Source organism: Hevea brasiliensis, chromosome 10 (assembly GCF_030052815.1).
Source record: "Hevea brasiliensis isolate MT/VB/25A 57/8 chromosome 10, ASM3005281v1, whole genome shotgun sequence".
NCBI lineage: Eukaryota > Viridiplantae > Streptophyta > Magnoliopsida > Malpighiales > Euphorbiaceae > Hevea > Hevea brasiliensis.
This window is the reverse complement of record NC_079502.1, coordinates 53081091-53153179: the sequence shown is the minus strand read 5'-3', so window position 1 is coordinate 53153179 and position 72089 is coordinate 53081091.

Below are 72089 nucleotides of genomic sequence, written 5' to 3'. Positions count from 1 at the left end.
ATCCACATATAAGACAAGGAAAGTGATAGCACTGTCACTAACCCTCTTATATACACATGGCTCATCCTCATTTTTGATAAAACCAAAGGATTTAATGGCTTCATCAAAACGGATGTTCCAACTCCTCGAAGCATGTTTTAACCCATAAATGTTTTGCTTTAGCTTGCATACCTTAGAACCATCTTGGGATTCAAAACCCCTAGGTTGTTCCATGATAATGTTTTCTTCAATGTATCCATTGAGAAAAGCTATTTTGACATACATTTGCCAAATCTCATAATCATAGTACGCAGCTATTGCGAATAGAATCCTAATTGATTTAAGCATGGCAACAGGCGAGAAAGTCTCCTCACAGTCGATTCCTTGCCTTTGGCGAAACCATTTCGCTACTAGCCTTGCCTTATAGGTCTCTACCTTTCCATCAAAACCAATCTTCTTATTGAAAACCCATTTGTTCCCTATAGGTATAATACCTTCAGGTGGGTCAACAAGATCCCAAACTTGATTCTTATACATGGAATCAATTTTAGATTTCATAGCATCAATCCATTTTGAAGAATCTTTTATCTGATATAGCTTATTCATAAGTAAGTGGATCATCTCCATGATTTACTTTTTCATGAGTAGACAACTCTTGTTTTTCTTCATGAAGGAAACCATATCTCATTGGTGGGTGAGATACCCTGATTGTTCTACGAGGAACAATAGGTATAGGTTGTAGATGTTTCATCAACAGGTATAGGTTGACTAGATGGATCTATATCCATCTGACCTGTCGATTGGTTAGAATTCTCTAATTCCAACTCTATTTGCCTTCCTTTGCCTCCCTCTTGGACAAACTATTGTTCAAGAAATGTGGCATCTCTACTCACCACAACCTTTTGTGATGTAGGCAAATAAAAATAATATCTAAAACTATCTTTTGGATATCCAACAAATCGACCCTTTTCTGATATGGTTTCCAATTTATCAGTGTTCAGCTTTTTGATATAAGCTGGACACCCCAAATCTTAACATGCTTAAGACTTGGTTTTCTTCCATGCCATATCTCATAAGGTGTGGAAGAAACTAATTTTGATGGAATCCTATTCAGAATATACAAAGCTGATTCTAATGCAAATCCCCAAAAGGAGATAGGCATATCAGTAAAGCTCATCATACTACGTACCATATCCAATAGGGTACGATTTCTCCTTTCAGATACACCATTCAGCTGTGGCATTCCTGGAGGAGTCAACTGGGAAACAATGCCGTGCTCTCTCAATTATTCATCAAATTCAGTACTCAAATATTCACCTCCACGATCTGATCGAAGAGCTTTAATACTCTTCCCTGTTTGATTTTCTACTTCAGATTTAAATTCTTTGAACTTTTCAAAGGATTCATGTTTGTATTTCATCAAATACAAATACCCAAACCTTGATTTATCATCAGTAAAGGTAATAAAATAATGAAAACCGCCTCTAGCCATTTCCTTAAATGGACCACATACATCACTATGTATTAGCTCCAAAATATTTTCAGCTCTTAGCCCTTGTCCAATAAAAGGTGATCTAGTCATTTTGCCCTGAAGGCAAGATTCATAAGTAGAAGTAGGCTCAGAGCCCAATGAAGATAAAATCCCCATTTTCTCCAATTTTGCAATCCTATCTTCTACAACATGACATAACCTTAAGTGCCAAATAAATTTTGAATTTGAGTTGGTTTTCACCATGGCATTGCATTCTTTTAGATCACTTGCATTCAATTTGTGTTTTTCATTATTATCCAAATAATAAAGACCATCATTCATATAACCCGAACCAACATATTTATTTCGAAAATAAATATTGCAAACATCATTTGTGAACTGATATTCATAGCCATTTCTAGTCAAACTAGATATAGAAATGATGTTCTTAAAAGCATCAGGTACATATAAAATATTATCCAAACACAAAACATGTCCAAACATGTAAAAAGATTTAGATCCTATGGCTAAAGCTTCAACAGTTGAGCCATTGCCAATTCAGACTCTAACATCTTGAGAGCGCAAGCTTCTTCTACTTGCTAGTTCCTGCATACTATTAGAAATGTGAGAACTGGCACCAATATCTAAAGCCCAAGCTGTAGATGAACTATGAGTATCATCAGAATCTAAATAACAATATATGGACATACCTTCCGAAGGTTTATCCTTCTTGTCCTTCAGAGAAGCAAGATATTCTGGGCAGTCCCTTTTCCAGTGCCCATCTTTCTGGCAGTGGAAACACTTTCCTTTACCTCCTTCAGCTTTAATCTTCCCTTTTTGTTTAGCTATTTTCCTAGAAGAACCAGGAATCTAAGGTTTCTTTTTCTTATTACCCTTCTTCTTATTGGACTTTCCAGTAGAAGAAGATGCAATCAAAGCTACCTCCTTTCCTTTATTGCCCGGCATATTCTTTTGGGCAATAACCAGCATGTTGAGTAAACCAGCTAAGGTTCATTCCTGTTGAGTCATATGAAAATTTGTCACAAAATTCCCAAAAGAATCAGGAAGGGACTGAAGGATCAAATCCGTCTTTAGTTGGAAATCCATGTTGAAGTCAAGATGTTCCAACTGCTCAATCAGCCGAATCATCTTGTGAACATGATCCCCAACATTCTGTCCCTCAGACATCCTCATACAGAATAGCTGCCTAGATATCTCATACCTAGCATTCCTACTGTGCTCACCATACAACTCTTGTAGATGAAGGAGGATCTCACTCGCACTCTGCATGTTCTCATGCTGCTTCTGTAACTCATTACTCATGGAAGCAAGCATGTTACACTTAGCTCTCATATCATGCTCCTTCCACTTGTCCAAAGTTTCATGTTCCTCTCGAGTGGCCTCTGGAGGTAAGGGACCAGGAAAATATGAGTTTAGAACATATCCTATATGTTCAAGGTTCATGACAAGTTTCAAATTTCTTAGCCAATCAGAGAGATTAGGTCCTGTCAACCTATTGCGATCAAGTATGCTTCCAAGGATATTGGATGGTGGTGGTTGTTCTGTGCTCATTATTATCATAAAATTAACTGTAAAAAATAACCAGATTAATTAGTAAATGTATCAAGTAATTAACCAAAATGATTATGGTCTTTTAATCAAATTGGTCCTCCCACTAACTTAGCGAATCCTACACTTCCAAAGTAGAAAACGGAAATCCTAGTTGGATGGATTTCTAGTGGGTGATTGAATTCTTATAATTCTATTGATCATCCTCAGGTACATCCATTATTGGAATTACAATAAACTATATGTGAGCAACTCCTTGCCCATCACATCTCATGTGAGGTTCAATCCTTTACCTAGCTCCTAATGCTCAAAATCTCAGGTACATCCATTATTGACTTATCTTGCATTAGTTAAGTTGATCCCATTGAGCCAGTAATTATGCAAATAATTTTAATGTCCTTAGGTACATCCAATTTTGGCTACCGAACCATTTACATATTTACAACATCTCATGCTTAGCAATTATTCTTAAGAAAATCTCTTAAATTAATTGCATCTTATGCAACTATTTAAAATAATTGCATCTTATGCATTTCATTCATTCATCTTGTCACAAAATTCCCAAAAGACTCAGGAAGGGACTGAAGGATCAAATCCGTCTGTAGTTGGAAATCCATGTTGATGTCAAGATGTTCCAACTGCTCAATCAGCCGAATCATCTTGTGGACATGATCCCCAACATTCTGTCCCTCAGACATCCTCCTACGGAATAGCTGTTTAGATATCTCATACCTAGCATTTTAGCTGTGCTCACCATACAACTCTTGTAGGTGAAGGAGGATCTCACTCGCACTCTGCATGTTCTCATGTTGCTTCTGTAACTCATTACTCATGGAAGCAAGCATGTAACACTTAGCTCTCATATCATGCTCCTTCCACTTGTCCAAAGTATCATGTTCCTCTTGTGTGGCCTCTGGAGGTAAGGGACCAGGAACATTTGAATCTAGAACATATCCTATATGTTCAAGGTTCAGGACAAGCTTAAAATTTCTTAGCCAATCAGACAGATTTGGTCCTGTAAACCTATTGTGATCAAGTATGCTTGCAAGGATATTGGATGGTGGTTGTTTTGTGCTCATTTTTATCAGAAAATTAATTGCAGAAAATAACCAGATTAATTAGTAAATGTATCATGTAATTAACCAAAATGATTATGGTCTTTTAATCAAATTGGTCCTCCCACTAACTTAGCGAATCCTACACTTCCAAAGTAGGAAACTGAAATCCTAGTTGGATGGATTTCTAGTGGGTGATTGAATTCTTATAATTCTATTGATCATCCTCAAGTACATCCATTATTGGAATTACAATAAACTATAAGTGAGTAACTCCTTGCCCATCACATCTCATGTGAGGTTCAATCCTTTACCTAGCCCCTAATGCTCAAAATCTCAGGTACATCCATTATTGACTTATCTTGCATTAGTTAAGTTGATCCCATTGAGCCAGTAATTATGTAAATAATTTTAATGTCCTCAGGTACATCCAATATTGGCCACCAAACCATTTACATATTTACAACATCTCATGCTTAACAATTATTCTTAAGAAAATCTCTTAAATTAATTGCATCTCATGCAACTATTTAAAATTTCTTAAAATAATTGCCCCAATGGAGGGCCTATGTTATAATTACTTTAATTATAGCATATCCAACTTAATCATTTGTTTGAAAGATTTTATAGTCATTCTAATTACTATTAAGGTCTGACTTTGCACATTATCCATTTAGCATGCATATATCATATAATTACATACATTTCCATACATCTCATGCATTCATGGATAAGCAGTAAATATGGTATGATCATGGACTTTCTAAGGGATTCAATTCTGAGCCACCAAGAATTGAATCAGGGCATTCCTAGGTGCATTTCATTCATTCATTTTACAAGAGTTGCTGAAGGAGTACATAATCAGCACTTGATCTTGAATTCCTCCCACTAGTCCCACCAATGCTCTTGACCTCCTTGAACTTCTTGCAATCCAATATTACATAGTAATCCTTAGCATACCAAGGCGAATTTACAAGAACTTAAATAAATGAAATTACAACCCAAAAATTATTACAAACTTAATAATACATGCCCAAAATAAATTAAAATAAATTAATTAATTTACAATCCCAAAGAAACATAAAAGAAATAAATCCAATCACATTTGTCTTTTATAGTCCATGATCATCCATCATGCATATCACTATTTAACAATTAAATAAAACATACATACTTAAATTAAATTGAATATCTCATATTCAACTTAAAAATCAAGATTTGAATATGATTCAAATAAATTTAAAAATTCAGATTTGAATCTCATTCAAACAAATTAAAAAATTCATATTTGAATCACATTCAAACAACTTCAAAAATCCAGATTTGAATCACATTCAAGCATTTTTTAAAAAATCAGATTTGAATCACATTCAAACATTTTTTAAAAAATCAGATCTGAATTTTATTCAATCAATTTTAAAAAATCAGATTTAAATATGATTCAAACAACTTTAAAAATTTAGATTTGAATCACATTCAAACAACTTTTAAAATTTAGATTTGAATCACATTCAAACAAATTTTAAAATTCTGATTTGAATCATAATTTAATTGTTTGATTAAAAATCCTAATTAAACATTTTAATTAGTCATATGATGAACCTTTCATCATGCAACAATTGCAGAATTTAATAACAACCATGCGCACCATGATCTTCCAAAGCCATGCGCACCATGTTGGAGTTCATCAAGCATGCCACCACACCTCTTTATCCAACCAGCAATGGATCAATCATCTCATGATCAAATCACACAATTAAATCATATAATAAATAATCTAAATGGCAAATATAGTGGCTCTGATACCAATTGAAGGAACGGAAGCGTGAAAAACACAAGTTTATACCATTGAATTCAAAAATTTTCACCTAGGGTCACATGCATCATGCAAGATTTATTTTTATCTGTTTGATTTCAACGATAAACAACATATTAAAACTCTTTTAATATGTTTTTGGATCTGTATTTGCCATTTAAGATTTTAAAATTAATCAGATTAATTTTAGAACCCTAGATTAAATCAAGAACGATTACACTAACCTCTTGATGCACTGCAGCGTGTCTGCGCCTTTGAGATTCATCTTAAGGACACCAGATGTTGTCCCTCTAGCTTGTCCACACTAAGAACACCTATGGCAGCCCTTGAACAGCTTCTAAAGCCTTTTCTATTAATTAGAAATTCAAGTTCTGCCTTTTAAGAGATTAGAGATGTAAACAGGACACTAGAAACAACTTCTAGTGTTCTTAATTCAAGAGATTGATGGCTAATCTCTTTGAATTGATGAGAGATGAAGAAGAATAGAGGGCGGGCTGCAAAATGGCGTGACCAAGGAGTATGGCTGCTGGTTGTCTTTTTTTTTTTCTTCTCATAACAACACTTAAATAGCTAGGTTAACACATTCAACCCTTGCCACATGTCACCCTTTGATTAGCTTTAGGTTTAAGTGACCCAATCACATTGTGCCAAGTGTCAAACCTATATTTAATCTTGATTTTAATCATCTTACATGATTAAAAAATATTTTCCAAGCTTATGTGTTATGCCATGTGTCACCATCTCATGGTGCCACGTGTCACACTGCAAAATGACCAAAATGCCCCTGTGTCTTAATTTTGAGTTCTCAACCTAAAATAATTATTTTTCTTCTTCTAATTAATTTATATCAAATATAAATTAATTAATTAATCTCTTTTAATTAATTTCTCATTAATTAAATTCATATTTAAACACTTTAAATATAAATTTAACTTATATTATTCATCCAATAATCTAGATTTGGTTTCAAGTCATGCTAGGGACTTTGCAAACTAATTGCAAACCAAACCTATTTAATTAATCAATTAAACTCTTTAATTAATTAATTAAATCATATTTAATTAGGTGATAACTTGTGTATGTGTGTGACTTACTAGGCTCATCACTAATTGGCAATGAGACATGATATCAACTCTTAATATCATCCGAACTCTTTCTTACCATAAATGATTTCTCTAAATCATTTTATGAACCTCATAGACCATGGTTAACACCTAGCATAGCATGCCATGGCCACCCAATTAGTAATAAGGTTTACCTTAAATGAACCTATAATCATATATTACCATGCACTAGAATCTCTCTATTACAAAATCCCAACTCAAGCTGGAGTCATGGTTTATGTCAAACTCCATTTGCTATGAATATTATGTTCTCTTTTAATCCAGTTCCTGATTAAAATGATTTTCTCATCAGAAACTCTTTTCTGAATAAATCTATCTGTCCTGGCCAGGAACTTGAAACATCAAGAACAATTAAATGAACATAGGATTTTATCTCTATTTACTTAGAGGAACAGATTCCATCTTGATCAACACCTACCTCCATATATAACTAGTTGGAGCCAACACATACCCATATACCCATACACAGTACAAGTATGAAAGCAGTATCAAACTCAAACTACCTATATACAAGATAACTGTGCTATCTCAGGTCTAAAGATTATATGCACTGATATGATTTATGACAAAACATTGACAAGAGTAAACTCCATGTGCTTGTCATAAGTGTCACTGGTTCGGCCTACTTATCATTTATAAGTGCCTATCATGTTTGTTATATGGCATGAGACTCACCATTTCATCTTATTTATATCTCATTGTAGAAAGAGATGTTTCTCATTGATTTCAATTAATCTGTACATGGGTATTTATATACAATTGATTCATATAATTGTGTTATACTAATTAGGAAGAAATCCTAAATAAGAAATCCTAAATAGGAATACAGAGTACAAAATATACACAGAAATAATATAATGATTGACTTTCCATAACACTCCCCCTCAAGTTAGAGCATAGATGTTAATCATGCCCAACTTGTTACAAATGTAGTCAATCCTAGCTCCATTCAGGGCTTTTGTGAAAATATATCCTAACTGCTCTCCAGTTTTGATATGTCCTGTTGAGATGATCTGTTGTTGAATCTTTTCACGAACAAAGTGACAATCAATCTCAATATGTTTGGTCCGCTCATGAAATACCGGATTAGAAGCAATATGGAGAGCAGCTTGATTATCACACCACAATTTCGTAGGCTGGGGGGTCTTAAAACCTGTCTCATCTAGTAATTGAAATATCCACATTACCTCACATACTGATTGTGCCATGGCTCTGTATTCGGATTCAGCACTAGATCGAGAAACTACACTCTGCTTCTTGCTTTTCCAAGACACCAAATTTCCTCCAACAAAAACGCAATATCCAGTAGTTGACCTCCTATCAACCTTAGATCCATTGATCGGCATCTGAAAAACATTCAACATTCAAATGCCCATGATTACCATATAACAAACCTCTTCCTGGAGCTCCCTTCAGATAGCACAAGATTTGTCCCAAGGCTTCCCAATGAGCAACAGTTGGGGAAGACATAAACTGACTTACCACACTAACGACAAAAGCAATGTCAGGACGAGTGACAGTAAGGTAGTTCAATTTTCCTACCAATCTCCTGTATCTCTCTGGATCTTCAAACAACTCACTATCCCCTGCTAACATTTGTAAATTTGGAGTCTTTGGTGCACTACAAGGCTTAGCACCTAATTTTTCTGTCTCTGTCAATAGATCGATGACATATTTTCTTTGAGACAAGAAAATACCCTTCTTACTTCTCATAACTTCAATACCCAAAAAATACTTTAATAATCCCAAGTCTTTGGTGTGAAACTGGTTTTGGAGGAAGGTTTTAAGAGATGAAATACCTGCAGAGTCACTCCTAGTGATGATAATGTCATCTACATAGACTACCAGGAGAATTAGACCAGCCTCAGATTGCTTATAAAATACTGAGTGATCACACTTACTCTTTTGCATACCAAATACCTGCAGATTCACTCCCAATGATGATAATGTCATCCACATAGACTACCAGGAGAATTAAACCAGCCTCAGATTGCTTATAAAATACTGAGTGATCACACTTACTCTTTTGCATACCAAATTCCTGTACTGCTTCACTGAATCTCCCAAACCAGGCCCTAGGACTTTGTTTCAAGCCATAAAGAGACTTCCGAAGCCTACAAACTTTACCCAACTCCCCCTGAGCAACAAACCCAGGTGGTTGCTCCATATACACCTCCTTCTGAAGATCACCATGAAGGAAAGCATTCTTGATATCCAATTGGTGCAGGGGCCAATCATATGTAGCTGCTAAAGAGATAAACAAGCGAACAGAAGTAAGTTTAGCTACAAGAGAAAAAGTGTCAGAGTAATCAACCCCATATGTCTGAGCATATCCTTTTGCTACAAGGCGTGCTTTTAACTTAGCCACAGAACCATCAGGATTTACCTTTACTGTAAATACCCATTTGCAACCAATAGCTTTCATACCAGTGGGCAAAGGCAACAGTTCCCATGTACCATTAGCATCTAAAGCCTCCATTTCCTCTTTCATAGCAGCACATGCCTCACCAACAGTATTAGGGATAGGAACAGAGTCTAAAGAAGTAACAAAACACCGAGAACAAGAAGACAATTGATTATAAGAAACAAAAGAAGAGATAGGGTAAGTACATGAACGTTTACCTTTACGAAGAGCAATGGATAAATCTAGATCAGAATCATGATAAGTATGAGGTACAGGATCTCCCAACGAAGTAGCTGGTGGAGGATCTGAGTCAGTAATCTCCAATCTCCTGGAATAAACATGAACAACGGGAGGCCGAGTAGGTCTAGAGACAGAAGAAACAGGCTGTGAGAGAGGACTAGACATTGGTTGGACAGTATATATTAAGATATCATCCTCCTCCCCCTGACTCTCATACACAGATGATTGAGAAAAAAATGGAGTGGACTCAAAAAATGTGACATCTGCAGAAACAAGATAACGATTAAGAGTAGGAGAGAAATAGCGGTACCCTTTTTGAATCCGGGAGTACCCAAGGAAGACACATTTGAGAGACTTTGGATCCAATTTAGTAACTCATGACGAACATCACGTACAAAACAAGTACAACAAAAATACGGGTTCAATAGGAAACAAATATTTTGTAGGAACAAAGCAAAGATAAGGAATATCCCCATTAAGGATGTAAGACGGCATACGATTGATCAAAAAACATGCCAGAGAAAGCGCATCCGCCAAAAGTGTTTAGGAACTTTCATCTGAAAAAGAAGAGCACGAGTTACCTCAAGAAGATGCCGATTTTTTCTTTCGGCCACGCCATTTTGGGATGGGGTATCCACACAGGAAGACTGATGAAGAATGCCATTTTGTGTCATGTAAGACTGAAATTGTGCTGAAAAATATTCTTTAGCATTGTCACTTCTTAATATGCGCGTAAATATTAAATTGAGTTTTGATTTCATTACAAAAGGCATAAAAGATAGAAAACAACTCGTAACGATTCTTCATTAAATATAACCAAGTAACACGAGTAATCATCAACAAAAGTAACAAAATAACGAAATCCAGCTTTTAGAAGTAATGAACAAGGACCCCAAACATCAGAATGAACAAACTCAAAAGGGGATGAAGCTCGTTTATTGACTCTAGACACAGAAGGCAAACGATGATGTTTTGGAAACTGACACGACTCACATTCGAGTACTGATAAAGACTGAAACTGGGGACACAACTTCTTCATGGTAGACAAAGAAGGATGACCCAATCTACAATGAGCTTCAAGAGGTGTTACGGTACTGGAGCAAACAAGCGATCGCGGTACATGATTTTCCAGAATGTAGAGACCACCTGACTCACGTCCTCTACCAATAATCTGCTTCGTCGTAAGATCCTGAAACAAACAATGATCAGAAAAAAAGGAAATAGAACAATTTAAGGTACGAGTAAGTTTACTAACAGAAAGTAGATTAAAAGAGAAATTTGGTAGACACAAAACAGATGACAAAGAAATTGACGAAGTCAGATTCAGCCTGCAACCCATGACACAAGAAGTAGAACCATCAGCTAAAGTAACAGTAGAGGAAGTGGGATTAGACTGAAAAGCAGATAGAAGACTAGAATTACCTGTCATGTGATCTATTACACCAAAATCAATAACCCATTTGGATGAGGAAGACACAAGGCATGTAGTGGATTTACCTGACTCAGCGATCGCAGTGATAGGGGAACTGGTAGGCTTTAGAGATGCCTGATACTGGGAAAACTGTGCAAAATCCTCTGCAGATACCAAAATAGTTTTCTCAGAGGAAGATACTGTAGAATCCTCACGTGCCATATTTGCCATATGTAATCGCTGATTTTTCCTCTGAAGTTGCGGACAATTATATTTTGTATGGCTGTGCTCATGACAATAATAACAAATGACTCCTCTTGAGTCTGATTAGAACTAGCCTCTCCATTACGCGATTACATTGTTCTGTAATTCCTCCTCTACTTCCTCTTCTATTACCTGTTGTCCATTTGGATTACGGCTAATAAGAGCGATCTTGTGGTGTGAAGATTGGGTACTCTACGTATGAAGGACCCGTGTGAATGTTTCATGCAAAGAGGAAATCTCAATTGGAAAGAATCGAGATTTAGCGCCTCATACTCGAAGGAAGGCTCGCAAGAAAACTCATAATACCAGTTGCTCCGTTGGGCTCTTGAACTTTCACATCGTAACTAAAAGGCAACAATACATTAAGTTCCTCATATACCCGTTTAAAATCCATAAAATAAGCCGTGAGAGACTTATTCTCTTTCTCAAAGACGGTAGAATGCCTTACAAACATCATAAATACGGAGATATTCCCTTTACGAATACGTAAAATCTAAGTAATCCATCAATTCCTTAACAAATTCACGGTGATTAATTAAACTAATTACCTCACCTGTGAATCGATTTTCAAGCCGCAAAAACAACCGAGCATCCTCCTTAGCCAAATTTGTTGTGTATCATCGGTAGGTGGATCTTTAGTAAGGTGATCATCCTTATCAATGCTACGTAAATAGACCCTATGCCTTACTCCACCTGTAATTCGAACCATTAAGTTTGTGTTCCGTGATCCGAGTCATCATCGAATCACATCGAAATAACATTCTTATTGTCTGCCATTTGTTGAGACAAAGAAAACTAACCGAAACGCTAATCCAAAGTGCTGACAGCAACAAAATAATCCAAAATCACAAATCAAGTAAATACCAAAATAGGATCTGAGAGCCAAACCTCAGAAGCCCTTTAATGGTGTACTGGATCAGGCAACAGCACACAGTGGTGGAATGAGGGGATTGAGGCAACGCTGGCAATGTTGATCGGAGTCGAAACGGCCGGTCGGCGGCCAAGGTCTCTCCTGAGCTGGGTGGTGAGAACAAATAGTCACCCTAGATGGCCTGCTCTGATACCATGTAGAAAGAGATGATTCTCATTGATTTCAATTAATCTGTACATGGGTATTTATATACAATTGATTCCTATAATTGTGTTATACTAATTAGGAAGAAATCCTAAATAAGAAATCCTAAATAGGAATACAGAGTACAAAATATACACAGAAATAATATAATGATTAACTTTCCATAACACTCATATAAATAACTTGGGAACAAACATGAATACAATCTTTCTGGATAAGTCATGTCCTTATTATGAAGTATCCTCAAGATGTCGGTCTAACTGAGTCTGTGACATAGGCTTAGTGAATGGATCAGCTGGATTTTCAGCTGATGCAATTTTCTGCATGGCTACATCGCCTCGCCCAACTATTTCTCTAATAATGTGGTAGTGCCTTTCTATGTGTTTGGATTTTGTGTGAGACCTTAGTTCCTTAGCCTGTATGACTGCTCCATTATTGTCACAGTGTAGTGAAACTGCTGACTCAATGGAATGAACTACTGTAAGTTCTGTCACGAACTTCATTATCCAAACATCTTCCTTTGCAAAGATCTCGATGCAAAGAATATACTCGACCTGTAGTGGAATCTGCAATGTGCTCGCTTGGAACTCTTCCAACTGACTGCACCTCCATTACAAATGAACACATATCCAGAGGTAGACTTTCTATCATCGATATCTGATTGGAAATGAGAATCAGTATAACCATCCAATTGCAAGTCTCCACCTCCATAAATCAAGAATAAATCCTTAGTTCTTCTCAAGTACTTAAGAATATTCTTAACAGCTATCCGATGTTCCAAACTTGGATTGGATTGATACCTGCTAGTCAAACTAACAACATATGCGATATTCGGCCTAGTACACAACATTGCATACATTAAACTTCCAATAGCCAAAGCATATGGAATCCTGGCCATCTTATCTCTTTCTTCAGGTGTCTTTGGAGACATCTCTTTAGAAAGATGGATACCATGTCTCACTGGTAACAATCCTCTCTTGGAATCAGGCATGTTAAACCTCTTTAACACCTTTTCCAAGTATAGACTTTGGGATAAACCAATTATTCTTTTCGCTCTATCTCTATAGATGCGAATTCCAAGAATATAGGTTGCCTCCCCTAAGTCTTTCATGGAGAATGTATTTGACAACCATACCTTTATAGTCGTCAACATACCTCTGTCATTACCCATCAACAGTATGTCATCCACATATAAGACAAGGAAAGTGATAGCAGTGTCACTAACCTTCTTATATACACATGGCTCATCCTCATTTTTGATAAAACCAAAGGATTTAATGGCTTCATCAAAACGGATGTTCCAACTCTTAGAAGCTTGTTTCAACCCATAAATGGATCGCTTTAGCTTGCATACCTTGGAACCATCTTGGGATTCAAATCCCTTAGGTTGTTCCATGAAAATGGTTTCTTCAATGTATCCATTGAGAAAAGTTGTTTTGACATCCATCTGCCAAATCTCGTAATCATAGTATGCAGCTATTGCTAATAAAATCCTAATTGATTTAAGCATGGCAACAGGCGAGAAAGTCTCCTCATAGTCGATTCCTTGCCTTTGGCGAAACCCTTTCGCTACTAGCCTTGCCTTATATTTCCATCAGAACCAATTTTCTTCTTGAAAACCCATTTGTTCCCTATAGGTATAATACCTTCAGGTGGGTCAACAAGATCCCAAACTTGATTCTTATACATGGAATCAATCTCGGATTTCATAGCATCAATCCATTTTGAAGAGTCTATATCTGATATAACTTCTTCATAGGTAAGTGGATCATCTCCATGATCTACTTCTTCATGAGTAGACAACTCTTGTTCTTCTTCATGAAGAAAACCATATCTCACTGGTGGGTGAGATACCCTGGTTGTTCTACGAGGAACAGCTGTAGATGTTTCATCAACGGGTATTGGTTGACTAGATGGATCTATATCCATCTGATCTGTTGGTTGGTCAGAATTCTCCAATTCTAACTCTATTTGCCTTCCTTTGCCTCCTTCTTGAACAAACTATTATTCAAGAAATGTGGCATCTCTACTTATCACAACCTTTTGTGAAGTAGGCAAATAAAAATAATATCCAAAGCTATCTTTTAGATATCCAACAAATTGACCTTTTTCTGATCTGGTCTCCAATTTATCAGTGTTCAGCTTTTTGATATAAGCTGGACAACCCCAAATCTTAACATGCTTAAGACTTGGTTTTCTTCCATGCCATATCTCATAAGGTGTGGAAGAAACTAATTTTGATGGAATCCTATTCAGAATATACAAAGCTGATTCTAATGCAAATCCCCAAAAGAAGATTGGCATATCAGTATAGCTCATCACACTACGTACCATATCCAATAGGGTACGATTTCTCCTTTCAGATACACCATTCAGCTGTCGCGTTCCTGGAGGAGTCAGCTGAGAAACAATGCCATGCTCTCTCAAGTATTTATCAAATTAAGTACTCAAATATTCACCTCCACGATCTGATCGAAGAGCTTTAATATTCTTTCCTGTTTGATTTTCTACTTCAGATTTAAATTCTTTGAACTTTTCAAAAGATTCATGTTTGTATTTCATCAAATATAAATACCCAAACCTTGATTCATCATCAGTAAAGGTAATAAAATAACGAAAACCCTCTCTAGCCATTTCTTTAAATGGACCACATACATCACTATGTATTAGCTCCAAAATATTTTCAGCTCTTAGCCCTTGTCCAATAAAGGGTGATCTTGTCATTTTACCCTGAAGGCAAGATTCACAAATTAGAGTAGGCTCAGAGCCCAATGAGGATAAAATCCCCATTTTCTCCAATTTTGCAATCCTATCTTCTACAACATGACATAACCTTAAGTTCCAAAAATATTTTGAACTTGAGTTGGTTTTCACTATGGCATTGCATTCTTTTAGATTGTTATACTCTGGCCAGTGGAAACACTTTCTTACTGGCAATGGAAACACTTTCTTGTTGGCAGTGGAAACGCTTTCCTTTGCCTTTGACAGCTTTGGTCTTCCTTTCCTATTTAGCTATTTTCTTGGAAGGACCAGGAATCTGAGGTTTCTTTTTCTTATTGCCCTTTTTCTTGTTGGACTTTCCAGTAGAAGAAGATGCAATCAAAGCTACCTCTTTTCCTTTATTGCCTGGCATATTCTTTTGGGCAATAACCAGCATGTTGAGTAAACTAGCTAAGGTGCATTCCTGTTTAGTCATATGGAAATTTGTCACAAAATTCCCAAAAGACTCAGAAGGGATCAAGGATCAAATCCGTCTGTAGTTGGAAATCCATGTTGAAGTCAAGATGTTCCAACCGCTCAATCACCGAATCATCTTGTGGACATGATCCCCAACATTACGTCCCTCGACATCCTCATACGGAATAGCTGTCTAGATATCTCATACCTAGCATTTCTGCTGTGCTCACCATACAACTCTTGTAGGTGAAGGAGGATCTCACTCGCACTCTGCATGTTCTCATGTTGCTTCTGTAACTCATTACTCATGGAAGCAAGCATGTAACACTTAGCTCTCATATCATGCTCCTTCCACTTGTCCAAAGTATCATGTTCCTCTTGTGTGGCCTCTGGAGGTAAGGGACCAGGAACATTTGAATCTAGAACATATCCTGTATGTTCAAGGTTCAGGACAAGCTTCAAATTTCTTAGCTAATCAGACAGATTTGGTCCTGTCAACCTATTGTGATCAAGTATGCTTGCAAGGATATTGGATGGTGGTTGTTTTGTGCTCATTTTTATCAGAAAATTAACTGCAGAAAATAACCAGATTAATTAGTAAATGTATCATGTAATTAACCAAAATGATTATGGTATTTTAATCAAATTGGTCCTCCCACTAACTTAGCGAATCCTACACTTCCAAAGTAGGAAACGGAAATTCTTGTTGGATGGATTTCTAGTGGGTGATTGAATTCTTATAATTCTATTGATCATCCTCAAGTACATCCATTATTGGAATTACAATAAACTATAAGTGAGTAACTCCTTGCCCATCACATCTCATGTGAGGTTCAATCCTTTACCTAGCCCCTAATGCTCAAAATCTCAGGTACATCCATTATTGACTTATCTTGCATTAGCTAAGTTGATCCCATTGAGCCAGTAATTATGTAAATAATTTTAATGTCCTCAGGTACATCCAATATTGGCCACCAAACCATTTACATATTTACAACATCTCGTGCTTAACAATTATTCTTAAGAAAATCTCTTAAATTAATTGCATCTCATGCAACTATTTAAAATTTCTTAAAATAATTGCCCCAATGGAGGGCCTATGTTATAATTACTTTAATTATAGCATATCCAACTTAATCATTTGTTTGGAAGATTTTATGGTCATTCTAATTACTATTAAGGTCTCACTTTGCACATTATCCATTTAGCATGCATATATCATATAATTGCATACATTTCCATACATCTCATACATTCATGGATAAGCAGTAAATATGGTATGATCATGGACTTTCTAAGGGATTCAATTCTGAGCCACCAAGAATTGAATCAGGGCATTCCTAGGTCCATTTCATTCATTCATTTTACAAGAGTTGCTGAAGGAGTACATAATCAACACTTGATCTTGAATTCCTCCCACTGGTCCCACCAATGCTCTTGACCCCTTGAACTTCTTGCTATCCAATATTACATAGTAATCCTTGGCATACCAAGGCGAATTTACAAGAACTTAAATAAATGAAATTACAACCCAAAAATTATTACAAACTTAATAATACATGCCCAAAATAAATTAAAATAAATTAATTAATTTACAATCCCAAAGAAACATAAAATAAATAAATCCAATCACATTGGTCTTTTATAGTCCATGATCATCCATCATGCATATCACTATTTAACAATTAAATAAAACATACATACTTAAATTAAATTGAATATCTCATATTCAACTAAAAAATCCAAATTTGAATATGATTCAAATAAATTTAAAAATTCAGATTTGAATCTCATTCAAACAAATTTAAAAATTCATATTTGAATCACATTCAAACAACTTAAAAAATTCAGATTTGAATCACATTCAAGCATTTTTTAAAAAATCATATTTGAATCACATTCAAACATTTTTTAAAAAATCAGATCTGAATTTTATTCAATCAATTTTAAAAAATCAGATTTAAATATGATTCAAACAACTTTAAAAATTCAGATTTGAATCACATTCAAACAACTTTTAAAATTTAGATTTGAATCACATTCAAACAAATTTTAAAAATCTGATTTGAATCATAATTTAATTGTGTGATTAAAAATCCTAATTAAACATTTTAATTAGTCATATGATGAACCTTTCATCATGGAACAATTGCAGAATTTAATAACAACCATGCGCACCATGATCTTCCAAAGCCAAGCGCACCATGTTGGAGTTCATCAAGCATGCCACCACACCTCTTTATCCAACCAGCAATGGATCAATCATCTCATGATCAAATCACACAATTAAATCATATAATAAACAATCTAAATGGCAAATATAGTGGCTCTGATACCAATTGAAGGAACGGAAGCATGAAAAACACAAGTTTAGACCATTGAATTCAAAAATTTTCACCTTGGGTCACATGCATCATGCAAGATTTATTTTTATCTATTTGATTTCAACGATAAACAACATATTAAAACTCTTTTAATATGTTTTTGGATCTGTATTTGCCATTTAAGATTTTAAAATTAATCAGATTAATTTTAGAACACTAGATTAAATAAAAAACGATTACACTAACCTCTTGATGCAATCGCAAATGTTCGCGCTTTGAGATTCATCTTCAAGACACCAGATGTTGTCCCTCTAGCTTGTCCACACTAAGAATACCTATGGCAGCCCTTGAACAGCTTCTAAAGCCTTTTCTATTAATTAGAAATTCAAGTTCTGCCTTTTAAGAGATTAGAGATGTAAACAGGACACTAGAAACAACTTCTAGTGTTCTTAATTCAAGAGATTGATGGCTAATCTCTTTGAATTGATGAGAGATGAAGAAGAAGAGAGGGCGGGCTGCAAAATGGCGTGACCAAGGAGTATGGCTGCTGGTTGTCTTTTTTTTTTTTTCTCATAACAACACTTAAATAGCTAGGTTAATACATTAAACCCTTGCCACATGTCACCCTTTGATTAGCTCTAGGTATAAGTGACCCAATCACATTGTGCCAAGTGTCAAACCTATATTTAATCTTGATTTTAATCATCTTACATGATTAAAAAACATTTGGCAAGCTTATGTGTTATGCCATGTGTCACCATTTCATGGTGCCACGTGTCACACTGCAAAATGACCAAAATGCCCCTGTGTCTTAATTTTGAGTTCTCAACCCAAAATAATTATTTTTCTTCTTCTAATTAATTTATATCAAATATAAATTAATTAATTAATCTCTGTTAATTAATTTCTCATTAATTAAATTCATATTTAAACACTTTAAATATAAATTTAACTTATATTATACATCCAATAATCTAGATTTGGTTTCAAGTCATGCTAGGGACTTTGCAAACTAATTACAAACCAAACCTATTTAATTAATCAATTAAAATCTTTAATTAATTAATTAAATTATATTTAATTAGGTGATAACTTGTGTATGTGTGTGACTTACTAGGCTCATCACTAATTCGCAATGAGACATGATATCAACTCTTAATATCATCCGAACTCTTTCTTACCATAAATGATTTCTCTAAATCATTTTATGAACCTCATAGACCATGGTTAACACCAAGCATAGCATGCCATGGCCACCCAATTAGTAATAAGGTTTACCTTAAATGAACCTATAATCATATATTACCATGCACTAGAATCTCTCTGTTACAAAATCCCAACTCAAGCTGGAGTCATGGTTTATGTCAAACTCCATTTGCTATGAATATTATGTTCTCTTTTAATTCCAGTTCTTGATTAAAATGATTTTCTCATCAGAAACTCTTTTCTGAATAAATCTATCTGTCCTGGCCAGGAACTTGAAACATCAAGAATAATTAAATGAACATAGGATTTTATCTCTATTTACTTAGAGGAACAGATTCCATCTTGATCAACACCTACCTCCATATATAACTAGTTGGAGCCAACACATACCCATATACCCATACACAGTACAAGTATGAAAGCAGTATCAAACTCAAACTACCTATATACAAGATAACTGTGCTATCTCAGGTCTAAAGATTATATGCACTGATATGATTTATGACAAAACATTGACAAGAGTAAACTCCATGTGCTTGTCATAAGTGTCACTGGTTCGGCCTACTTATCATTTATAAGTGCCTATCATGTTTGTTATATGGCATGAGACTCACCATTTCATCTTATTTATATCTCATATAAATAACTTGGGAACAAACATGAATACAATCTTTCTGGATAAGTCATGTCCTTATTATGAAGTATCCTCAAGATGTCGGTCTAACTGAGTCTATGACATAGGCTTAGTGAATGGATCAGCTGGATTTTCAGCTGCTGCAATTTTCTGCATGGCTACATCGCCTCGCCCAACTATTTCTCTGATAATGTTGTAGTGCCTTTCTATGTGTTTGGATTTTGTGTGAGACCTTAGTACCTTAGCCTGTATGACTGCTCCATTATTGTCACAGTGTAGTGAAACTGCTGACTCAATGGAATGAACTACTGTAAGTTCTGTCACGAACTTCTTTATCCAAACATCTTCCTTTGCAAAGATTCGATGCAAAGAATATACTCAGCCTCTGTAGTGGAATCTGCAGTCGTGCTCTGTTTGGAACTCTTCCAACTGACTGCACCTCCATTACAACTGAACACATATCCAGAGGTAGACTTCCTATCATCGATATCTGATTGGAAATGAGAATCAATATAACCATCCAATTGCAAGTCTCCACCTCCATAAATCAAGAATAAATCCTTAGTTCTTCTCAAGTACTTAAGAATATTCTTGACAGCTATCCAGTGTTCCAAACCTGGATTAGATTGATACCTGCTAGTCAAACTAACAGCATATGCGATATCCGGCCTAGTACACAACATTGCATAAATTAAACTTCCAATAGCCGAAGCATATGGAATCCTGGCCATCTTATCTCTTTCTTCAGGTGTCTTTGGAGACATCTCTTTAGAAAGATGGATACCATGTCTCACTGGTAACAATCCTCTCTTGTAATCAGGCATGTTAAACCTCTTTAACACCTTTTCCAAGTATAAACTTTGGGATAAACCAATTATTCTTTTCGCTCTATCTCTATAGATGCGAATTCCAAGAATATAGGTTGCCTCCCCTAAGTCTTTCATGGAGAATGTATTTGACAACCATACCTTTATAGTCGTCAACATACCTCTGTCATTACCCATCAACAGTATGTCATCCACATATAAGACAAGGAAAGTGATAGCAGTGTCACTAACCTTCTTATATACACATGGCTCATCCTCATTTTTGATAAAACCAAAGGATTTAATGGCTTCATCAAAACGGATGTTCCAACTCCTCGAAGCTTGTTTCAACCCATAAATGGATCGCTTTAGCTTGCATACCTTGGAACCATCTTGGGATTCAAATCCCCTAGGTTGTTCTATGAAAATGTTTTCTTCAATGTATCCATTGAGAAAAGCTGTTTTGACATTCATCTACCAAATCTCATAATCATAGTATGCAGCTATTGCTAATAAAATCCTAATTGATTTTAGCATGGCAACAGGCGAGAAAGTCTCCTCATAGTCGATTCCTTGCCTTTGGCGAAACCCTTTCGCTACTAGCCTTGCCTTATAGGTCTCTACATTTCCATCAGAACCAATTTTCTTCTTGAAAACCCATTTGTTCCCTATAGGTATAATACCTTCAGGTGGATCAACAAGATCCCAAACTTGATTCTTATACATGGAATCAATCTCGGATTTCATAGCATCAATCCATTTTGAAGAGTCTATATCTGATGTAACTTCTTCATAGGTAATTGGATCATCTCCATGATCTACTTCTTCATGAGTAGACAACTCTTGTTCTTCTTCATGAAGAAAACCATATCTCACTGGTGGGTGAGATACCCTATTTGTTCTACGAGGAACAGCTGTAGATGTTTCATCAACGGGTATTGGTTGACTAGATGGATCTATATCCATCTGATCTGTTGGTTAGTCAGAATTCTCCAATTCTAACTCTATTTGCTTTCCTTTGCCTCCTTCTTGAACAAACTATTGTTCAAGAAATGTGGCATCTCTACTTATCACAACCTTTTGTGAAGTAGGAAAATAAAAATAATATCCAAAACTATCTTTTAGATATCCAACAAATTTGACCTTTTTCTGATCTGGTCTCCAATTTATCAGTGTTCAGCTTTTTGATATAAGCTGGACAACCCCAAATCTTAACATGCTTAAGACTTGGTTTTCTTCCATGCCATATCTCATAAGGTGTGGAAGAAACTAATTTTGATGGAATCCTATTCAGAATATACAAAGCTGATTCTAATGCAAATCCCCAAAAGAAGTTTGGCATATCAGTATAGCTCATCACACTACGTACCATATCCAATAGGGTACGATTTCTCCTTTCAGATACACCATTCAGCTGTGGCGTTCCTGGAGGAGTCAGCTGAGAAACAATGCCATGCTCTCTCAAGTATTCATCAAATTCAGTACTCAAATATTCACTTCCACGATCTAATCGAAGAGCTTTAATATTCTTTCCTGTTTGATTTTCTACTTCAGATTTAAATTCTTTGAACTTTTCAAAAGATTCATGTTTGTATTTCATCAAATATAAATACCCAAACCTTGATTTATCATCAGTAAAGGTAATAAAATAATGAAAACCCCCTCTAGCCATTTCTTTAAATGGACCACATACATCACTATGTATTAGCTCCAAAATATTTTCAGCTCTTAGCCCTTGTCCAATAAAGGGTGATCTTGTCATTTTACCCTGAAGGCAAGATTCACAAATTAGAGTAGGCTCAGAGCCCAATGAGGATAAAATCCCCATTTTCTCCAGTTTTGCAATCCTATCTTCTGCAACATGACATAACCTTAAGTGCCAAATATATTTTGAACTTGAGTTGGTTTTCACTATGGCATTGCATTCTTTTAGATTGTTATGCTCTGGCCAGTGGAAACACTTTCTTACTGGCAATGGAAACACTTTCTTGTTGGCAGTGGAAACGCTTTCCTTTGCCTTTGACAGCTTTGGTCTTCCTTTCCTATTTAGCTATTTTCTTGGAAGGACCAGGAATCTGAGGTTTCTTTTTCTTATTGCCCTTTTTCTTGTTGGACTTTCCAGCAGAAGAAGATGCAATCAAAGCTACCTCTTTTCCTTTATTGCCTGGCATATTCTTTTGGGCAATAACCAGCATGTTGAGTAAACCAGTTAAGGTGAAATCCTGTTTAGTCATATGGAAATTTGTCACAAAATTCCCAAAAGACTCAGGAAGGGACTGAAGGATCAAATCCGTCTGTAGTTGGAAATCCATGTTGAAGTCAAGATGTTCCAACTGCTCAATCAGCCGAATCATCTTGTGGACATGATCCCCAACATTCTGTCCCTCAGACATCCTCATACGGAATAGCTGTCTAGATATCTCATACCTAGCATTTCTGCTGTGCTCACCATACAACTCTTGTAGGTGAAGGAGGATCTCACTCGCACTCTGCATGTTCTCATGTTGCTTCTGTAACTCATTACTCATGGAAGCAAGCATGTAACACTTAGCTCTCATATCATGCTCCTTCCACTTGTCCAAAGTATCATGTTCCTCTTGTGTGGCCTCTGGAGGTAAGGGACCAGGAACATTTGAATCTAGAACATATCTTGTATGTTCAAGGTTCAGGACAAGCTTCAAATTTCTTAGCCAATCAGACAGATTTGATCCTGTCAACCTATTGTGATCAAGTATGCTTGCAAGGATATTGGATGGTGGTTGTTTTGTGCTCATTTTTATCAGAAAATTAACTGCAGAAAATAACCAGATTAATTAGTAAATGTATCATGTAATTAACCAAAATGATTATGGTATTTTAATCAAATTGGTCCTCCCACTAACTTAGCGAATCCTACACTTCCAAAGTAGGAAACGAAAATCCTAGTTGGATGGATTTCTAGTGGGTGATTAAATTCTTATAATTCTATTGATCATCCTCAAGTACATCCATTATTGGAATTACAATAAACTATAAGTGAGCAACTCCTTGCCCATCACATCTCATGTGAGGTTCAATCCTTTACCTAGCCCCTAATGCTCAAAATCTCAGGTACATCCATTATTGACTTATCTTGCATTAGTTAAGTTGATCCCATTGAGCCAGTAATTATGTAAATAATTTTAATGTCCTCAGGTACATCCAATATTGGCCACCAAACCATTTACATATTTACAACATCTCATGCTTAACAATTATTCTTAAGAAAATCTCTTAAATTAATTGCATCTCATGCAACTATTTAAAATTTCTTAAAATAATTGCCCCAATGGAGGGCCTATATTATAATTACTTTAATTATAGCATATCCAACTTAATCATTTGTTTGAAAGATTTTATAGTCATTCTAATTACTATTAAGGTCTTACTTTGCACATTATCCAGTTAGCATGCATATATCATATAATTGCATACATTTCCATACATCTCAAGCATTCATGGATAAGCAGTAAATATGGTATGATCATGGACTTTCTAAGGGATTTAATTCTGAGCCACCAAGAATTGAATCAGGGCATTCCTAGGTGCATTTCATTCATTCATTTTACAAGAGTTGCTGAAGGAGTACATAATCAGCACTTGATCTTGAATTCCTCCCACTAGTCCCACCAATGCTCTTGACCTCCTTGAACTTCTTGCAATCCAATATTACATAGTAATCCTTAGCATACCAAGGCGAATTTACAAGAACTTAAATAAATGAAATTACAACCCAAAAATTATTACAAACTTAATAATACATGCCCAAAATAAATTAAAATAAATAAATTAATTTACAATCCCAAAGAAACATAAAAGAAATAAATCCAATCACATTGGTCTTTTATAGTCCATGATCATCCATCATGCATATCACTATTTAACAATTAAATAAAACATACATACTTAAATTAAATTGAATATCTCATATTCAACTTAAAAATCCAAATTTGAATATGATTCAAATAAATTTAAAAATTCATTTTTGAATCTCATTCAAACAAATTTAAAAATTCATATTTGAATCACATTCAAACAACTTCAAAAATTCAGATTTGAATCACATTCAACCATTTTTTAAAAAATCAGATTTGAATCACATTCAAACATTTTTTAAAAAATCAGATCTGAATTTTATTCAATCAATTTTAAAAAATCAGATTTAAATATGATTCAAACAACTTTAAAAATTCAGATTTGAATCACATTCAAACAACTTTTAAAATTCAGATTTGAATCACATTCAAATAATTTTTAAAATTCTGATTTGAATAATAATTTAATTGTGTGATTAAAAATCCTAATTAAACATTTTAATTAGTCATATGATGAACCTTTCATCATGCAACAATTGCAGAATTTAATAACAACCATGCGCACCATGATCTTCCAAAGCCATGCGCACCATGTTGGAGTTCATCAAGCATGCCGCCACACCTCTTGATCCAACCAGCAATGGATCAATCATCTCATGATCAAATCACACAATTAAATCATATAATAAACAATCTAAATGGCAATTATAGTGGCTCTGATACCAATTAAAGGAATGGAAGCATGAAAAACACAAGTTTATACCATTGAATTCAAAAATTTTCACCTAGAGTCACATGTATCATGCAAGATTTATTTTTATCTATTTGATTTCATTGATAAACAACATATTAAAACTCTTTTAATATGTTTTTGGATCTGTATTTGCCATTTAAGATTTTGAAATTAATCAGATTAATTTTAGAACACTAGATTAAATAAAAAACGATTACACTAACCTCTTGATGCACTGCAGCGTGTCTGCGCCTTTGAGATTCATCTTCAAGACACCAGATGTTGTCCCTCTAGCTTGTCCACACTAAGAATACCTATGGCAGCCCTTGAACAGCTTCTAAAGCCTTTTCTATTAATTAGAAATTCAAGTTCTGCCTTTTAAGAGATTAGAGATGTAAACAGGACACTAGAAACAACTTCTAGTGTTCTTAATTCAAGAGATTGATGGCTAATCTCTTTGAATTGATGAGAGATGAAGAAGAATAGAGGGCGGGCTGCAAAATGGCGTGACCAAGGAGTATGGCTGCTGGTTGTCTTTTTTTTTTTTTCTCATAACAACACTTAAATAGCTAGGTTAACACATTAAACCCTTGCCACATGTCACCCTTTGATTAGCTCTAGGTATAAGTGACCCAATCACATTGTGCCAAGTGTCAAACCTATATTTAATCTTGATTTTAATCATCTTACATGATTAAAAAACATTTGGCAAGCTTATGTGTTATGCTATGTGTCACCATCTCATGGTGTCACTTGTCACACTGTAAAATGACCAAAATGCCCCTGTGTCGTAATTTTGAGTTCTCAACCCAAAATAATTATTTTTCTTCTTCTAATTAATTTATATCAAATATAAATTAATTAATTAATCTCTATAAATTAATTTCTCATTAATTAAATTCATATTTAGACACTTTAAATATAAATTTAACTTATATTATACATCCAATAATCTAGATTTGGTTTCAAGTCATGCTAGGGACTTTGCAAACTAATTGCAAACCAAACCTATTTAATTAATCAATTAAAATCTTTAATTAATTAATTAAATCATATTTAATTAGGTGATAACTTGTGTATGTGTGTGACTTACTAGGCTCATCACTAATTGGCAATGAGATATGATATCAACTCTTAATATCATCAGAACTCTTTCTTACCATAAATGATTTCTCTAAATCATTTTATGAACCTCATAGACCATGGTTAACACCTAGCATAGCATGCCATGGCCACCCAATTAGTAATAAGGTTTACCTTAAATGAACCTATAATCATATGTTACCATGCACTAGAATCTCTCTGTTACAAAATCCTAACTCAAGCTGGAGTCATGGTTTATGTCAAACTCCATTTGCTATGAATATTATGTTCTCTTTTAATTCCAGTTCTTGATTAAAAAGATTTTCTCATCAGAAATTCTTTTCTGAATAAATCTATCTGTCCTGGCCAGGAACTTGAAACATCAAGAACAATTAAATGAACATAGGATTTTATCTCTATTTACTTAGAGGAATAGATTCCATCTTGATCAACACCTACCTCCATATATAACTAGTAGGAGCCAACACATGCCCATATACCCATACACAGTACAAGTATGAAAGCAGTATCAAACTCAAACTACCTATATACAAGATGACTGTGCTATCTCAGGTCTAAAGATTATATGCACTGATATGATTTATGACAAAACATTGACAAGAGTAAACTCCATGTGCTTGTCACAAGTGTCACTGGTTCGGCCTACTTATCATTTATAAGTGCCTATCATGTTTGTTATATGGCATGAGACTCACCATTCCATCTTATTTATATCTCATATAAATAACTTGGGAACAAACATGAATACAATCTTTCTGGATAAGTCATGTCCTTATTATGAAGTATCCTCGGTTGTGAACCTATTTATGATACTTCGTGCTAAAAATATTGTCACTCATATTCTTAACAACTTAAGAATAATATTTCTAACAAAATATCAATGGACCTTTTCTATTACACATAAATATATTATGTAAACGGAAAAGTGGAAATGTCTTTTATTAATAAAAATATGTATAAGATACATACTAAATGATATGCTCTAGGGCATACTACTAACATACCGTACTTCGCCTACCGATAACCCATTAAATATATTACAAGGGATTTTAAAATAATTTTCGTTCACTTTTAAATTGGCGGGTAAAATTTTTCTCAGATATTAAAAACCTTTATTTAAAGTCCAATATAAATCTAATTTTTAGGTATTTAAAATCTCCGTAATTTTTACAAAAATTTCGGCAGAGTGCCGTCTGTATTTTGAGAAAACAGTTCTTCAAAACCTGAAAATAAAAACACTCTCAATATATTTCTCAATCACAACTCCATTAATCAATTTCATTTCCCAAATCAGCACAAGCAACTCAGTACACAATTTAAATTAAATCAAACATTGAAACCTCTCATTAAGGTAACAAAATTAATATTTATATTCATGGGATTATAAAAAATTTACTAGTGCAAAACTTTATAAATACATAAAATCTTAAGAGAATCTTATAATAATTTTTATTTATTTACAATCCAAAAATATATTACAAAAGAGTTGGTACAACTGCTCAAAGGAAATTGCATACATACAATTACAGAATTACATCAAAATCTAAAGTACAAGGGTATTCCTATGATATACCCGAAGATAGTCCCACTATGCCTTTTAGTAATCTTGCTCAGCTGCTTTATATTTTCTTTCACCTGCGACAGCATACAAAGCTATCGCTGAGTGGTGAACTCAGTGGTGCACAAACTAATAATTTAAAACTTAATACAAGTTATGCTTGACAATTTATAATAAATAAAAATTTAAAATTTCTAAATTCTTCAAAATTCATAACATTCAGAAATCAAAATTTTCATTCATGCAAATTATTCATTTGAATAACATTTTGATCAAATAGTAACTATTTATCTACATTTCTTTTAAATCCCAAAACAATACGAAAATATTTTGAATCACTGACAAATTATTTATTTCAACCACAATTTATCAAACTATGCATAATTTAAAGGGCGTTGCCAACAATTCACACAGTTGAACCCATGACCCAAAATTCAAATAGATGCCGTGTTGTACACCACGACATTTCACACTCTCCCAATAATCGAGGCTAAAAGGGAGGAACAAAGACTAGCTAGTATATATGAGTACTCATTTAAACTCTTCCCCAACTGGCAAGCCAGAGAGGAAGGAACTCGCCCCATCTAGTGGAGGAGATATCTCACTAGACAAGCTAATGAGAATTCATAACAAATTTTGCCATGTCAACTGTAGTTTCAAATCATATTCAAAACAATTTCTATTTACAAAGTGTTTACAAATCATCAACATATTTAATCATCATAAATTCATGCTCAAGGTTGGCAACACATCAAACTTAAAATTTTCAATCCTCAAAACCATGCAATAAATCCTTAAATGCATAAAAAAAAATTACATTTAATTTATATAATTTCATTCAACAAATTAAAATCCTCAACACAACAAAATTATAAATCATAAAATAAACTTGTTCAAATCAATTTAGAAGTGAAAAGTAACAAAATAGTTAGTTGTGCACAAACCTTATACGAGTCGCCTCTTGGCCTGGACTCGATGTTTCGGGTTTCTTCCCTGTATTCTTTTCCACTGAAACACACAGTTTTATAGTGTTTCAGTATCATAACTTAACATAAATCCAAAAATAAATTTCAATTTACTTTTACCTAGCTCTAATGTGCTAAACTTGACGTTCTTTAAATTTTGTTTTTCGAGGTTATTATTCACTACACTATTCAAGTCAATTTGTTGACTTTCTAAGACTTAATAGGTATGAGAATTCCAACTTCACCCACATACCACATTTTGGTTACCTAATTTGTTGGTTTTGGTTGTTTTCTCAAATTTTAAGTCTTTTAGGCAAAATTGCGAATTTTCAGTTTTGGTGTCCTATCAACATTATTCCATTGGTCATGTTGCTGTTAGAATTTGGCTAAGTTTTCTTCATAGAAATTGTTCCTTATTATCTTAACTTTATTCTCCTTTTTGAATCACTTCAATTAGAGTTTTGTAGCTCAATTTATAGCCATTTGAATCATGGCTACCGGATTGGACTTAACCCAGATTTCTGTGCACCAAACTGGTTTTGGTAGTTTTAGGTCACCAAATTTGGGTGGCCAAATGACTTGGTTAAGGGCATAATTTGTGTTTATTTTCTTCATAAAAGTTTTAGGTCTATATCTCAGCTGTATACTGGTAAAATTTCGGGTCATTTAGACCTACCTAGCCCAAGTTATGGTCAAATGAACAAACACTATTCATTTGATCATTTTTGTACAGGTGAGATTGCCTAATCCGGATTTGGTCAATTTGTTCACTAGGTTTTGGTCACTTTTTGGGCATGATTCCTAAATGAAAAATGTGTCATTTTGTGTCTAATTTCATTCCCAATTGGCCTCACACCAATTGGGCTTGTAAATTTTCAGTTTTGGTCCCTGAAAGGGACCTTGGTCCTGCTGCCTGTAGAATGACCATTTTCAATCCGAATTTAAACTCACTTCTAACACTTCTAACATACTCCAATTGGTCACAAATGACCATTTCTCAGCTCAAAGTAAGTCCAACACACCATTTAACACATCCTCACACTTTTGTCTTCCAAACCCTAGGTCCAAACCTTAATTTTCATAAAATTCAAACCTAATGCACTCTAAACATCTATCCATTGTCTACACACATAATTCAACTTAAACAACCATTCAAATGCATCAAATTCTTTCATTCTCAACCCTACATATTGCTGGCCAAAATTTATATAGTCCTTTAACATATCATTTTGTTTCATTTTTTAACAAATCATCACTCAATCAAGTTGCCTAAGTATAAATACAAAGATACAAAAAGAGAATTCAAACTAACCTTACTTGAAATTTTTTACCTCTTCAAAACTTCCTCCTTTCTTTTTCTTTTTGTTGACAAGCTCTTTATCAAGGTTTGAATACAAGATTTAATGATAGAAATTTAAGTTTTTATGGTGGAATTTAGAGTTTGATCAAGTTCAAAATGAGCTTTAATGGAGTTTTAAGGGTGAGGGAGCTTTGAGAGAGGGAGAGAGAGAAATGGATGGGAATGAAGAAGACTTTCCCCTTTTTTTTTTTTTCTTTTCTTTATCTTTTAGTCTTATGGAAGACCATAAAACCAACTTAATTAAATTTATTAATTATATATTTATTACATCATGCATGAGGTCATGCATGATGTCATCACTTTTTACTTTTCCATTTTCCTTTCTTTTTTTTTTTCCATTAGTTCTTTAATTTAATTTCGGATTCTGAAATTTTATTTTCTCTGATTTTATTTGACAGTTAGGTCAGGAGTCTGCTCTCAGGGTCAATTGACCAAATTGCCCCTCGCCGGTTCAACCCGGTTTGCAAATAATTCAATATTTCTTTTGGATCCCTGACTTAATTATTTGATCAGCTTAACAGTTCTTTTTCGTGACTTTTCTCTTTTCCACTGTGTTTGCAATAGTCCTAAGGACCGTAGCATCACATTTTACAGTTCGAAATTTGAGTTTAAATCGACTTCGCAATCCTTCCCGAGAAGGTCACCCATCGCTGTGACTCTCGGCTCATTTAACTTCTTATATTATGTTTTTCTTATTTATACTTAACTAATTGACAATTACTAATTATTTGTGTTCAGGGCTTATCTAGTTGTCTTAAGTGTGGTTCTAATCTCCTTAATTTTCCGGACCGATACCAGTCACCAGAACAATAACATATGCCAGGCTATGCAAATAGGGGTGTTAGAATTCTCCCCCCGCCTTAAAATAATTTCGTCCTCGAAATTTTACCTGGTATCAGTCTCTGAACAGTTGTGGGTGCTATCTCCTCATGTCCTATTCACAGTCCTAAATAGCTTCCTAGCCTAAATGATGGTTCCTTAGCACTTTAACCAATACTATTTACTCATCGATTGGTCACCTCGTGTGCCAAGTTTCTTATGAGCTTCTGTCATAAGTTAGATTCAAATTCATTTCAATTTTAGAGGTAAGCAAATCTATGTGCTAGTGGATCCACTCTTTCTAGAACCTCGTATGATCCTATGGGTGAGAACTTAGTTTTACTCTTTGCTTATCAAATCTCTTAATCATTTGATGCAACCTTTAGTTTAGTTTAGAATATTTTAGTCTTTTTTTGCTGTTGTTTTAGCAATTATTTTCCTTTGTAGTCTTTTTTTTAAATGACCTTGTTGGTCATATATGAACTGCTTATCTCTTTCTTGGCCATAGGTCCATAACCATTATCTTACCATCTCCATTTATGACCAAGGCCTATGTGCTTTTTTGCACTATCTTGTTTGCTTTTGTTTAACTTATTTCCTTCTTGATAAAATAGCTCGGGATATCATTACTCGTCTTAAGTAGGTTGTTTGCCCTGGTGGCAATTCCTCATCTAGTGTTTTTCTCATTTCTTACTATTCTATTTGTTTTTTTTTTTCCACAGCTTAACTTTAATTATTTTATTCCTCAATCTTATCTTCTTCCTTAACTTAACTGTCGAGTCATGATTTAGCACCTCTTATCATCCCTAATAAATCCACTATACTTCAATATTAATTTGATTTGGTCCTCTGACCATTCTAATCAACACTTTAACTAATATTCATAACGTTTCTTTATTACATTCACACCAACTATTCTAATTTTTACTTCCACAACTCTTTTATCTATCAATATTCTATAGCTTATTTTTCGCTGGTTTGGGATCATTACCCTTTTTTTTCCAACCATAAACAATTCTTTAATCTTAAGAAGGGAGTCTATCAGACTCTCCTGTTTCCCATGCAATTCAAAAGTTTCGCTTTAATTCTAACCTAATCCTTATGATCCGCACAATAAAATTGTGCTCTTCCTAAAGAATATCTGGCCAACTAGTTCCTATCGAATTACTGTTATCAGTAGAATATCATTTCTTAACTGTTTTATAAGTTATAATTGTCATCCATATCATCCTGTCTCTTCTAGGGGAACAAAATTATATTTTGTGTCTTACTGCTACACAAATAGAATAATGTTCCTTACTAAATTTTGAGCAAAAGATCCATTGCAATATCAAAACAACTATAAACCCCATATCGGAGACTGGATGACTTAGCCCTGTAGGTGTTATTTTTAAATTTTTACCATGCTAAAATCTCTAGTCTCATAACAATTCTTGATGTACTGTCATTCATGCTAGGGTAACGTATTCTTTAACTCGCACTACCTTGCAACCATGATCTTTTGATATTCTAATTATAGAGTTTTAAATCCCGAATTAGGATTTTCAAACTCAGTTTTAGTAATAAAACTCTATTCTAGTATTTGTACCAGAGCAAAAGTCATTTATAACTATTCTTATCCTTATGTACTATTGAGTAGTACGTAGCTCTACACAATAAATCTCAAGTCAATACTATAATCTGTAGCTTACAGCACAAACATCAAGAATATTGCATAGTTATTACGATACATCCTAATAGATCAAACTTCCCTATGTCTTATTTCTTTCAAATCCACAAATATCTTAAACTTATTTTGATTGTGGTACTTACTGACATCTATCAACAGTAATACCTTTACTTCCATCTAGGGTAGATATATTGCTATAACTTACTTTTTGGTCCTCTTGCCTTACCTAATTAGGCTTACTAATTAACTTTATAATTTATCGTAGTCTAGGAGATGTCTCTCACTAGAAACTTTTCCAAAATTAATTCCAATCACACTTATTATCACAAATTCTTATCCTAAAAGAATAATTACTAACACATTAAAATTTATCTCCATGCAAGGGAATAACAGTAGAACATATAATTTTAGCATTAGCATATAAACAAATAGAGCTGGAATCAAATAGTACATAATTATTCCTTTCACAAGTTAAGAACATACCGGCAACTACATCTGAAGTCTCTGCTTCTTCCCCTTGTTGCTTGGCGTTCCCTCTTTCTAATGTATTCCTCTGCTCGGATTGGTCCATTGTGCGAGGATTACCTGAAGTGCTGTTTCTACTTCTACCTCTACCCCTACTAACTATTAATGAACCTCTAAAATCAGAATCTTGAACTGATTCCTGTGGTGCAGTATGTGGCATAAATCGATGTGCACTAGTACAATCTCGGGCGAAATGTCCAATTCCACCACAATTGAAGCAGGCTCCAGTGACCCTATGACAAATACCCCCATGAAATTTTTCACAAACGTCACAAATATGGATAGGGTAGGAACTTCTGGTTCTTTGACGAATGGTTCTTGAATGCTTCCGCCCTGAAGATCTGCCTCTGTCATACTTAGGAGCTCGAGGTCCCTTAAAATCTTTTCTCTTTTCCAAATTACTACTCGAATTTTGACCGATGGGTTTCTCACTTTTCTCTTTTTCATGCTGCTCTTGAGGGGGTTGGGTTTGTACTTTGTCCTGGACTGATAGATTATCAGCCATTTGCTGAAAGAACATGGCTATCTACTGAGCCATTTGTGCAGTAATTTGTATAGGAGGGACTGGTGCAATTAGACCTCCAACGCTCTGCGAAACTAGGGCCTCTCATTGTACATTGGCTGTATCAGACTGCTCTACCGTTTTATCCCCCTTGTCCTTATCTATTCACAGGATTTTTTTTTCTATTTCCTATACAACCAACACAAGGAGATTTCTCCCCGTTAGTTCATATTTATGATGTAAATGTACTATATGTATCAAACATTCGAGCAGTTGTACTTATTAAAAAATATTTCAAATTCATAGTTCAAAATTTACTTTAAAAACTAGCTCTGATACCACTAAAACATGTAACACCGTACTCCTCGTAAGATGTAACATGCTCCTGTAGTACGCCTAATGAATTACCGTACTTCGCCTACCGATAACCCATTAAATATACTACAAAGGATTTTACAACAATTTTCATTCATTTTTAAATTGGTGGGTAAAATTTTTCTCAGATATTAAAAACCTTCATTTAAAGTCCAACATAAATCTAACTTTTAGGTATTTAAAATCTCCGCAATTTTTACAAAAATTTCGACAGAGTACAGTCTGTATTTTGAGAAAACAGTTCTTCAAAACCTGAAAATAAAAACACTCCCAATATATTTCTCAATCACAACTCCATGAATCAATTTCATTTCCCAAATCAGCACAAGCAACTCAATACACAATTTAAATTAAATCAAAAATTGAAACCTCTCATTAAGGTAACAAAATTAATATTTACATTCATGGGATCATAAAAAATTTAGTAGTGCAAAACTTTACAAATACATAAAATCTCAAGATAACCTTATAATAATTTGTATTTGATTACAATCCAAAAATATATTACAAAAGAGTTGGTACAAACTGCTCAAAGGAAATTTCATACATACAATTACAGAATTACATCAAAATCTAAAGTACAAGGATATACCTATGATATACCCGAAGATAGTCTCACTATGCCTTTTATTAATCTTGCTCAGCTGCTTTATATTTTCTTTCACCTGCGACAGCATACAAAGCTATCGCTGAGTGGTGAACTCAGTGGTGCACAAACTAATAATTTAAAACTTAATACAAGTTATGCTTGACAATTCATAATAAATAAAAATTTAAAATTTCTAAATTCTTCAAAATTCATAACATTCAGAAATCAATATTTTCATTCATGCAAATTATTCATTTAAATAACATTTTGATCAAATAGTAACTATTTATCTACATTTCTTTTAAATCCCGAAACAATACGAAAATATTTTGAATCATTGACAAATTATTTATTTCAAACACAATTTATCAAACTATGGATAATTTAAAGGGCGCTGCCAACAATTCACACAGTTGAACCCATCGCTGATGCATAATTTAAAGAGCATCACATTTTTCGGTTCGAAATTTGAGTTTAAATCGACTTCGCAATCCTTCCCGAGAAGGTCACCCATCGCTGTGACTCTCGGCTCATTTAACTTCTTATGTTCTATTTTTCTTATTTATACTTAACTAATTGGCAATTACTATTTATTTGTGTTCAGGGCTTATCTAGTTGTGTTAAGTGTGGTTCTAATCTCCTTAATTGTCCGGACCGATACCAGTCACCGGAACAGTAACATATACCAGGCTATGCAAATAGGGGTGTTACATCGATTATGAACTAATTTATGATACTTTATGCTAGAAATACTGTCATTCATATTCTTAACAACTTAAGAATAGAATTTCTAACAAAATATCATTGGACCTTTTCTATTACACATAAATATATTATGTAAACAGAAAAGTGAAAATGCCTTTTATTAATAAAATATGTACAAGATACATACTAAATGATATGCTCTAGGGCATACTGCTAACAATCTCCCACTAGCACTAGAGCCATTCATTACAATATCTTAGACCCATCTTCTCAAGATGTCGGCCTAACTATGCTCGTGATAAAAGCTTAGTGAATGGATTAGCAGGATTTTCAGCTGATGCTATTTTCTGCATGGCTATATCGCCTTGCCCAACTATCTCTCTGATAATGTGGTAGCACCTTTCTATGTGTTTGGATTTCTAGTGAGACCGGGGTTCCTTATATCTAAATAGCTTCTTTTGCAGCATTTGATGCAGCAATATGCTCTGCCTCTGTAGTGGAATCTGCAATCGTACTCTGTTTGGAACTCTTCCAACTAACTACACTTCCATTACAAATGAACAAAAACCTAGGGGTAGACTTTCTATCACCGATGTAACACCCCTATTTGCATAGCCTGGTATATGTTACTGTTCCGGTGACCGGTATCGGTCCGAACAATTAAGAGGATTAGAACTATGTTTAAGACAACTAGAAAAGCCCTAATAAAAAATAAATACTGATTACCAGATAGAAAAGTAAAAATAGGAAAAACAGAATATAAAAGGTTAAATGAGTCGGGAGTCACCGTGATGGGTGACCTTCCCGGGAAGCGACTGCGGTCCTTAGGACTATCGTAAAAACAGTTGAAAAGAGAAAATCATGAAAGAGAATTATTAAGCTAGTCAAATAATTAGGCCAGGGAGCCAAAAGAAATGTTGAATTATTTACAAACCGGGTTGAACCGATGAGGGGCAATTTGGTCAATTGACCCCGAGAGTTGACTCCCGACCTAACTGTTAAATAAAATTAGAGAAAAGAAAATTTCAGAATTAAAAATTAAATTAAAGAACTACTGAAAAATTAAAGAAAAAGAAAAATAATAAAAATGGGACTTATTACATCACCTTTTATGACATCATCATGATGTCAAAACTAATTTTAATTTTCCTACCTAAATTGACCAAGTCAAAAGCAATTTTAAAAGACCTTAAAACAGCAAAAATTGAAAGAAATTTCATTTTTTCCCTTTCTTCTTCTTCTTGCCGTGAACTCTCTTCTCTCTCATTTTTTTTTTCTTTTCCTTCCCTCCATTAAAGCTCACTTTGAGCTTTTGTAACCCTAAATTACCACATAAATCCCTTAGAAAACTTGTAGAAATCCTCAAATTGAGCTTCAAGAAAAATATTTGAGAGAGAAAATTTGAAGAAAATTGAAGAATTAAGAAGATTGGAAAGCTCAAGTGAGGTAAGAATTTAAATTAAAATTTTTAGTTTAAAACATATATTTTGAGTTAATTTAACTTAGATTTTAACTTAAATTCAAAAGAAAACTATTATGGGGGACCAAATAGAAATTTCATCCAGCTAGGATTAGGTTTGAAATGAATGAGTTTAATGGTTTTGAATGATTATTTGAGATGAATTAAGTGTATAGATGTTGATAATTCATTAATTGAATGCATTATTTAAGTTAGGGTTTTTGGCACCTAGGGTTTGCGAGACAAAAATGTGAGAATTGGTCAAATGGTGTGTTTGAACTTGTTTAAGATTAAAAATGGTCATTTGTGACCAATTGAGATGTGTTGGAAGTGTTAGAAATGAGTTTAAATTCAGATTGAAAATGGTCATTTTGCAGGTAGCAAGACCAAGGTCCCTTTCAGGGACCAAAACTGAAAATTTACAAGCCCAATTGGTATGAGGCCAATTGGAAATGAAACTAGACACAAAATGACACATTTTTCGTTAAGGAATCATGCCCAAAAAGTGACCAAAACCTAGTGAACAAATAGACCAAATCCGGATTAGGCAATCTGACCTGTACAAAAATGACCAAATGAATAGTGTTTGTTCATTTAAACATAACTTGGGCTAGGTAGGTCTAAATGACCTGAAATTTTACCAGTAGACAGCTGAGACATAGCCCTAAAACTTGCATGAAGAATACAAATCCAAATTATGCCCTTAACCAAGTCATTTGGCCACCCAAATTTGGTGACTTAAAACTGCCAGAACCAGTTTGGTGCCGAGAAATCTGGGTTAAGTCCAATTCTGCAGCCATGATTCAAATGGCTATAACTTGAGCTAAAAAACTCCAATTGGAGTGATTCAAAAAGGAGAATAAAGATAAGACAGTAGGGAAGATTTTCTATAAAGAAAGCTTAGCCAAATTCTAACAGTAAAATGACCAATGGAACAGTGCAATATAAGACACCCAAAACTAAAAATTTGCAAATTTGCCTAAAAGACTTAGAATTTAAGTAAACAACCAAAACCAACAAATTTAGTAACCAAAATGTGGTATGTGGGTGAAGTTGGAATTCCCATACCTATTAAGCATTAGAAAGTCAATAAATTGACTTGAATAGTATCATGAATAGTAACACCGAAATACAAATTTTAAAGAATGTCAACTTTGGCATATATAAGCTAGATAAAAGTGAATTTGAATTTATCTTTGATTTATGATAAATGGTGATACTGAAACACTGTGAAACTGTGTGTTTCAGTGGAAAAGAATACCAGGAAAGAACCCGAGACATCGAGTCAAGGCGAAGAGGCGACTCGTATAAGGTTTGTGCACAACTAACTATTTTGTTACTTTTCACTTCTAAATTGATTTGAGCAAGTTTATTTTATGATTTATAATTTTGTTGTGTTGAAGATTTTAATTTGTTGAATAAAATTGTATAAATTAAATGTAAATTTTCTTATGCATTTAAGGATTTATTGCATGATTTTGAGGATTGTAAATTTTAAGTTTGATATGTTGCCAACCTTGAGCATGAATTTATGATGATTAAATATGTTGATGATTTATAAACACTTTGTAAATAGAAATTATTTTGAATATGATTTGAAATCACAGTTGACAAGGCAAAATATGTTGTGAATTCTCATTAGCTTGTCTAGTGAGATATCTCCTCCACTAGATGGGGCGAGTTCCTTCCTCTCTGACTTGCCAGTTGGGGAAGAGTTTGAATGAGTACTCATATATACTAGGTAGTCTTTGTTCCTCCTTTTTAGCCTCGGTTATTGGGAGAGTGTGAAATGTCGTGGTGTACAACACGGCATCTATTTGAATTTTGGGTCATGGGTTCAACTATGTGAATTGTTGGCAACGCCATTTAAATTATGCATAGTTTGATAAATTGTGGTTGAAATAAATAATTTGTCAGTGATTCAAAATATTTTTGTATTGTTTTGGGATTTAAAAGAAATGTAGATAAATAGTTACTATTTGATCAAAATGTTATTCAAATGAATAATTTGCATGAATGAAAATATTAATTTCTGAATGTTATAAATTTTGAAGAATTTAGAAATTTTAAATTTTTATTTGTTATGAATTGTCAAGCATAACTTGTATTAAGTTTTAAATTATTAGTTTGTGCACCACTGAGTTCACCACTCAGTGATATCTTTGTATGTTGTCACAGGTGAAAGAAAATATAAAGCAGCTGAGCAATATTACTGAAAGGCATAGTGAGACTATCTTCGGGTATATCATAGGTATACCCTAGTACTTTAGATTTTGATGTAATTTTGTAATTATATGTATCAAATTTCCTTTGAGCAGTTGTACTAACTCTTTTATAATATATTTTTGGATTGTAATGAAATACAAATTATTATAAGGTTATCTTGAAATTTTATATATTTATAAAGTTTTGCACTACTAAATTTTTAATGATCCCATGAATGTAAATATTAATTTTGTTACCATAATGAGATGTTTCAATATTTGATTTGATTTAATCTGTGTATTGAGTTGCTTGTGTTGATTTGTAAAATGAAATTGATTAATGAAGTTGTGATTGAGAAATATATTGGGAGTGTCTTTATTTTCAGGTTTTGAAGAACTGTTTTCTCAAAATACAAATAGCACTCTGCAGAAATTTTTGTAAAAATTACGGAGATTTTAAATATCTAAAAATTTGATTTATGTTTGGACTTTAAATAAAGGTTTTTAATATCTGAAAAAAAAAATTACCCACCAATTTAAAAATGAACGAAAATTGTTTTAAAATCCCATGTAGTATTTTAATGGGTTATCGGTAGGCGAAGTACGGTAATTCATTAGGTGTACTACGGGAGCATGTTACATCTTACGAGGAGTAGGGTGTGTCATGTTTTAGTGGTATCAGAGCAAAGGTTTTAAAGTAAATTTTAAACTGTGAATTTGAAATATTTTTCGATAAGTACAATTGCTCGAATGTTTGATACATATAGTACATTTATATCATAAATATGAACTAATGGGCAGAAATCTCCTTGTGTTGGTTGTACAGGAAATAGAAAAAAAAAATCATGTGAATAGATATGGACAAAAGGGATAAAACGGTTGAGCAGTCTGATACAGCTAACATGCAAGGAGAGGCCCCAGTTCCACAGAGCGTTGGAGGTCCAACTGCACTAGTCCCTCCTATACAAATTACTGCACAAATGGCCCAGCAGATGGCCATGTTCTTTTAACAAATGGCTGATAATCTGTCAGCCCAAGCCCAAGTACAAACCCAACCCCCTCAAGAGCAGCATGAAAAAAAAGAAAAGTGGGAAATCTATCAGTCAAAGTTCAAGTAGTAATTTGGGAAAGAGAAAAGATTTTGAGGGACCCTAAGCTCCTAAGTATGACAGAGGCGGATCTTCAGGGCAGAAGCAATCAAGAACCATTCGTCAAAGAACCAGAAGTTCCTACCCTATCTGTATCTGTGACGTTTGTGGAAAATTTCATGGGGGTATTTGCCATATGGTCACTGGAGCCTGCTTCAATTGTGGTGGAATTGGACATTTCGCCCGAGATTGTACTAGCGCACATTGATTTATGCCACATACTACACCAGGGGAATCAGTCCAAGGTTCTGATTTTAGAGGCTCATTAATAGTCAGTAGGGGCAGAGGTAGAAGTAGAGACAATACTTTGGGTAATCCTCGCACAATGGACCAACCCGAGCAGAGGAATACACTAGAAAGAGGGAACGCCATGCATCAAGCGGAAGAAGCAGAGACTTCAGATGTAGTTGCCAGTATGTTCTTAACTTGTGAAAGGAATAATTATGTACTATTTGATTCTGGCTCTACTTATTTATATGCTAATGCAAAATTATATGTTCTATTATTATTCCCTTGCATGGAGATAAATTTTAATGTGTTAGTAATTAGTCTTTTAGGATAAGAATTACGATAATAAGCATGATTGGAATTAATTTTGGAAAAGTTTCTAGTGAGAGACATCTCCTAGACTACGATAAATTATAAAGTTAATTAGTAAGCCTAATTAGGTAAGGCAAGAGGACCTAAAAGTAAGTTATAGCAATATATCTGCCCTAGATGGAAGTAAAGGTATTACTGTTGATAATTGTCAGTAAATACCATAATCAAAATAAGTTTAAGATATTAGTGGATTTGAAAGAAATAACACATAGGGAAGTTTGATATATTGGGATGTATCGTAGTGACTATGCAATATTCTTGATGTTTGTGCTGTAAGCTGCAGATTATAGTATTGACTTGAGATTTATTGTGTAGAGCTATGTACTACCCAATAGTGCATAAGGATAAGAATAGTTATAAATGATTTTCGCTCTGGTACAAATATACTAGAATAGAGTTTTATTACTAGAACTGAGTTTGAAAATCCTAATTCGGGATTTAAAACTCTATAATTTGAATATCAAAAGATCATGATTGCAAGGTAGTAAGAGTTAAAGACTCCATTACCCTAGCATGAATTATAGTACATCAAGAATTGTTATGGGACTAGAGATTTTAGTATGGTCAAAATTTAAAAATAACACCTATAGGGCTAAGTCATCCAGTCTCCGATATGGGGTTTATAATTGTTCTGGTATTGCAATGGATCTTTTGCTCAAAGTTTAGTAAGGAACAGTATTCTATTTGTGTAGCAGTGAGACACAAAACATGATTTTGTTCCCATGGAAGAGACAGGATGCTATGGATGATAATTATAACTTATAAAATAGTTAAGAAATGATGTTCTACTGATAATAGTAATTCGATAGGAACTAGTTGCTCAGGTATTCTTTAGGAAGAGCACAATTTTATTGTGCGGATCATAAGGATTAGATTATGATTAGTGCGAAACTTTTGAATAGAATGGGAAAAAGGAGAGTCCAGTAGACTCCCTTCTTAAGGTTAAAGAATTGTTTATGGTTGAAAAAAAAATTGGTAATGATCGCAAACCAGTGGAAAATAAGTTATAGGATATCGGTAGATAAAAGAAAATATAGAAGTAAAAATTAGAATAGTTGGTGCAAATGTAATAAAGAAACATTATGAATATTAGTTAAAGTGTTGACTAGAGTTGTCATAGGACCAAATTAAAGTAATATTGAAGTATAGCAGATTTATTAGGGATAATAAGAGGTGCTAAATCATGACTCGACAGTCAAGTTAAGGAAGAAGATTAGATTAAGAAATAAAATAATTAAAGTTAAGTTGTGGAATGAAAGAAGGAAATAAATAGAACATTAAGAAATGAAAAAAACACTAGATGAGGAATTGCCACTAGGGTAAACAACCTACTTAAGACGCGTAATGATATCCCGAACTATTTTATGAAGAAGGAAATAAGTTAAATAAAAGCGAACAAAATAGTGCAAAATGGCACATAGGCCTTGGTCATAAATGGAGATGGTAAGATAATAGCTATGGACCTATGGCCAAGAAAGAGATAAGCAGTTCATATATGACCAACAAGGTCATTAAAAAAAAAAAAAGACTACAAAGGAAAATAATTGCTGAAACAACAACAAGAAAAGACTAAAATATTATAAACTAAATTGAAGGTTGCATCAAATGATCAAGAGATTTGAAAAGAAAAGAGTAAAACTAAGTTCTCATCTATAGGATCATACGAGGTCCTAGAAAGAGTGGATCCACTAGCACATAATTTGGTTACCTCTAAAATTGAAAGGAATTTGAATCTAACATATGACAGAAGCTCATAAGAAACTTAGCACACGAGGTGAGCAATCGATAAGTAAATAGTATTGGTTAAAGTGCTAAAGAACCATCATTCAAGCTAGGAAGCTACTTATGAGCATGAATAGGACATGTGGAGACAACACCCACAATTGTTCAGAGACTGATACCAGGTAAAATTTCGAGGACAAAATTATTTTAAGGGGGGGAGAATTGTAACACCCCTATTTGCATAGCCTGGTATATGTTACTGTTTCGGTGACCGGTATCGGTCCGGACAATTAAGAGGATTACAAATATGTTTAAGACAACTAGAAAAGCCCTGATAAAAAATAAATAGTGATTACTAGATAGAAAAGTAAAAATAGGAAAAACAGAATATAAAAGGTTAAATGAACCGGGAGTCACAGCGATGGGTGACCTTCCAGGGAAGTGACTGCGAGGTCAGTCTAAACTCAAATTTTGAATCGGAAAATGTGATGCTGCAGTCCTTAAGACTATTACGAACACAGTGGAAAAGAGAAAATCATGAAAAAGAATTGTTAAGCCAGTCAAATAATTAGGTTAGGGAGCCGGAAGAAATATTGAATTATTTGCAAACCGGGTTGAATCAGCGAGGGGCAATTTGGTCAATTAACCCCGACAGTTGACTCCCGACCTAACTGTCAAATAAAATCAGAGAAAAGAAAATTTCAAAATCAAAAATTAAATTAAAGAACTATTGAAAAATTAAAGAAAAAGAAAAAGAATAAAAATGGGACTTATTACATCACCTTTATGATATCATCATGATGTCAAAAATAATTTTAATTTTCCTACCTAAATTGACCAAGTCAAAAGCAATTTTAAAAGACATAAAAATAGCAAAAATTAAAAGAAATTTCATTTTTTCCCTTTCTTCTTCTTCTTACCGTGAACTCTCTTCTCTCTCATTTTTTTTTTCTTTTCCTTCCCTCCATTAAAGCTCACTTTGAGCTTTTGTAACCCTAAATTACCACATAAATCCCTTAGAAAACTTGTAGAAATCCTCAAATTGAGCTTCAAGAAAAAGATTTGAAAGAGAAAATTTGAAGAAATTTGAAGAATTAAGAAGATTGGAAAGCTCAAGTGAGGTAAGAATTTAAATTAAAATATTTAGTTTAAAACATATGTTTTGAGTTAACTTAACTTAGATTTTAACTTAAATTCAAAAGAAAACTATTATGGGGGACCAAATAGAAATTTCAGCCAGCTAGGATTAGGGTTTGAAATGAATGAGTTTGATAGTTTTGAATGATTATTTGAGATGAATTAAGTGTATAGATGTTGATAATTCATTAATTGAATGCATTGTGTAAGCTAGGGTTTTTGGCACCTAGGATTTGGGAGACAAAAATGTGAGATTTTGTCAAATGGTGTGTTTGACCTTGTTTAAGATGGAAAATGGTCATTTGTGACCAATTGGGATGTGTTGGAAGTGTTAGAAGTGAGTTTAAATTTGGATTGAAAATGGTCATTCTGCAGGCAGCAGGACCAAGGTCCTTTTCAGGGACCAAAACTGAAAATTTACAAACCCAATTGGTGTGAGGCCAATTGGGAATGAAATTAGACACAAAATGACACATTTTTCATTCAGGAATCATGCCTAAAAAGTGACCAAAACCTAGTGAACAAATTGACCAAATCCGAATTAAACAATCTGACCTGTACAAAAATGACCAAATGAACAGTGTTTGTTCATTTGGCCACAACTTGGGCTAGGTAGGTCTAAATGACCTGAAATTTTACCAATGGATAGCTGAGACATAGCCCTAAAACTTTCATGAAGAACACAAACCCAAATTATGCCTTTAACCAAGTCATTTGGCCACCCAAATTTGGTGACTTAAAACTGCAGGAACTAGTTTGGTGCCCAGAAATCTGGGTTAAGTCTAATCCGGCAGCCATGATTCAAATGGCTATAACTTGAGTTACAAAACTCCAATTGGAGTGATTCAAAAAGGAGAATAAACTAAAGACAATAGGGAACATTTTCTATATAGAAAGCTTAGCCAAATTCTAACAGTAAAATGACCAATGGAACAGTGGAATAGACACCCAAAATTGAAAATTTGCAAATTTTCCTAAAAGACTTAGAATTTGAGTAAACAACCAAAACCAACAAATTTAGTAACCAAAATGTGGTATTTGAGTGAAGTTAGAATTCCCATACCTATTAAGTATTAGAAAGTCAACAAATTGACTTGAATAGTATCATGAATAGTAACACCGAAATACAAATTTTAAAGAACATCAAGTTTAGCATATATAAGCTAGATAAAAGTGAATTTGAATTTATTTTGGATTTATGATAAATGGTGATACTGAAACACTGTGAAACTGTGTGTTTCAGTGGAAAAGAATACCAGGAAAGAATCTAAGACATCGAGTCAAGGCCAAGAGGTGACTCGCATACGGTTTGTGCACAACTAACTATTTTGTTACTTTTCACTTCTAAATTGATTTGAATAAGTTTATTTTATAATTTATAATTTTGTTGTGTTGAGGATTTTAATTTTTTGAATGAAATTGTATAAATTAAATGTAAATTTTCTTGTACATTTAAGGATTTGTTGCATGATTTTGAGGATTGTAAATTTTAAGTTTGATGTGTTGCCAACCTTGAGCATGAATTTATGATGATTAAATATGTTGACGATTTGTAAACACTTTGTAAATTCAAATTATTTTGAATATGATTTAAAACCACAGTTGACATAGCAAAATATGTTGTGAATTCTCATTAGCTTGTCTAATGAGATATCTCCTCCACTAGATGGGGCGAGTTCCTTCCTCTCTGGCTTGCCATGTCACACCCTACTCTCCTGTAAGATGTAGCATGATCCCATAGTATACCTAATGAATTACCGTACTTCGCCTACCGATAATCCATTAAATATACTACAAGGGATTTTAAAACAATTTTCATAAAATTTAAATCATCGATTAAAATCTGGTGTTATAAATTTTTTTTTTAAGCCAACACATTTGTACTATTAGTAATTTCTGTAAAAATTTTGGCAGAGTGCCATCTGTATTTTGGATAAAACAGTTCTTCAAAAACTGTAAAAAAGCACTTCAATATATTTCTCAATTCAAATCCACAATAATCAAATCAATCTCCTCATAAAAGAAACATTTCATTTATTACAAAACTCAAAATTTATATTTCAAAACTATTTAGATAAATGAAATCCCAAACTTGCATTTACAATAATTTACCTTTAATTACATACCAAAATATTTTACAAGAGTTTTTATACAACTCTCAAATAATTTACATACATATTATTACATGCTTACATCAAAACCTATGTACATGGGTATACCTATGATATACCTGGAGCTGATCTGAATGTGTCTTCAAAGAAAATTACTCACTGCTCTATGCTCTTCTTACCTACGACAGCGTACAAAGCTATCGCTGAGTGGTGAACTCAGTGTTGCACAACTATAATTTAAAACATAGTACAATATACATTAACAAATTTTACAGCAAATAATTTCAAAATCTGAATACTCATCAAATTCCAAAACTCAAAATATTCATGGCCAATAATGTAAATCATTTGTATAAAATGACTTTGATCGCAAAATTCAATTTATCAAATCATGACTAACCATTTAAGGTAGTTTTAACAAAATCAATTATACATAAATCATAACTGAAATCACAATTCTTTACTGTTCAAAAACATTCTGTGTCTCAAAAACCATGTTGTATCTCAAAAACCATGCTGTATCTCAAAAATCATGTTGTATCTCAAAAATCATTCATTATCTCAAAAATCATTCATTATCTCAAAAAAAATCATTCTTTATCTCAAAAATCATTCTTTATCTCACTAACTATGCAAGACTAATCCGAAAGGGCCATATTCGATGTGATTCTAACTCCTTATGGTCGAGGAGGTCGAATCAGATTCTAACTCCCTATGGTCGGGGAGGTCGAATCATCGTGCGCAGTACACACCACAATAATGAATCTTCTGCAAGGGCCATAACGATAAAAAAAACTTAGATCTAACCTCAAATCAGAGGAAAATCTAAGCCTGTGCACGTACCATGGTAATCAAAACACAACTAACTCCATTGTCTTCTCAACAAATGAGAGAGACGGGTAATAACCTAGTCAAGCATCTATAGTGAGATATAAAACAATATCACAATCCTTTTAGCGAGCATAAATCACAATACAATTCGATTCAAAGTCAATTCCAATATCCAATAATTTTTATGCTCATCACAATTCAAATCATAAATTTGCATTTTTCCATGAAAATTACCATCACAATTCAAAACATGTTCTATCACAATTTTCCAAAACATAATTTATTCAATCCATAACAATGCTTAATACTTGTGAAAATACCATTTCACAAAGCTAAATTTATACATACTATAACAATTTCAATAATCATTGAATTAAATCCAATGCTTGTTAAACACAATACATAAGAAAAATATGTCATTTAATCATATGAAATATTCCAAACAAAATCAGTTAAAAACTAGTTGTGCACAAACCTCTGATAACTGTCTCTTGGCTCTGACTCAGTGTTTCCTTTCCCTTCCCTGAGTCTTTGCTAACTGAAACACACAATTTGAAGTGTTTCAATACTCATTTAAACTGTCTCTAAGAATAATGCTTGATAATTAATTCACTGAATTCTATTATTTGCTTAGTCAACCTAATATGTCAACTCTCGATGCATTCTTGATAAATTAGGTTTTAATGTTACTAATATGTCACATTCAATAGTCTTTTAGGATTGGTACATGTTACCAAATTCATTTCTATGTATATTGCGTTTTATTGCAATTTGTCGGATCTCGGTATACTAATTTGACCTAGCTGGACGACCTAGTTCCCTCGATTTTTGGGTTTCGGTCAAAACTAAAAACTTGTAGATCTATGTCTTATTGCACGCGGGGAAAAATTTCAGGTCATTCTGAGTTATGTAGACCAATTTATGGTCATTTTACTATTGCTAGTCAAAATGCATCAAGATTGGTCACTTTAGGTCATTTTAGGTCAATTTTGGTTCGGCCAGTTTTTGGACCCGAACTTGTGTAAGCTGTTTGACTTGCTTATGGTCATTTCTGGGCTTTGGTGCCTCCATAAGACTTGTAGATATATGTCTTAACTATTCATGGTCAAAATTTCAGGTCAGTTGGTCCTATTTTGAGTGAGTTATGGCCTAAACACTAACTGCTGCCCAAATGGTAAATTTTCAGGCCTTAATTGCACTAATCCGGATTTGGTCACTTTTCAAGTTACCTTACAATCAGAATTTTGGCAAGCTTCCTTCATGAAAGTTGGCACATTTTGTGCCTAGTTTCACTTCCAATTGGTCTCATACCAATTGGAGTCACCAATTGTCACTTAAGGTTCAATTTACCTACTGCCTTCACAACACATAATCTGCATACAATTAACACTTTCAAATGACATTTCTCCTCCTTCCCAAAACTACCAACCTACATTCATAACACTTCTATATCATTCATCAAATCTCAAACATGTCCATTTGGACAGAATATACAAGTCTTAAAAATACAATACACAACCTTAGTTTCAAAAGTCAAAATCAACATCTTACACATGAAATTACTTAGCTAATACATATACTTCAATTAGCAACATACAATACACTTTTACTAATCCAATCAATACCATAATTTACCAATTAATTTCATGAAACTATCAACCTTCTAAGCTCATCAAGGCTGCCAAAATTTTTCACTTGTCCAAGGTCTTCCACAATTACTCAAATCCTACCTCAAAACATCAACATTTAACATACTCATGAAATAATCTTTTTAACTCACGCAATACCTTAATTTACATCACAAATTACCCATGAATAAATCAAAGTCTAAATTCTTCCTTGGCTGCCAAAAATTGTACACATCAATAACCCATTAAAATCTTCCAATTTCTTCACCATTCAACTCATTTCAACCTTAGTATAAAGTTTAATCAAGTGAGGTAAGGACAACTAGCACTAACCTTTTGTGGAGCTTGATCAAAACTCACCAATCTTGCTTCCATTTGCTGCCAAAATACTGCCCAAGCTATGTAGTGTAACTTTAATGAAGAACAAGTGAAGAAATTATGGCTTGAAATGGTGGATTGGAGTTCATGCATGGTGGGTGGCCATGGAGTCTTAAGGAGAGAAAATCAAATTCGGCAAGGTTGCTTGGAATGAAGAAATGAGGTGGTTTTTGGTAATGAAATCTGTCCACTTAGGTATTTATACACTCCACTAATTGAGATTAATAAATATAATATGTGCCACTAACATTAGATTAACATTATAATAATTAAACTTATGAATATCTCAATTATTTCCCCATAATTCCTTTAATTGCATTATGTGTAAAATTTCTTATTTTCATGACATTTTCAAAATTTTTATATCACTTATTTTTAATGGACATTTAGGTCAAAAGGCAACTCTAGGTGTCAAATCATCAAAATACCCCACTTCGGGTTATATTCCCAATTTTTCGGTAACACCGATTTTTGTCTATTTCTCGATTTTTCGTTTTTCTTTGTACTAATTAATTAATTTTTTCTTTGTTATTTCTAATGGTATTTATACTTCAATAGGTGTCTATCTAAGTCCTAAAAATATTTTTCAGGGTTTCCGCAGTCCAAGGCTAGTCAACGGTCCACGCCGCGACTTCCTGGTGCGGTCACCCATCGCTAGGGTTCTCGGCTCGTTTAACTTGGTTACATTTCATTGCTATTATTTTTCCTTTTTTTTCTTGTATTTTCTTTTCTTGTATTTCATTATTTTATGTCTCCTCACTCATATCAAAGTGTAGTTCTAGGCATCCTAGCTGTCCGGACAACACTGGTCACCGGAACAGTAGAACGCACTACCGAACTTAGGGGCGTTACATGCTAGTTGGGAAAGAGTTTGAATGAGTACTCATATATACTAGCTAGTATTTGTTCCTCCCTTTTAGCCTCAGTTATTGGGAGAGTGTGAAATGTTGTGGTGTATAACATGATATCTATTTGAATTTTGGGTCATGGGTTCAACTGTGTGAATTGTTGGCAACGCCCTTTAAATTATGCATAGTTTGATAAATTGTGGTTGAAATAAATAATTTGTCAGTGATTCAAAATATTTTTGTATTGTTTCGGGATTTAAAAAAAATGTAGATAAATAGTTACTATTTGATCAAAATTTTATTCAAATGAATAATTTGCATGAATGAAAATATTGATTTTTGAATGTTATAAATTTTGAAGAATTTAGAAATTTTAAATTTTTATTTGTTATGAATTGTCAAGCATAACTTGTATTAAGTTTTAAATTATTAGTTTGTGCACCACTGAGTTCACCACTCAGCGATATCTTTGTATGATGTCGCAGGTGAAAGAAAATATAAAGCAGTTGAGCAAGATTACTGAAAGGCATAGTGAGACTATCTTCGGGTATATCATAGGTATACCCTTGTACTTTAGATTTTGATGTAATTATGTAATTATATGTATGAATTTTCCTTTGAGCAGCTGTACCAACTCTTTTGTAATATATTTTTGGATTGTAATGAAATACAAATTATTATAAGGTTATCTTGAAATTTTATGTATTTATAAAGTTTTGCACTACTAAATTTTTAATGATCCCATGAATGTAAATATTAATTTTGTTACCATAATGAGATGTTTCAATATTTGATTTGATTTAAACTGTGTATTGAGTTGCTCGTGTTGATTCGTAAAATGAAATTGCATAATGAAGTTGTGATTGAGAAATATATTGGGAGTGTCTTTATTTTTAGGTTTTCAAGAACTGTTTTCTCAAAATACAGATGGCACTCTGTCAAAATTTTTGTAAAAATTACGGAGATTTTAAATATTTAAAAATTTGATTTATGTTTGGAATTTAAATAAAGGTTTTTAATATCTAAAAAAAAAATTTACCCACCAATTTAAAAATGAACGAAAATTATTTTAAAATCCCTTGTAGTATATTTAATGGGTTGCCGATAGGCGAAGTACGGTAATTCATTAGGTGTACTACGGGAGCATGTTACATCTTACGAATAGTAGAGTGTGAGAACTGATATCTGATTGGAAATCAGAATCAGTATAACCATCCAATTGCAAGTCACCAATTCCATATATCAAGAATAAATCCTTAGTTCTTCTCAAGTACTTAAGGATATTCTTGACAGCTATCTAGTGTTCCAAACTTGGATTGGATTGATACCTGCTAGTCAAACTAATAGCATATGCGATATCTGGCCTAGTACACAACATTGCATACATCAAACTTCCAATAGCCGAAGCATATGGAATCCTGGCCATTTTATCTCTTTCTTCATGTGTTTTTGGAGACATCTCTTTAGAAAGGTGGATACCATGTCTCACTGGTAACAATCTGCTCTTGGAATCAAGCATGTTAAACCTCTTTAACACCTTTTCCAAGTATAGACTTTGGGATAAACCAATTATTCTTTTCGCTCTATCTCTATAGATGTGAATTCCAAGAATATAGGTTGCCTCCCCTAAGTCTTTCGTGGAGAATGTATTTGACAACCATACCTTTTATAATTGTCAACATACTTGTGTCTTTACCTATTAACAGAATATTATCCACATATAAGACAAGGAAAGTGATAGCACTATCACTAACCTTCTTATATGCACATGGCTCATCCTCATTTTTTATAAAATCAAATGACTTAATGGCTTCATCAAAACAGATGTTTCAACTCCTCGAAGGTTGTTTCAACCCCATAAATGCATCGCTTTAGCTTGCACACTTTGGAACCATCTTAGGATGCAAAACCCCTAGGTTGTTCAATGAAAATGTTTTTATTCAATGTATCCATTGAGAAAAACTGTTTTGACATCCATCTGTCAAATCTTATAATCATAGTATGCAGCTATTGCTAATAGAATCCTAATTGATTTAAGCATGGCAACAAGGGAGAAAATCTCCTCATAGTCGATTCCTTACCTTTGGCGAAACCCATTCGCTACTAGCCTTGCTTTATAGGTCTCTACCTTTCAATCAGAACCAATTTTCTTCTTGAAAACCCATTTGTTCTCTATAGGTACAATACCTTCAGGTGGGTCAACAAAATCCCAAACTTGATTCTTATACATGGAATCAATCTCAGATTTCATAGCATCAATCCATTTTGAAGAGTCTATATCTGATATAGTTTCTTCATAGATAACTGGATCATCTCCATGATCTACTTCTTCATGAGTAGACAACTCTTGTTTTTCTTCATGAAGGAAACCATATCTCACTAGTGGGTGAGATACCTTGGTTGTTCTACGAGGAACAGCTGTAGATGTTTCATCAATAGGTGTAGGTTGACTAGATGGATCTGTATCCATCTGATCTGTTAGTTGGTCAGAATTCTCCAATTCCAACTCTATTTGCCTTCCTTTGCCTCCTTCTTGAACAAACTGTTATTCAAGAAATATGGCATCTCTACTTATCACAACCTTTTGTGATGTAGGCAAATAATATCCAAAACTATCTTTTGGATATACAACAAATCGACCCTTTTCTGATCTGGTTTCCAATTTATCAACGTTTAGCTTTTTGATAAAAGCTGGACAATCCCAAATCATAACATGCTTAAGACTTGGTTTTCTTCCATGCCATATGTCGCAACGGGATTTTGCGGTCGCCCGGACGATCACTCACCGAAGTGGGAAAAGTGAGGAGTCGCCACCTTAGTTTTGAGGGAAACTAAAGAAAACCATTTAGGGAGTTAAATTAAAAATGAAACCACTTCAAAACAGAGATTCTAGGTTCGGGGTCCATTAACGGGTGGGGAAGGTGTTAGGCACCCCACCTCGTCCCTTAACAAGGGTAAGTAGATTTAATTTTGTGTCATTTATAAATTAGTTAGAAGGGCTATAGTGGGAATGTTAATCCTTTTGGTAAAAGGAATGTTTGATTTTTCACTAATTAGGATTACCCAGATACATAAGTAAATGAGACACTTTAGTGAGTTGGCGTATTTAATTGTTCCGGGTTTTGGGATTATCTTGCATACGGTTGAAATTTGGTGTGAGAATAGGATAAGAACTCTCCTCCTATCTCTTTTAATATTTATTGTAATTTGAATAGAGACCTGATAAGAACTCTCCTCCGATCTCTACCGGATTATTTATTAAAATTTAATTGGCGGTCGGGTGAGGGGCCTCCTCCGATCTCTTTTAGGTATTTATTATCATTTCGAGATGGGAACCTGATAAGAATTCTACTCCGTTCCCTATTTAATAAAATTTTGAGTTGATAAAGGATAAGAACTCTACTCCGATCTATTTTAAATGTTTATTACAATTTGATTTAAGACCTGATAATAACTCTCCTCCTATCTCTTTTAAATTAGAAAGGTGCTCGAAAGGTATTTTTCCGATCTCCGTAATTTTGGTGCCCTAAGAACCTAGAGATAAGGATCCTCAAGTTTAAAGAGGTTGGGGATAGGACTTATCAATATCCTTCTGGCTAGACGGGAAAATGAGACTGATTTACCGACCTCTCATGTATTTATTTTACCAATATTTATTTATGACCAATCTACTCGCTTCTTTTACTTCCATTTTATGGCATCTTTGCCGAACTGTCGCTTATACACCTAATAGTTTGACTATCTTCCTTATGTATTATTCAGATTTTCCCTTTAAGAGAGATCTTTAGGTTGCGCTTACTCACGCCTTACTCCGACCATTTACACTCTACTAGGAACCGTAAAAGCTTGTATTCGTAAATGACGAAGATTAATAAAAGGCACACTAATCACTAAAGAGATGACTCGAGAATAACATTTCGGGTCTCTTTGCACGAGATGAACTTGGAGAAAAATCACATACGTAAAAAGGACAGAGACTACGAAAGAAATGAACGCAAACACTTAATAAACAAATGACGTGAGCTCTTACCGGGAGGAGCTGAATCAGAGGAATAATTATGGGGTGGCCACTAGAAACAAGACCGCTGACCGATTAGCTCGAGAGTTGATGTTCACCGTGAACTGGAGGGAGCTTAGCTATGATGTGATTAGGTCAAGATAACAACCGAGTGGGATTTGAGCTCCAAATGTATGGGATGAAAATAGAGATGATAAAGAGTTGAAAGTGAAGGCGTGATCAGTGATGAACAAGCCGGAAATGTAGAGTTCCAGTGTTCAAAATCCTTTTTCAAGAAACACTTAAAAACTAGTTTCAAAAGTCTTTCCAATCAATATTTCAAAGTAGCGTAATAACAAATCAATGAAATTTTCGTAGTTCTTCCGCTATAATAATAACCTTTCTTTTTTTTCGTCCGCCCTTTCCCTCCTTGAACAGCTTTTTCATGCAGTATTTATAGGAATCGTGCTCCCATGAAGGGTCAGATTCATTTTGAGGGAGATGGAGGGTCGATTTTGAAGTACATGATCGGATGTTCAGAATTAAAGAGAATCAAAACGAATGGTCGAGATCGCTTCTCAAAATATTTGTCCTTTTCCTCTTTTAATCCGACGGTCTTGAATCCTTTGTCCGAACGACCGGGGCCGAGAGTGAAAGACGCCGTATTGTCGCCTTCTCTTGATCCAAGGGTTCCGGATTCATCCTTACAAGTGAGATCAACGGTGGGGATTGGGATGTACAGGATCACCATGACATACCCCGCACTCACAAGATTATGGCGATTCTTAGGCGCGGTGGAGATCTCGTCGCCACGCTTTAACTACCTCTGGCTCGATTCTCGACGACGGTTATCGGAATTTGTCTTATTCTTTTTGTCTTCCGATCCTCCCTAGCTCCCATTCCGATCTCTCATGCGATCTCCTATCTCCGATCTCTTTTATCCCTTGATCACCGATTCGGTCCAAGCATTAATTACATCTCGATTTTCAAGCGCCCGCTGCTTTTCCGCCAAGATTAAATGCCCATTTTCCCTATATATACCCCTCTTGATAGTGGCATTTCCTTCATTCGATTTTTCTCTCTTTCACCATGTGACTTGGTTCTAGCTGTTCCGGGAAAGTTCCGCCACAATCGTGGTTTTGATCCTCTTCCGATGGAATTCCCTTTTCTCGACGGAAAATTTACGATCCTGATTGGATGGTCCTAATTGGCGATGGTGAGAGAACCGAATTTGACCGATCCGTATTGGGCTTCGGTTGTACCGATCTCGAGTTGCTCAACCGAGTTCATTCGGCTTCTCATCACATTGAGTGTTCCGACAATGATTCTCGATCCACATTGGGTGTTCCGACAGCGGATGAAGCATCCGGTCGGCAATATCCTTGGGATCAGTTATAAACTGATCTTTGGAACACCTGGGAGTATCCTTGGCATTAGTTATAAACTGATCCATGGATCTCCTGGGAGTATCCTTGGGATCAGTTATAAACTGGTCCTTAGATCAGCCTCTTCAGATAGGATTTTTCATGGGTCTCTAGAGATCACAGAAATGATGTAATTTTCAATGTAATCGATTCTAGAGATCGCCACATGATGTAGCTAGACATTTATTGTAATCCGATCCCTAGAGATCGCCCAAATGATGTAATCCTATCTTTTTGAAAATAAAGACTTTATTTTGCAGTTATCATCTTATTATTTTTTGCATTGATTATTTTCCGATCTCTAAGGTGGTTATCCGATCTGTTCTTTACTTGAATGACACTTGACCGATCCTTTATTCAAAATATTTAACTTGTTATGCCGATCTCCGATTAACCGATCTCTCAACATTCTGATATTTGAGAAAAGTGTCGTAATGTACCGCCGAGTCTCACCAATCGATGCGCCGCTTAGAACCTCGCGAGCATTAAATGCTCTGACTAGTATAAATAGGGAGGGTTAGCCGCTTGTTTTCTCATTTCATTTTCGTCTCCCGCTCATAGCTTCAAGTTCTCTCATTTTCTCGGTTTCTCCGACACCGATTAGACTCGTAAGGACTTTGATCTTCTTTTTGTTTAAGTTCTTTGTTTCTTTTGAAAATGAGCGTGCCAAGGTCGAGAGCGCGAGCCCTCCTTCCATTGAGTTCTCTTGGTCATCGTCCGATGAGGAAGAGGCGGCCGCCAAGCACGCAACCCGAACCTCTTAGGGTCCTCGCTCCAGTCGGGGCGGTCGTACTCATTAAGGCGCACGCGCTTCGTAGGGAGAATCTCCTATAGACGAGCTACGATCGGTTCTTCGAGAATCCGATCTTGGTCGCTTAGCCAAGAATATAACATTCGCCCGACTTGTACGAGCTAATCAAGTGCCATGACGACCTTCGTGTCAAACACTTCTTTGAAGAGAACGACATGGTTCTGGTGTACGAGGAACAATTAAAGGCCGCCTTCGGTTCCCCTCGGATGACTTCTACAAGGAGGTCTTAAAATTTCATCGAGCATCCATTGTTCAAATTCACCCCAACTCGTGGCGGATCTTGGTAGCTTTCCGAGGTCTATGCCGAGCTAAGGGAATCAGACTCACGGCTAAAGTGTTCGCCAAGCCGCACCGGCTAACTCACCGAAAGGACGATGACCATCGGTTCTTTCAGCGGCCTAGTTGCGGCTCTTTTCCGACCGCCTCGCCCCTTAAGAACTGGAAGAATCGCTTTCTTCATTGTGAGGAGCAAAGATCCGAGCCGCTTGAGGATTTCCGCACTGGTGGTACCAGTGGACCCTTGCTTCCAACCATATTACCTCGAGCGAAGAGGAAAGTTTGATAGTGATGGATCTCAAGAGTGAGGCTGCCACTAAAAGTATTCTTGTTTGGATTCGTGATCGCCGAGCCGCACCATTGGACTGTTTCAATCGCCACCGGCCAAGACCGCGAACTTCCGCTCTCTAACCTCGGCATCGGTATTTTCTATATCTCAATTCTCACGACCTTAGTGATCTCACTAACCTTTTCTTTGTGTGTATGGCGGGTGGTGAAGGTCATAGGAAGCGGAAGAAGGAAAGAGAGATCTTCCGAAAGTAAAGGAGATGAAGCGCTCGTAACGACTCCAAACACTGGTCGCGAGCCCGGGAGATACAAAGAGATCCTCCCAACCTTCGGTCCTCGACCACCGGCTACCCGATCTCCTCCTAGATCTAAGAGCAGCCTCGCATTCTTGCAGCTTGTCCCAAGCGCGAAAGGGGACCTACTCAAGCTTCGAGGACCTCCTCTGGGCGCCAGACATCGATCGACTCCTTGAAGGATAACCGAATCATAAGGAGAACCCCGCTTTGCTAAAGTCCCGGGTCTACCATCTTCTTTCAGAGGATCGGACAGCTATCCTGCAGTGGCCTTGATGACATATTGACTCGGACCATGAGCTTAAACGTGGAGTGTCCGTGAACTGCATCATGATCCGGAAAGGATTCAATACCGGGTAAGGAGATCGAAGAAGAACCAGAAGTGGATTCTCCGATCCGAACTCTCATCGCTCGGATTATATATCTCGTGTCGAGGGACGGCAAAGCTCCATGAAGACCGTTGGCCGAACAGAACCGTGATTTCTGGATGAGAGGGACCGCGCTTAAGGAAGTCCAGCGCCCACGCCAATGCATCCTCTCGTGTCGCCAACTTATAGAGGAACTCGAGGCGAAGGATAAGGAGCTTAAGGAGAGGGATGAGGAGATGGTGACGGAATAGCCGAGGCCTATGTGAAGGCTCACAAGGATCTCTTGGCCGCACTCCGTGAGCGCTACCTAAGAAGACTTTTCTTGGATGGACGACTGCACCGGGGCGATGGTGAAGATAGTGAGGATGAAGCCGAGGGTGAGAGGGAGAGAGGGAGTGATCCAACGTAGATCAGTCGGGGTGATCCTCACCAATAACTTTGTACAAATTATGACATGAAATGAAATGCCTTTTGTTCAATGAATGATTGTGATCGGAAAATTTTAAACCATTATTTGTCCGAGTATTTGATTGTATGAGCACAAAAAAACAAAAACTAAATGTGATTATTAATCTAAGTATGAGAGATCGGAAAGCACTCAACATGAGATCGGTAGGGAAGAAATGTCGAATGTAACTTGACCAAAATTTAACTCAACACTTAAGATCTAATCGAACCAACACTTTAGCTCTTAAACTTTCGGAAAGGAGGTCGGCAATAAACTGGTAGGAAAAGATCTAGTGCTAGTTCACTTCATTTATCAACAGAGATCGGAATATTCTTGATGTGTCCTAATCCGCAACGGGTTTGAAGGATCGGTAAATGATTTGAGAGATCGGCCGAGTTTCAAGGGATGCGAGGACTTATCATTGATTCACGCCTTTGCGAGGAGAGGTCGGAAATGTGACCGCCTACCAAAGAGGGATCGGAAACGTGATTAGCTACTCCGAGGAAACTTAGCACCGGGATCGGTTTCAAAGTATTTTAGATCGCCAAAATATGGTGTCGACACCGCCTCTTTACGTAATTTCTATTAAAGGAAAAATTTCCAGATAGGAATTATGTAAAGATTCGACTCATATTTTGGACGATTAGGTATTTGAAATTAGGGAACTAAAGCACACCTAAGTTAATGACCTAGAAAATTAAAATCAACTTAGATCTATAAACCAGAGGTTGATAATGTAAATTTAAATTGCATTAAATTAAAATAAACTTAGATCAATTAACCATATTTTTATAATAGTAAATGTAATTTTCATGAAATTAAAATAAACTTAGATAAAGTAACCATAGTTTGATAACTGGAAATTTAAATTGAATGAAATTAAAATCAACTTATATCAAGGAACCAGAGGTGGATGGTGGAATTGCAGAAAATAAAATCAACTGGGATCAAGGATCCTTAGTTTGTTGGTGGAATTGCAGAAAATAAAATCAACTTGGATCGTGGATCCGTAGATTGATGGTGGAATTGCAGAAAATAAAATCAACTTGGATCAAGGATCCAGAGGTTGATGGTGGAATTGCAGAAAATAAAATCAACTTGGATCAAGGATCCGTAGATTGATGGTGGAATTGCAGAAAATAAAATCAACTTGGATCAAGGATCCGTAGATTGATGGTGGAATTGCAGAAAATAAAATCAACTTGGATCAAGGATCCAGAGGTTGATGGTGGAATTGCAGAAAATAAAATCAACTTGGATCAAGGATCCAGAGGTTGATGGTGGAATTGCAGAAAATAAAATCAACTTGGATCAAGGATCCGTAGATTGATGGTGGAATTGCAGAAAATAAAATCAACTTGGATCAAGGATCCGAGATTGATGGTGGAATTGCAGAAAATAAAATCAACTTGGATCAAGGATCCGTAGATTGATGGTGGAATTGCAGGAAAATAAAATCAACTTGGATCAAGGATCCAGAGATTGATGGTGGAATTGCAGGAAAATAAAATCAACTTGGATCAATGATCCAGAGATTGATGGTGGAATTGCAGGAAAATAAAATCAACTTGGATCAAGGATCCAGAGGTTGATGGTGGAATTGCAGAAAATAAAATCAACTTGGATCAAGGATCCATAGGTTGATGGTGGAATTGCAGGAAAATAAAATCAACTTGGATCAGGGATCCAGAGATTGATGGTGGGAATTTAAATTGCAAGAAATTAAAATCAACTTACAAAACAAGTCTGACTTTGGCATATGAAGTTATTCCTCAAAGAGTGTACTCAACAAGATAACGAAGGCGACGATTAATGGAGGAGGAGTTGCAAGACTCGACCTATGATCTCATTCTTTCTGATGCCCCTTTTCATTCCCGACTTTTCTTCTTATTCTACGGAAAGCGCTCATGGGTTTTCACTTTCTTCGTCTATCTCGCTAGTTACTCTTTCTAAGTTTTTTAGTTTTTTTTTTTTTTTTTTTTTTTTTTTTTTTAAGGCCGCTATTCCGCAAATCTCATAGCAAAGTACGTGAGGTTATCAATTTCTAATTCAAATCTTATGGCAAAAATTTAACTAATTAATAGCACATTAAACAAAGAGAAAGGGCAGATAAAAGCTGGCAAAGTAAAAATAAGAGCGAAGGAATAAAGTATAACTTTATTATGGTCTTGAAAAACGAAGATAAACTTTCAAAGGGAAAGGCCATAGGGATAGATCTCACATATTCCTTATGGTTAATTTTGAAGTCTTTTAACCGCCATTATTTCGAAGTTCTTTGAAGTCGCATGTCGTAACGGCCTCTTTTCTATCCGTGGTTTCATGCCCTTCCTTATTCCTCCACTTCTGCTTGGGACGCCTTTTGGGTTTTCACCCCAAGATTTTTTTTTTTTTTTTTTTTTTTTTTTTTTTAAGACGCCTTCGGTTTTCATCCTTTCTCCTTTTCATGCATAGTATCTCTTGACAAAGGTTTCGGCATTCACAGTGTCTCGAATTCTTCACCGCCCATGTGAGTCAAGATCAAGGCTCCTCCGTAAAACGCCTTTTTAATCACATAAGGACCTCGTAGGTTGGTGACCATTTGCCCCGGGATCGCTTTTGGTTTGGCAAGATTTCTTCGTAACTAAGTCCCTGTGTTGAAATTCCTGCGGCGCACGCTTTTATCAAATGCCCCGCCATTCTTCTCTCGTATAATTGTCCGTGACATGTCGCGTTAACCTTTTCTCATCCAAAGAAATTCAATCGATCCAACCTTGATCGATCCATTCTCGACTCATCGATCCCCGATTCCTTCAAAATTCTTAGGACGGATTTCAACCTCAATAGGCAATACGCCTTCCATCCCGTAGACCAGCTGAGTATGGTGTTGCCCTGGCCGAGGTTCTTACTAAGTCCTGTATGCGTGGAGAGCGTAGGAAGCATATCATGCCAATCCCTATATGTGACCGCTATTTTCCGGATTATTCTCTTGAGGTTTTTGTTCGCGCTTCAACCGCTCCATTCATCCGGGGACGGTATGGGGAGGAATTGAGATGTCGGATTCGTATTGATCACACGCCTTCCGAATCTTCTGACTGCTCGTGTTCTTGGCGTTATCGCGACAATTTCATTCGAGACCATGCCGGCAGATGATATTGTTTCAAGAATTTGAGAAACGTGTTCTCGCGTGATGTGAGCATAGGATGTCGCCGACCCACTTGGAGAAATAGTCGATGGCTACAAGGATGAATCTGCGCTCATTGGATGCCTTGGGATTGATGGGACCAATCACATCTATGCCCCACATTGCAAAAGGCCACGGTGAGACGAGATTGAACAGCTTGTGAGGTGGCATATTTATCTGATCTCACAGAATCGACACTTGTGGCACTTCCGAAATACTCGATGCAATCCTTTTCCATTGTGGTCCAAAATACCCACGCCGCATGATTTGCTTCAGCCATCATGTGACCATTGGCGTGAGTGGCACAATTTCCTCATGCGCCTCAAAGAGGATTCTCTTAGCTTCTTTTGCATCTACGCATCTCGCACTCGCCGTTGGCGCTCCTCTTGTATAGGGTCTCTCCACCGAAAGTACCCTAATGCTAATCTCCGAATCATCTTCTTTTCATTCTTGCTTGCCCTCAAGGGAATTCTCCTGCTCTACAAGAGACTGTGATGTCATGATACCAAGGCTTTCCGTCGGGCTCTTCTTCAATCATGAGACAATAGGTCGCTCATCCCTTACCTTAATCTTGAACGCTCAAACGCTCGTCCTTCTTCGATTTGAGCCATAACAACAGAGTAGCTAAGGCATCCGCAAATTGATTCTCGCTCTACTCGATGAGTGAAAGAGATTTCTTCGAATTCCTTGATCATCTCCAAGAAGTGCTTCGATAGGGGATTAGCTTGGGATCCTTGGTTTGCCATTCTCCCTTAACTCGATAAATTATCGTGAGCCGAGTCTCCATACACCTCCAACTTTCTCGATTTTCATCTTTATAGCGGCATGTAGACCCATCACACAAGCTTCATATTCAGCGACATTGTTGGTGCAACAAATCCCAACTTAGCAGCCTATTGGGAAGTGCTTTCTTCCGGGGATACTAGTACGGCTCCGATTCCGCTCCCTGATAAATTGACCGCCTCCACAAAATACATTTCCCATACATTGGCTGGTTCCTTCTTCGCAGCCTACTTCATTAATATGCTCATCGTGGAACTCAAAATTCGTGAGCTTCATAATCCGATAGGGTTTTCTCGCTAGAGGTCAAGAATCACGCTACCTTTCACCGCTTCCGGTCATGTAGACTATATCATATTGGGAGAGTATAACCGCCACTTGGCTAACCTTCCTGGCACGAAGGGGCTCTCAAATACATCTCTGATCGGGTCCATCGTGGAGATGATCCATGGTTTGTGATGTAACATGTAGTGCTTAAGGCGATTTGTCGTCTGTGCCAACGCTACAGCAAGAAGTCTTTTCTAAGGAAGAGTACCTTGACTCACAATCATTGAACTTCTTGCTCAGTAATAAATGGCCCTCTCTTTCGCCAGATCATCATGTCGTCCCAAAACACATCCCATGGAATTCGTTGGACCGCCATGTACAGGATCGAGGCCTACCGCCATGTGGGACCACATCGTGGGTTTGACAGACATCGCTTGATTTTCTCAAAAGCCTCTTGACAAACCGAATCCCATTGAGTAGAGTTGTTTTTCCGAGTAATCAAAAATAGGCTCACTTTGGCAAAGTGAGATTAGAAATAAACCTCGAATGTAGTTCGCTTTTCCTAAAATCGCACCTCCCTTTCTCGCTTTTGGGGACGGCATTTCTTGAATAGCTCAACCTTGTCCGGATCTACTTCTATCCCTTTCTCGCTACTATGAATCCCAACAGCTTTTCCCGATCTAGCTCGAATATGCACTTAGCAGGTTCACTTCAATCGGTATTTCCGAGTCTTTCAAACACCCTCCTTATCACCCGAACGTGGCTCTCCTCTCCCGGATTTGATGATCATATCATCCACATACACCTCCACTTCTTTATGCATCATATCGTGGAATAATGTGACCATTGCGCTACCGGTAAGTAGCCCCGCATTCTTCAACCCAAGGGCATGACCCGAGCAGCGTATCACCCCCATTGGGTGATAAAAGCGCTTTATCCTTGTCTTCCTCGCCCATTGGGATCTGATTGTACTCGATGCCCCATCAATACACGAACATCCGCCCAAACCCGCTGCATTGTCAACTAACACATCAATGTGGGGAGAGGGAAATCGCTCTTTCAAACTAGCTTTATTAAGATCCTCGTAGTCAACACACACCCGACTCTCCCGCCTTTCTTCATCACCGGACGACGTTAGCCACCCATTGGGGATATTTGACCACTTCTAAGAACCCGCCATATCAAGCTTTTGACTTCATCCCGAACCTTGAGCAAGTTGTATCGGATTCATTCTCCTCGCCGCTTCACCGGATCGCTCCTAATTAAAGGAATCTTGTGCGCCACTATCCGAGGGTCCAAACCGACCATGTCATCATAGCTCCAAGAGAACACGCCGAGAAATTCCTGCTGCACCGATCATATCTCCCAACTCCTCACTCTCCACTATCTTAAGTTCCTTTTACTTCTTCCGTGCCTAAGTTTATTGTGCACGCTTCGCCTTCACAAGGCACGAGGGAGGGTTCATCTTTTCATTGCTTTCTTCCGTAAGGTCTTCCTGTAATTACTTGAAGTAATGGCGCTATGGGGATTTCAAAATTAACCAGAGGAATTTCGAGTCTATTGGATTATTAGGTGTTAATTGATGAATTGTCCTCAAGGAATAAAGAATAGAACATGTTATAAGGATTGAAAGAAAAACAGTATTGAATTAAAAATGCGATATTAAATCAATAATATTAATGCCATAAGAATAGTTCCATTTACAGGATTACACGTGTCACCATGGACAAAGTGATCAAGTTTAGATAACCAGAGGTACTTTACTCGAGATTGAGTACGTGGATATCCTCCGTTGTCCAGCTTGTCAAGCTCCCGCTTCTTCACCATTGGCGAAATTAGGGCCTCATACAAGGAATCCAGCTTGGATGACATCTATGGATGGATCATCAGTGATTCTTCCAGATTTGCTTGGATGTTGAATGACCGGTTTAGTGAAGATTTCCGTGATTCTCGGACTACTTTCACCTTTCCTATCTTCCGTCAAATCTCCGATCCCAAGCATTTTTCTCATCCGTAATCGCCCATCCACGAGGGCATCCTCCTCATATCCCAAACCACAACGGCCTATCTTCCGAATGGCCAGATAGGCTTGACAATCCCTTGTAATGTGGCGCCTAGGCCTTTACCCTCTTCATACCCGCTTCTTGACATTACTTTGGCCACCATAGCCATGGCCCTCCTTCCCAAAGATCTTGCAATTCAAGGGCCTCGGAAAGAACTTTCCAATGACTCTCTACCGCTTCCACATAAGGGAGTGATTGCGCTTGGTGACTAGTATGGCCTCTTCGCCTTCACCGTGATGATTTTGCCGCCCCAATGTATTTGATCTTCCGTGCAAAGTAGAAGGAACAAAGATTCGCAGAATGGATCCAAGGCCTCCTAACAAAGATGGTGTAAGCCGGCTCAATGTTCATCACTTGAAACGTGATATTGAAAGTACATGCACCGACTGATTGGCAAGTCAACGCCCCCAAAGACCTCTCTCTCCTTGTTCCGCCAAAAGCTCTCACCACCATAGTACTTTGACGTATGTCCGATTGGTCAACCGCAATCTAGCCAAGGTAGCGCTAGGCAATACATTGAGGGCTGATCCGTTATCGATGAGGACCTTGGCCACTATACGCCTTTTACATTTTACCGCTATATGCAGAGCTTTATTATGCCCTAAGCCCGCAGTGGTCTACCTCCTCTTCGTAAAAGGCTACAGAGCCGATGCCCGGATTTGTCCCACTAACTTCTCAAACCGCCTGAGTAATGTCGTGGTTGACAAAGGCCCGATCCAGATTCTCTCGCAAGGCTTGCTTGCACTTCCGAACTCAAAATCGATAACAAATAAATCCGAGCGGTGTGTCTTTCTCAACTGCTCCACCACGCCATACTCGCTCGCTTCATTATTTGGAGCAACAGCTTCTTCATCTTCTATGCTCAATGTGCTCGCTTCCCTCGCTTTCTCAACCTCCTCTTCCGTGTTTCTCGATGACTCTCCCATCTTTACTTTCCCTTTTCTCTTTTCTCTTTCCTCGTTCCCGTAACACCTCCCACTTCGGGTTATAAACTTGACTTCTTGCTCGTGTGGAGAGGGTTTTATTGCACTAATAGGTCTGGGACTTGTTTGGGGAGCGATGTTGCCGTGTGTCCAAAGATAAGTCATCCCAAGTGCTCGTGAGGAGCGAAACATGGCTTTGGTAGTGCCTGAGGTGAGGCGAGGCTAGGAGCTGATGTGCCGCTTGACGCCTCGAGTAAAAACTTGGAAATTATAGTTCCAAGGGACAGCATGAGTGTTGGTGATGGGGAGCCGTATGAGTCTCAATAATCATATCGTGGTGAGGCTACCGGGGTGAGAAGGTGATTCTGGGCTTGGAGTTAGAAGCAGTTTGGCTGAATCTTGTGGTGTTCACTTCCCTTCCGTTTTTGACCTCTTCCGACATCTCAACCCCTTAAAAGACAATAAGTTCCGGACCTCTTGCCTCGAACCCTCACAATCTCGCAGCCATGATCACCGCTCTCCATGGTAAGGACACCCCGTATTCTCCTCTAATCCCGCTGTTCGGGGGAAAGATAACCTTCCTCATTGCTATAGCAAAAATCTCCTCAAAGTATGGAACCACTTCATCCACTTCGTGTGTTGATCCCTTTCCTTAGATTCGATCATATTTACACCACTACCCGCATTATGGTTGGGCAAAGGATTTGAGGTGACATTGGGAGGGAACCATTCCTCAATTTTCAACCACCTGCTCCGGACAGAGCGCACTCTCCTCCGAGTGCCCCGCAGCTTGTCGGGCTGAATGCCCTTGTGCTCCTCCATGATACTCACAACGGTCAGGCATCATACCACCCGGGATATGGCTACCGGATTGGGTCTAAAGGGACTGGTACGATTTGGTTTATACCGACAAGGTATCGTGATATTTCACCGAGAGGGAGGGGAAGGTGGATCAGATTTCTTGGAGGTCTCGGGTTATTTTGTGGTGGTCGTGGTTGAGTTGGTGGAGGAGGTGGTCTTGGTTGGAAATTTGTGGGTGGGGCGATTGTGGGCGTGGTTGTGGATAATTAGGAAAGGAGGTGGAATGTTGGCATGGTTTGGCCATGAGAGGGGAATATGGCCGGTAGTTATTTTGGGGAAATTGGGGTAATTATTCGACGGTGATAGAGTGTACATCACCCTCCTTTTTCTTGCCAAAATTGGCGCTTTCTTTACAGTGGTTCTCACCAACTCCTCAGAGCCTTCCTATTCTCGCATTGGCTTCGATTCTCTCACCGCTTGATGATATCCGAGAAGTCGTTGGAGGTATTTCCGATCATCAAGTTGAAGTAGGAGCCTTCAACGCTTCGATGAATAGGAGCAAAGTTCATTGTCGGCCACCGGAGGATATACTTCGCAGCTTTCTCCTCCATCGCTGGGCGATCGCTTGAAACTTTCCCGCCTTCTGCACTGTGTTCCGAGGTCCTCCTTGTGGGTGCCGCATCACAATTGAATTTATATTGCTTCGTAAAAGTATCGCTAAATCCTTCCAGAGTGTAGCTTGCTCCCGCCCAATTGTATGCACCATCTCGTAGCCGCTCCGAGAGGCTCTCGTGAAAGAAGTGAATGAGAAGTCTATCGCCTTCCGTTAAGGCGCATATTTTGGCAATGTAGGTTGCCGTGGATGCGGGATCCGAGTTTCCTGTACTTGTCTAAATCCGAACCTTGAATTTGGGTGGTACCACCACATCCGCACCAATCTTAGTGATTTACACATCGATCGAACCATACATGTTCACCCTCTATTGCCCTCGCCTTTCTTCTAGGCGTATAGTTTCTCGTTATCTCTCGCCCTATGTTCTCCTTCCATCAGGTGATATGCTCCTCCAACCGGAGCCGAGGGGTGGAGTAAATCGATGGATCGGGATTGAAGGGTGAGGCTCGCATTTGAGACAAATGGTAATAGGAGAAAGGTGGGTCATTATTCATGCTCACCGGATTGACAAAGGACTGCCGGTCCGAATGGGAGACCGAAAGGTAAAAGAGGTTGAAGCTTGATGAGGATCATTTGTTGTAGGAGGCGGAGGAGGTAATGGTGGGTTAGGTTCTCAAGTAGGTTTGTTCTCGAGACATTTCCTTCATTAGTCTCATGATTTCGTAAAGTCGATCTTTCAATTCGAGACCCGCCAGTAGGTTCTGCATTTGCTCCCGATTTTCCATTATCTTTCTTGTTCGAGATCTTGTTAAGTACACTCGCTTGGGTTGAACTGTGCTTGGTCGACTTGCCTTGTTTGAATCAATATTGATTTCCGAGGAGTAAAAAAGAAAATCAAATAAAATTTGGATTTTTGCAGAAACTAAAAAGTCCCGGTCCGACGTAAGGATACAAAGGGCATTTGAGAGCCAAGTTGAAATCAGAAAAGGATAATTGCCTCACTTTATCATGGCATCGCTCGATAGTCCGACCGTGAATGACGAGATTGAGTGCGCATTTATGATACTTGTCCATACAACGATTTCAATTTTTCACATAACCCTAGCGAGGAAGTTCCTACGGAGTCATACTATTCATTCACAAATTTTGCTAAACAATGGTCCAAAATCACTTCATTAATCAATAATTTGTACATCGATCTTTTACATCGCCTAAGCTCGGGAGGTTCTTTATAATGAGATGACATTTTCTCGAGATACTCATATAACCTTCCTTCTTGCCCGGCAGATCGAATGCTTTCGTGGCGCACTTGATTCTCGTAATAATTCTTGTTTTCCTTGTGCTATTGTCCTCTCCACTGGTCTACATTCTCTTTCGCTTCTTGATAGAGGGCAGCTTGTTTTTCTTTTTCTTTTCTTTCTTTAGCACACTCTTTCAAGATATCGTTGATGAGGAGTGCCTGCTCTTTTAATTCAAGCTTCTTCTTCTTGTTTTCCTGCTTATACTCTTCAACGAGCACCTCTTGGTACTTCATCCTTTCCCAAGCTTACTATTCGCCTCTTTCATTTCTTTGACCTCACTGAGAGAGTTTCTTTCTTTTTCCCACTGCACTCTTGCTCTTCGAACCCTATCCTTTCGGCCCTTGCCTCTTCCTTGAGCTTTCTTACCCTTCTCTTAAGTTTCTGCTGGTCCTCCACTGCTTTATTTGTTCCCGCAATTGTGAGTTCTCAGATTTGCCTTTGTAGCGAGTCAACCAAAGCGACATCGCCTTCCTCTAATAAGGCGCCTTGGCGAGGGTTGTCGCCCTGAATTCTACAAGAGAGTGTTCTCGGTCCCCGCGCCCTCCATTTAAGATAATCGCCGAGGCACTTGGGCCTTTGGGTGATTTCTCTATCGTAACGATGCTTTCCCAAGACTTGCGAGCCATTTTCAACCCTTCTTCTTCCTTGAGTTCATGGTAGAAGTGTCCTTGGTGGTATTCTTCAATGTTGATCACAGATTGTGTTGAGCCAAACCGCCTTTGTTACCAGCTACTGGAGTGTAATTTGTATACCCTGCTATTCCAATTAGGGACACCGATCGAATACCTCCCGTACTAATCAAGACAGTTGGCTTGACGCCCACGCCTTCCTCCAACAAGAATCATGGCTATTGAAACTCGTAATCCGCTCCCGCCATCGCTTTTCATTCTTCGCTTATCACTAACCGGATCATCTTCTCAATGGGAGGCCGTCAAGGTACCAAGTCAATCCTTTTGTCTCCTCAGACACATGTGACCGATAGTCCGCAGGTATAATAACCGAGAGCAACACTTAATGGACCCTTTCCCCGTTGTCCGCAGTAGTTAGGTTAACAAGGTTTCAGCAAGGATTGCCAGATCGGGTTGATCCTCGCTTTCTACCGCCCAAAATACCTCTACCGCATCGCTAGTGATGATCCCCAATGGCCCCGGAACAGGATCGCACCATAGATTCCTCAAGGCGAAGTGCTACTAAGCTTGATCCCATCGCTTTCTTGGAGGCGATGATCTAACCGCTTTCAAGGTACGCCCAATACCATCCATACGTGTTCCTTTGATCGCTTTCTCGACTTTACTTCTTCCGGGGAAAACCCAACATGTGTGCCAACCGCTTCTGTGTCCGTTTATGCTCGAGGTGTAAGTAGATCCGCTCGCAAGGAGTATGGGATCCCTAGCAATGCCCGATATTCTTCCATAGTGGGGACCGTGTCAATATCATTGAAAGAGAATACTCTGCACTTAGGATTCCAAACCGACAACATGGCTTTTAATGCCGGATTTGGACCTTGACTTGCATTAAGGTTGCAATCCTTCCGCATTTTCTTCAAACTGCACTTTGACTCGATCGGAAGCGACCTCCATCTACTAGATGCACTTCGAGGTTGTTCATTTTGACCTCTATTTCATCCAAATCCAAAGTGAAGGTAGCGAGCTAGCGTGCGCCTTGAAAGCATCATTTTGGGAGGGTACGAACATGAGCCGATTCTGCACTCAAAGTTTAGCATTCTCAACCTTTTCTCACGATCGACTCGAGGATGCCATGATAAAAATGATGCCTATCCTTTGCTGCACTTCTGCTTGGTGATGCTCATGGAAGATTCGTTAGTAAGACAAATTAGGTAATTTTGAATCATACTGTTGACAGAGTGACACGCATACATTTATCAAAGTAGGAAAATGTGTAAGTGTTTCAAGAGAATTCAAGATTACCCTCACAAAATGAACGAAAAGAAATCGAAAGAGAGTAAGGTAAGAGTAAACATGTCCCCTTTGTCCTATAATAGGAGACTCGATACCTGTAAGCGCTACCTATCCGGATGGTTCTATCTTATGAGGCGCTTTACTACGCTTTCACCTATTGTGACGGTTTAGCTCAGATCTAATTTTTCTAATAGCCACAGTGTTCCCAAATTGCCCTCATCAGAACAAGAGAGCCCCATTCTACCCCCATGATATTGTCGGAAAATTCCACGAGTATCACAATGGATAGAACGAGTTTCAATTTGAGCAGAGCCTTCACTGATACTAACGGGTAAAACCCACTGCACCGCTTACATGACCCTCCTACTTTCCTAAAAGGGTAAGAAAGCCCTGTTAGGACTATAGTGTGTGAGGACATTGTGTAAGTGTTCGTGTGTGAAGGGACACTTTTACCTCTTCCCAATTCAGGGGATTTTATTTTTCCATTTTTCCTTTTTTCCTTTTTCTTTGAAATGAAGAGCATCGTAGGAGATAGAACAGCAAAACAAAATAGTTAGCAAAGAATAATAATTAGCATATAAGACATTGCCGAGTGAGCCCTCTAACTATAATTTGATCGCATAAAAATTAAGCCTACTTTTGGACCTCTAGATCAAGTTAGGATACATGTCCCCTGGAGTCGCTAAGTCGCAGAACGGGATTTTGCGGTCGCCTGACGATCACTCACCAAGTGGGAAAAGTGAGGAGTCGCCACCTTAGTTTTGAGGGAAACTAAAGAAAACCATTTAGGAGTTAAATTAAAAATGAAACCACTTCAAAACAGAGATTCTAGGTTCGGGGTCCATTAACTGGGGAAGGTGTTAGGCACTCCCACCTCGCCCCTTAACAAGGGTAAGTAGATTTAATTTTGTGTCCTTTATAAATTAGTTAGAAGGGCTATAGTGGGAATGTTAATCCTTTTGGTAAAAGGAATGTTTGATTTTTCACTAATTAGGATTACCTGTATACATAAGTAAATGAGACAAATTTTAGTGAGTTGGCATGCATTTAATTGTTCTGGGTTTTGGGATTATCTTGCATACGGGTTGAAATTTGGTGTGAGAATAGGATAAGAACTCTCCTCCTATCTCTTTTAATATTTATTGTAATTTGAATAGAGACCTGATAAGAACTCTCCTCCGATCTCTATGGATTATTTATTAAAATTTAATTGAGGTCGGGTGAGGGTCCTCCTCCGATCTCTTTTAGGTATTTATTAAAATTTCGAGATGGGAACCTGATAAGAATTCTCCTCCGATCCCTATTTAATAAAATTTTGAGTTGAGACCTGATAAGAACTCTCCTCCGATCTCTTTTAAATGTTTATTAGAATTTGAGTTAAGACCGGATAAGAACTCTCCTCCGATCTCTTTTAAATCAGAAAGGTGCTTGAAAAGTATTTTTCCGATCTCCAGAATTTTGGTGTCCTAAGGACCTAGAGATAAGGATCCTAAAGTTTAAAGAGGTTGGGGATAGGACTTATCAATATCTCTCGGCTAGACGGGGAAAATGAGACCCGATTTACCGACCTCTCGTGTATTTGTTTTACCACTATCTATTTATGACCAATCTACTCGCTTCTTTTACTTCCATTTTATGGCATCTTTGCCGAACTGTCGCTTATACGCCAAATTTAATAGTTTGACTATCTTCCTTATGTATTATTCAGATTTTCCCTTTAAGAGAGATCTTTAGGTTGCGCTACTCACGCCTTACTCCGACCATTTACACTCTACTAGGAACCGTAAAAGCTTGTATTCATAAATGACGAAGATTAATAAAAGGCACACTAATCACTAAAGAGATGACCTGAGAATAACATTTCTGGGTCTCTTTGCACGAGATGAACTTGGAGAAAAATCACATACGTAAAAAGGACAGAGAGACTACGAAAGAAATGAACGCAAACACTTAATAAAACAAATGACGTGAGCTCTTACCGGGAGGAGCCGAATCAGAGGAATAATTATGGGGTGGCCACTAGAAACAAGACCGCTGGATCGATTAGCCTCGAGAGTTGATGTTCACCGTGAACTGGAGGGAGCTTAGCTATGATGTGATTAGGTCAAGATAACAACCGAGTGGGATTTGAGCTCCAAATGTATGGGATGAAAATAGAGATGATAAAGAGTTGAAAGTGAAGGCGTGATCGTGATGAACAAGCCGAAATGTAGAGTTCCAGTTGTTCAAAATCCTTTTTCAAGAAACACTTCGAAAAACTAGTTTCAAAAGTCTTTCCAATCAATACTTTTCAAAGTAGCGTAATAACAAATCGAATGAAATTTTCGTAGTTCTTCCGCTATAATAACCTTTCTTTTTTTTTCGTCCGCCCTTTCCTCCTTGGAACAGCTTTTTCATGCAGTATTTATAGGAATCGTGCTCCCATGAAGGGTCGATTCATTTTGAGGGAGATGGAGGGTCGATTTTGAAGTACATGATCGGATGTTCAGAATTAAAGAGAATCAAAACGAATGGTCGAGATCGCTTCTCAAAATATTTGTCCTTTTCCTCTTTAATCCGACGGTCTTGAATCCTTTGTCCGAACGATCCGGGGCCGAGAGTGAAAGACGCCGGTATTGTCGCTTTCTCTTGATCCAAGGGTTCCGGATTCATCCTTACAAGTGAGATCAACGGTGGGGATTGGGATGTACAGGATCGCCATGACATACCCGCACTGCCAAAGATTATGGCGCATTCTTAGGCGTGCGGTGAGATCTCGTCGCCACGCTTTAACTACCTCTCGATTCTCGACGACGGTTATCGGAATTTGTCTTATTCTTTTTGTCTTCCGATCCTCCCTAGCTCCCATTCCGATCTCTCATGCCGATCTCCTATCTCCCGATCTCTTTATCCTCGATCACCGATTCGGTCCAAGCATTAATTACATCTCGATTTTCAAGCGCCCGCTGCTTTCCGCCAAAGATTAAATGCCCATTTTCCCTATATATACCCCGTTGATA